Below are 72,089 nucleotides of genomic sequence, written 5' to 3'. Positions count from 1 at the left end.
CAACTGGTGGAAACACATTCTCACGTCCACTCTATCCAAACCTCTCAGTATTGTGAGAGATTCAATGAGATTCCTCCTTCATCCTTCTAAACTCCAAAGAGACCAGACCCAGCAATGTCAACTGCTCCTCATATGACAAGGGGAAATAGAAGGAAGGAGAACTAGAACTAATCATTTTCCGAGGATGTTAATTGCAGTGATATTGTACCATTTGTTGCAAACATTGGTATGATACTTTTAGAAAGAAACACAAAGCTGAGAGGTCTTGTGGGTGCTTTTTGACATGACATCAGATAGAATTTAAATCCAATGCATATTAAGTGGATTTTTAAAACGTTTATGAGCTCTGTGGAGCCTCAATATTTTATAAACATAAGCTGAACCTTCACCCTGCATTTCTGTAGGGGTTGCTGAAAATTTGGTGCAAGGTCAGAAGGACTCCAGAAAAATGGAGTAAGTGGCTGACATTGGTCATCTATGCCTTTCTCTGGCATTCTGTTGATCTTCTGACAGAGCTACAGTGTGAGGAGAATGCAAGGAAATTTTCCTGCTTTCTGAAAGATTCAACCCTGCAACTTTGCACTAACAATTCTCAAAGTACATTGATTATAAATGATGCTGTGTCAATACATTGCTAATAAGCATTTGCAGAGACCTCTACTGACCCTCAGACTTGGAGGTAGGCAGCTGCATCGTGGTATTAAAGTAGCTACTGATCTCAAACAGGCAGCACAGCATAACCACAAACTGAAACAGTCATAAGCATAACGGTTAGAAAGCTGTAATGAGAGAAGATCTCCACTCGAAATATTAAATTAATCCTCAACTTTCCAGACACTGTTGTACTCCCATGCAGTTTTTGTTTTCACTCATTATCATTTGATGACTTTTGAGAGTCTGACAAACATTATTTTATTGCACTTGGAGAATTTTCACTGCATCATGTAGCATTTGTATAGATAGCATGTCTGTTTTTGTAGAAGTGATTGTCCTGTTAGGATGCTCCTGATATATAAATTAGGACAAAGTTAATTTAAAAATTATATCAGACTTGTAAGACAGAGGGTGGTGGTTGGGGGTTGTTTTTCAGTCTGGAGGCCTGTAACCAGTGGGGTGCCACAAGGATCGGTGCTGGGTCATCTACTTTTTGACATTTACATAAATGATTTGGATGCGAGCAAAAGAGGTACAGTTAGTAAGTTTGCAGATGACATCAAAATTGGAGGTGTAGTGGACAGCGAAGAGAGTTAACTGAGATTACAACAGGATCTTGACCAGATGGGCCAATGGCTGAGAAGTGGCAGATGGAGTTTAATTCAGATAAATGTGAGGAGCTGCATTTTGGGAAAGCAAATCTTAGCAGGATTTATACACTTAATGGTAAGCTCCTAGAGAGTGTTGCTGAACAAAGAGACCTTGGAGAGCAGGTTCATAGCTCCTTGAAAATGGAGTTGCAGGTAGATAGGACAGTGAAGAAGGCGTTTGGTATGCTTTCTTTTATTGGTGAGAGTATTGAGTGCAGGAGTTGGGAGGTCATGTTGTGGCTGGACATTGGTTAGACCACTGTTGGAATATTAAGTGCATTCTGGTCTTCTTCCTATTGGAAAGATGTTGTGAAACTTGAAAGGTTTCAGAAAAGATTTACAAGGATGTTGCCAGGTTTGGAGGATTTGAGCTATAGGGAAAGGCTGAACTTGCTGGGGCTGTTTTCCCTGGAGTGTTGGAGGCTGAGGGGTGACCTTATAGAGGTTTACAAAATTATGAGGGGCATGGATAGGGTAAATAGACAAAGTATTTTCCCTGGGGTTGGGGAGTCCAGAACTTGACGGCATAGTTTTAGGGTGAGAGGGGAAAGATATAAAAGAGATCAAAGGGGCAACTTTTTCACACAGAGGGTGGTACGTGTACAGAATGAGCTGCCAGAGGAAGTGGTGAAGGTGATCTGAAACAAAACTAACAGCTTTTCTATTCACAATTACAACATTTAAGACGCATTTGAATGGGTATATGAATAGGAAGGGTTTGGAGGGATATGGGCCGGGTGCTGGCAGGTGAGACTAGAGTGGGTTGGGATATCTGGTCGGCGTGGAGAGGTTGGACCGAAGGGTCTGTTTCCATGCTGTACATCTCTATGACTCTCTGACTCTATTGTATGAATACAACATGCTGTGAGCTCAGACATGGCACAAATTTGTATGCGTTTGAATTATTTTTTTTTAGATTAGATTACTTACAGATTAGATTAGATTACTTACAGTGTGGAAACAGGCCCTTCGGCCCAACAAGTCCACACTGACCCGCCGAAGCGTAATCCACCCATTCCCCTACATTTACCCCTTTACCTAACACTACGGGCAATTTAGCATGGCCAATTCACCTGATCTGCACATCTTTGGAGTGTGGGAGGAAACCAGAGCACCCGGAGGAAACCCACGCAGACACGGGGAGAACGTGCAAACTCCACACAGTCAGTCGCCTGAGTCGGGAATTGAACCCAGGGCTCTGGCGCTGTGAGGCAGCAGTGCTAACCACTGTGCCACCGTGCCGCCCAGGCATGTTTACATTGCATTGTAGCTTGCCTCACACATCAGTATGGTTGCTGCTTACAAAGTTCAGTTGAAACTCTATTGGTCCCCATAACAAATCTCTGAAGTATGGATAGAGAAAACAAATATTTTATCCAATGATATTCTAATGAGGGACTGATAGCTTAAAAAAAAGGCATCTGTAGCACTTGAAGATGAGAATTCCCTATATGAGTTATTCTCTCAAAGCCCCAGATCGAATGCACAACTGTCTTAAGTAATTGTATTTTGCTTTTCTCTTTGTAACAGTGATGAGCAATTCAGTGGTATTGTAATGCTGCAGTCTTTGTATCATATAGAATTCTTAAAATCACTGTTAGGAGGTCAGCTGAGTTGCATTTATGCCTGTTTGGATCAAGATGCAATCATGTAAAAATGTCCTTTCTGACATGCCATATTTATGCAATCTTTACAAGCATTTAAATAAAGACAAATTATACACATGACCTTTGACCTGTGAGCACAGAACATATTGTCAGGGGTGGAGCTGAGATTGAGTGCCGAAGAGCTGTAACGAAACATAGCTTCTGTAAGAATAACACAGAAATATTTAGAACTGTAAAAGCTGCCCAAAAAACTCTGAAGATGCAGGAAATATGTAAAGAAGCAAACCATAGTTGAAATACTGAATAAGTTAACAAATGTTCCCCTCCTCGCACTGGCCAAAATGAAAGGCGATCTGAAACAAAACTAACAGCTTTTCTATTCACAATGGTGAAACGATGGGATCGACAGATTTAATTAACAAGCCATTCCAATAGGCTGTCTGCCTACATCCACTTCAAGACTATCACCTTCCTCCTCATAGTACATCCAACTGGGGGCTTAATCTGATGGGAGACCTGGCGCTGTCTATGTAACTGCCTGATTACATCAAAATAACATTGGGCTTCCCAGAGAAAAGCAGAAAAAAATCTCATTGGTTCTCCAACTGGTGGGAGAGATTCCCATTGCACACATTAATCCTGGTAATGAAAAAAAAAGAGGTCAATCTAAAATGAAGTGCTTGTATGGGATTATAGACATTCTTTCAGATACTTTTTCAACATGCATGAAGTGTAAAGAGATATAATTTCTAATGACTGATGATGAAGTAAGAAGCTGGTGTAATGAATTCTTGCAGATATAAACCCCACCACAAGAGAGAGCTCTCGCCACACACTAATGTCTACAATTTATTAACTTGTTTTTTTGGAAAAGATAACAGGTTTATTAAAATATCCATCTGAGGAAAGAATACAAGTGATTTACTTCTAGAAATAATTAGAAAACAGCATAGTAAAACAGAAGGCATTTGGAATCATGTAATATGTGTATTTGTGTAAATGTTGATCACAGAAAGATTGAGTCCAAGATTCTTGGTTTAAAGGACACTAATCTTTCATGTGTCACCTCTAAGATTTCCTGGATTGAACAGTGTTTTGATTAGCAATTACATACTGTTCGTTGCTATGGTTCTTTCGTCTAAAAACACGTGAGAGTCCATCAGCTTTCTCCCCTATCATTTTTGGCAGCAATGTCACAGAGAAACAACAAAACTAATGTGGCTGCATGATTTATCTGATACCTTGCAGAAAGAATAATGACAATGCAACTCAATTGAAATAGGAAAGATCAGTGACACAATGGGTGTTAATGAGCATCAGCAAAATGGATACATTATGACTGATAGAGCCATCTGCTTCTATGCCCTCTAAGTGAAGACAGATTCATTCTTGAATTCATGGTCAGTGCCAGGTGGTACACAATGCTCATGAAAAAGTATGATCCATTACTCTATTAGAAAATGAAAAGTTCACAACTTCTACCACCCAACTCAATGATGAACTCAGCAAATACCACTGATTTGTCATCCAACATCAAAAGGACAATGCAAATTCATTAACCTGCCCTGGAAATAAGGAAAACACTGATGAACAGCAAGATTAGAACTAAGACTCTTCAAAGTCTATGCACCATCAATAAGGCACAAATGAAAAGTGTGGTGAAATACTTCCCACTTGCCTGGGAAGCTCCAACAACACTCAAGAAGCTTAACATCAGCCAGGTCAAAGCAGCCGGTTTAATTGGCACCATGAAAACATTCTCCCTCCACCTCCAATGTTCAGTAGCTACAATGGTTACCAACTAGACAGCACCTGCAAAACCCACATCCACTACCATTTCGTAAGAATAGTAGATAGAGGGGAACACCATCAGCTGCAAGTTCTCCTGCAAGCCATTAGCCAACCTGACTTGGAAATTTATCATCACCCCTTCGGTGTTGCTGAGACACCTCCCTAACAGTATTGTGCACCAAATGGACTGCTGTGGTTTAGAGAGGCAGTTCATCACCACATCTCAAGGGCAAGAGGGGATGAGCAATTAATGCTGACCCAACCAGTGGAACCATTCTAGGAATGAATTTTTTAAAAATGGACAGCAATAATACCAATATTAAGATTGGTGAGAAATCAATCCTTGTAAAGAGCACTGGTCACAAGAAGATACAGTTCTCAAGAGAACGTTCAGAAAGAGATTGTCGCCCACTTTCAGGAGAAAGTCTGGTTGGAGAAAGATAATCTGGAATTTGAGAATGCAAGAACTAAACAAAGAGAAACATTTGCTCACCTAGGTCATGCTCAAATTCCATCCTGTTAACAGTGTAATAAGCAATGTGAGCTTGACCAACACAGATGTAGCAGTTATTTCCAGTATGTTGTTCAACCCTTGGATGTGAGCCACAAATTGTTATATACTATAAAATAAATTAAATAATTTTAGACAAAGGCAAGGCATACATTTTCTCGTTAGAATTTTATTTGAACCAACTACATTTACCATAAAATCCGGACACGATCTGGCTGATCATTCTTGTTGTATCTTTGAATAGTCTTTTGTCAAAAATGAAAGGCAAATTGAACTGAATTTAAAGTAACCAAATAGAGAATATATATTTACATATAATTAATTAATTAGTTTAAAACCCCATTTGTGATGTTACCTTTAACTGAGTAGATACCTAATAGGATCATTTCTTTTATCAGAATCCTATAATGTTCTCTATTAAGACTGCCATTTCCGAGTTATTCCCAATTTAGTCTAACATCTAATCCTATATATTTAAAAACTCCTGAAGTCTGACTTCCAATTTTGAATTCTGTTTAAGCCCATTAATGATAAACTAATTCTATCAATATCCACTCTCCTACTCTACCACCTGCCAGGTAGAAATTAGGCAGAAGGAATCTGACTGGAAAGTCAGAGCGGGTACCCAGTCACTCCAGCTGATCACTTGTTTCTCCAGACTTCCACGGTGGGCATCCAGAATCAACATCTCAGGGAATCCTCTATGGATAGCAGTCATTTACACCCCACATCCATGGACATTGGCATTCCAGAGGTACCTGCCTCATTTCACTGTCAAGGAACATATCTTGTTCATTTACAGTCCACTTCTGCACTGTGAAGCTATATTTTGAAGCACATCAGCACCTTTCATTGTAATGTTCCTGCACAGCCACTTTGCTGATAGGGAGATGTACCCAGGTCATGGATTGCACCAAGCATCTCAGGTCTCTCACTTACTCTGTTAGGGCCTCTCACTTTAAGCCTATCTAGATGCTCACAGCATCCTGGACTTGCCTTGCCTTGCCTCAACTTTTTGCACTTTGATATCTCAGTTGCATCTTAAAAGTTCACAATACTCTATTTTGCCTTGCTGTTGAGTGCAGACACCGTGTTGTGGCTGCCTGCCGTCATAATTAAGGGGTGGACATGTTGCTGTTGGGAACCATGGTCCATCAAATTCACACTCACACTGTTTGTACCTCTACAAACCGGGGAGTGGGACACTGTCAGTCCTGTGAGTTCAGTGAAACCAGTCCAGGCACTTGGAGGAACACAATCGTGGCGCAGTATAGATATCAACCAGAGTCTGCTCCCTCATCGCCAGGATAAATCTCTAAAGAGGGTGGCCCACAGTCAGTCCTGAGTTCTGTCTACTAAATAGCAAACAGTGTTATCATGGAGCACTGGTAATGGAGGGAGGCTGCAGAACTCAATTATGGGAATTATAATAATAATAGTGGCAGGGATGCAAGCTCAACATATAGGGAGGGTGGGACAACGGAGCATGGGAGGGAAAGTGGTCACGTAGAGGAGGGCAGCATCGATGTAAGCAATTTCCAAGGCGGTCAGTGCACTACATGAGTAGTGAGTAAGTGAGCAGATGAAGACTTAGATGGACTTCATTGTGTGGGGACTTGAGAAGGTGCAAATCCTATAGTATTGAAAGGGAGAGCTACCAGGAAAGGCATGCTTGAGGGGTCACCAATATTAAAAGAGACTCACTGTTTGAGGAGCAACTGCCTTTCATCTTGCTGTCAATAAAAACAGCACATTAGAGGTGAAAATGGCTGCAAAACACATCCATTTTGGTTGAGATAAGTGAGATAAGTGCTTCATTCTGAGAGAGAGAGGACATCAATGTCAAGTGAAGATAGGCTCTTCAAAGGGTAATACTATTGCATAGATAGCCATACACTGAAACATAGCTATAAGTGACAAATGCTTTGTGAAACTTAGATACTAGGCTATTGTGTGCAGTCCAAAGCCTTGCCCTAAGCACTGCTAACCATATCATGTAAGATAACAAATAAATCTCACTAATATCCATGATACATTTGCAATGCTTGTCTCCTTGGAAACATTGGCCCCAGTTACCAAAATAACAATGACATGTGATTTATTTATTGCCAAGATGTAGTTCAGGAGCTGCTCACTTCAGATGTTGAAAATATGAAAGAAAATCAAAAGTGCTGGAGAAACTTAGTAGATTTGCAGCATCTGTGATGAGAGAAACAGTATTATTATTTCAACCACAACATGACTTTCCTTCAGAATTGATTCTCACTGACAATGTGGTTTTGGAAAATTCACATTCATGCCTTTGCTGCTGCATCTTCAGTCAAACCGATCAACTGACCATGGATTTGCTGTCACTTCAGCCTATGTTGGGGTCTTTCATCCTGAAGTTAATTCTTCAGGATCCTTCCAGGTATATTCTGGATCTTTTCAATCATCCATGGGTAGGGTCTGTGAATCCCTTCATTGCCAATAGCAAGCAATATTTTTAAAGGATCTTTTATCATTTGATACTAAAATAGAACTGTATGCAATATTTGCAACTCAGTAAGATGTCACTGCATGGCCAGTCCATACTGAGATTTCTTACCATGATTCTACCTTGAAAGAATTGGACTGCATTACTTCATTCCCTGACTTTGTTTCATTGTAAATTTAAAAAATGTACTCCTTCTTTAATGACAAAGGTCACACAGTCGTGGCTTTGATAGACTGTTTCTAAATATCAACCTTCACGAATAAAGCATTACAGGCTTCCAGACTCCAATATTGCATTACAATTCATCAGAGAGTATTTTTAGCATTTTCCTTTTTGTTTAATTAAGGCAATCATAAAAATTTCTACTGTCTTGAAAAAAAACTTACATTTTAATCAAAAATACGTTTGCTCTATTTTCTCTGTGTTAAAGTCTTATCCACAAATCTGTACACCTCTCTATACTCAGAGGACCTGGTAGAAACATAGGGATAGAGAATATAGGAGCAGGAGTAGGTTATTCAGCCCTTTGAGCCTGCTGTGTAGCATTTAATATTATCGGGGTTGATCATCCAACTCAGTACCCTGTTCACATCTTCTCACAATTTGGTCCCCTTAGCGCTAAGACCTATATCTAACTCCTTCTTAATAATGTGTAATGGTTTGGCCTCAACCATTTTCTGTGGCAGAGAATTCTACAAGTTCACCAGTCTCTGAGTGAAGAAACCTCCCGTTAACTCAGTCCTAAGTGGCTATGCCATATCTTTAGACTGTGACCTCTGCTCTCGACTCCCCAGTCAAATGGAACATTCTTTCTGCATTAATCCTGTTACAATTTTATAGAATGCTGTGAGATTCCACTCCCTCCACCTCCACCCCCAATCCCCTCCCCACCATTCTTCTAAACTCCAATGAATATAGTCCAAACCATCTAGTCTCTCATCTTACGGCAGTTCTGTAATTCCAGGACTCAACCCGGTAAATCTCCATTGCATTCCCTCTGTTGCCAGAACATCCTTCCTCAGATAAGAAACCAAACTTGAACACAATACTGCAGGTGTGGTCTCACCAAGGCCCTGTACAACTGAAACAAAACACCCCATCTCCTGTACTCAAATCCTCATGTGATGAAAGTTAACATGCCACTTGCATTCTTCACCATCTGTAGCACCTACATACTTGGTTGGTGTGTCTTTAATAAAGGTGAGAGTCCTTTTCGTTATCTAAATTCCCTGTTGTTCAAGACCCGTCTGATTGGTCTTCAACTGGTTATCCAAATATCCGCCACCGAAGTACAAGTATCTTTTACAGATAGCCACGACTGCTACTATGGTGTGAGCTTGCCTCCAAAGTGGTGTTTTACCTGACATAACAATGTTTGTGATTTCTCCTATAAAACAAGAAATTGCATTGGATATTGTGGTACAAAGACTCTGACAGACAAATATGGTGGGGGTGAGCTGCCTTCTTGAACCACTGCAGTCCATTTGTCAAGTTTGACCAAAATTGCCATTATGTTGTGAAATTCACAACAGTAAACACATTGCATGTCCAGTATAGAGAACACAGGGATATAATTACAGGAAGCTTAATCACTTTATATCTGTTAGGCTAGAAAGAAGTAGAGCAAACCTATAAATATAGCTGTAGGATAAATGTCAGCCAATGATTCTACAGGTTGGCATGGACAGGTTTAAATGTGATAAATGACTGGTAGAATACTGACTGTAGAAAGTGAGCAGTACATATCAGGTACTCCATGCAACATTATGAGTTTCACAGACATATGTGAAGCGATTCAACATGGTGACCCCAAGCATGAAGACTCAAAAGTAAAGTTGAGGTTCTATGATGGTACAATACTCTTCCTTAGATGTGAAAGCTGAGAGTCCAGTGAAATGGAAAGAATGAAGACCTGCAGTGGATAAATGTTAAGCAAAATCCACTTATCTCAGTTGAAGCATGATTAAAGCCTAGACTTTTAACCCTACATGTACTAGAAGAAATTGCAATGTTCGGTAGGCCACTGACAGCTGATGAATCCTAGAAGATTATAAAGATGGGTTATAAATTTTGCATATCTTCCTGGGAAAAATCATCCCAAATTAGATGACATTGTGAGACCAACATATTATCTGCCAATGAGAGTTTTAGTTGCCTTTAAGTATAACCTTAAGTATAAAGACAAGATTGAGGAACCAATGGTCCCACTGACCGAGTAGAGTCAAAATTTGGAAAAATAAAACATAAAATGTTGAAGAAACCATTCCTTAAAGAGCTGGCCAATAATGATAATCAAGCAAAAGCAGAAAAGACAGTAAGTGCAGAACAGCAGAAGCAAATGTGTGATAAGAAATAAGAGGAACAAGAAGAAAAAAGATTGAATTGAATTGGGATATGTACTGACTGCAAGAGGATTTTGTTCAGATCCTGACAAAGTATGAGCTATAGCAGAGAAGTAATGATGTACAGATGCAAAAGCAGCACAATGATTTGTTGGATCTGTGTATCTCTCACAGCTCTTGTCTGATCTCGCATTGAAATGTGAACAGCTACCTGTGCTCCTTGTGACGAACATGCTGCAGTATTGCAGTACAAAGCAAAAAGCAGCTTTCCCTTGAATCAGAAAACAAGCAATAACAGCTTGATGTACTCTGGAAGTCATCAACCCAGCAGCAATTTTGAATCCGAAGGTCAAGCATTTTGCTCTGATCAAGCTGCCATAGAATCATAGAATCCCTACAGGGTGGAAACAGGAACTCCAGCCCAACAAGTCCACACCAACTCTCCGAACAGTATCCCACCCAAACCAATTCCACTACCCTATTACTCTACATTTACCCCTGACTAATACACCTAACCTACACATCCCTGAACACTATGGGCAACTTAGCATGGTCAATTCACCTAACTTGAAAATATTTGGATTGTGGGAGGAAACCGGAGCACCTTGAGGAAACCCATACAGACATGGAGAGAATGCCCAAACTCCACAGAGACAGTCGCCCAAGGCTGGAGTTGAACCCAGGTCCCCAGTAGTGTGAGGCAGCAGTGCTAACCACTGAGCCACCATGTCACCCCAGTCATCATGACAACTACACTCCCTAGGAAAGGAATGTCCTTTCAGGAACAAGCAGATACCAGTCAAACTGACAGTAGCAACTCACACCATGTCGTTAAAATACTGAACATTTTAGAGATAATAGATGAAATGCATGTGCAGAGACAGGTGAAAGGAGAGACAGACAATAATTAGCACACATTTCTGTTAATGAATGATGATTTTTCTTTGTTCACCATGCATATTGGTAATGCTAGTGTATGCAATTTAGTTTTTTTTTTGAAAAAGACAATGTTTAGATAAATACAATTGTAGATAGTGCAAAAGGTGCCCTGCTGCAGCCATGTGACTCTAACTTTGCTGTAACTGGTTTCACTTTAGTTTGTGGCAACGACTAAATCCAATACTTGAAACAAATAACATAATCTGTAAGGAATCTTAGTGAGACCAGACCTATAGTATGCTGTGCAGTTCTCATCACCATATTAGAAAAAGGTTACAGTGACTACAGTGAAGATTTATAAGGATGATAACAGAAATTCTTGGATATACATAGTATGAAAAGGTTGGCGGGGGTGTCTCTTCAATCTTAAAAAAGGCTGAGGACTGACCTAATCAAAAGTATAAATGTTTTGATAGACTGGATACAGAGGGAATCTTCTTCTTGTGGGGAACAGCAAAACCACAGGCTATCGATATAAGATAGTCACCAAGAAATTCAGAAGGAAATTCAGGAAAATACTTCTTCACCTGAAGAGTGGGAAGGAGATCAACTGGGCCTTCTCAAAAAAAATGTATACATGCCTTTAAGGGAAAACAGAAAAAGATTTGAGCGAAAAGGGGACAGATGACTATAATGGTAGATGTAGCTGAGACAAGGTAGGAGGAAAAGGGAATGGAACGTAAACACTTATATGGACTTGTTTGGCTGGATGATCTGATTCTGTGCAGTTCATTTATATAAAAGAGAGCTGCATGTTTTTGCTATCTATGCAGAAAAGTAAGCAGAGTTGTCAATAAAATTATCAATAAAGGCTCAATTTTTTTTTAAAGCTGGAATAAATATCAAAAATCCCAAAAGAGTTTGTTAATCGTTGGAATTTACAAACAGTTGCATATGGTCATGTGGGAAGCCTATATGCAAAATAAGATGGGAGAATCCAAATTAACACTGCCTTAACTGTTACCTTAAAGGGATAGTTCCAATATTTATTCAGCTGGCTTTCTAAATGACATTCAAGAAATCTAATTTCAATAGTAACAGAAACTGAAAGCAATACGCTGACACAGATCATGCAGCCTGATGTTAAGGTTAGCCAAATAGTGGTCCTTCCCCTGCTATTGATATTATTAATCTCCAGCAGCTAGATTCAATCCCATTAGAAACATCATACGCAGATTACCTCTTTCACTTTTTACCTCCTGTTGAATGCTGTGTTAAGTTCTCAGCTGCATTCAATATCTGGGTAATGTCAGTACATTGCCCATCACATCCATATCCACATTGATATCTTTGAAGTAGTCAACTTCAGTCCAGGCAAGAAGTCCCCACCAGCCTGTGAATGTCTACAGTTATGTTATAGTCTCAGTAAGGGCAACCCGGGCTCAGCCTGCACAAGATGGATAAAGTGCACTGGGCCAGATTGAAATACTGCTGACTGCTGTTAGGCTCAGTACTGACTGTAAGATCTTGTGGGTTTTTTCACTGTATCTTACCAGACTCACTGCATGCATTACTGACCAAGACGGTATGGCGACTTTTCACTTCATCTTGTCACATGCTATTCCCAGAACAACTCACCACTCAGTGAATGTTCACAATTTCATCTGAATTCATCAACATGTAGTTAGTATGTCTACATTTAAATAAACTTAAAAGAGCTTGAATTATTTTTCCAAATCATTTGAACAAAATTATTTACAAGTTAATTCACAATTTCCACTTTAATTAAAAAAACACAAACATAAACTCCAACATGTTAGTTTGCTCTTGTGTGGCCCAGAATCCAGCCTAGGATAGCCAAATCGTTTGGAATTTGTGTAGATTGAACTCCTCCAGTCATTTAATATTATCACAAAAAGGATATTGTTTTGCATTATTGATGACATTTTATTGATAAAACAGCAGTCAAGGTGAGAACAAATTCACCCACTGTTCTTACAGATGTTTTGGTGATATCCTCGTTATTGCCCAACAACTGTCTAATATAGACTAACAACTTAAACCCATGTTTCTGTCTTCAAAATGAAGTACACAGAAATCCACATGCCTTCATTTGTCTAAATCTACAGTGCAAACCCTTTCCTGTAGAGACAGAAATACTTTACCAAATTTGGAGTTCAAATATACAGTGCAATCTTTGTGTATGTATTCAATGCATTTGCATTCTGCAACTAGGCTACAGCATCAAGGTAATCGATAGTGGGCCAGGAAAATCCACTTTCACAGAAACTACAAACTGTTCATCTGCTCCTTCAGATCAAAAAGAACTATGTAGAATCTATTTTTCCACTTATATTTCAGCAATCAGTTTTATTTTTTCATAATTAACAGTTTACATAAATTATTTGTTTACAAATTTTGTTCTGTACATGAAGAATCCGAACAGAAAACTGAGCACATCATGTTTCACTGGAGAGCAAAGCTTTCTATACTCATTTTTGTTTTTTTCTACATTGACTATGTCTGATGGAGGCTTGTACATTGTTGGCTCTTAGGTCCACTCCTTCCTTGAATGCAACGCATGGGAATAGGTCACATTAAAAATATATATAACCTTCTTATTTTGGTTTCTGGAAATCATGTACATTCTTACACCTTCATTACAGTGGCTCATGTTGAACTCACCTGTCTCGAGTTATCTTTGAGAAAGACAAAATTTGAGTTACCTAACTTCAGTAAAATGAAAGACTTTTTCCTAAAACACTCATGTTAAAGTGCTGCAAAGTATGATTATTTAGCTCCTTCCCTCTTCTCAACAATAGAATGATGGACTATGGTATCTTCATGTAGGAATGAAAGTTGGTAATGGAATCCATAATGCAGAAAAAAGTCAATAATAGCAAAGTCATTGAGATCTTAACTAATAACAAGTGTTACCTTTCCTTCCTTATTTTGATATTCCTCTAAATGGCTGTTAAATTTACTAAAACTGAGTTAAAAAATAAATTTTAAAAATCCTGGAAATATTGAAACAGTGGTAATTTATTTCAGGGAGTGCAAATCTCTGTCAACCATACATGCCTGAGACAATTTTAATGTTCCTGCTATACACAAGAATTAGGAATGGCAGAAGGCCATTCGGTCTCTCAAACCGGCCAGCCATAAGATTATGGTAGCCTCAACTTCACAAACCCCTTTCCCCAAAATCCCCTATCACTGCCTGCTTAATTAGTCAAGAATTTACCCACCTCTGTCTTTGAAATTTTCAATCAAACTATCAGTCTGTCTCTGGGGAAGAGAGTCCCAAAGACTCATGACCCGCTGAAGAAAAATATTTTGTTGAAAAATGTGGATTACATTTTATTCTAGATAATGTCAAATTTAAACTGCAATGGAAGGAAATATTTACCAAATTGTGATTAAAGTACATGTTGTAAATAATAAAAAAGATGTTCTGGGACCTACAGCAGATGTTTACCTCCTTGATGGTGATGGAATCTTACTATGAATTGTTTAGCTGCCTTATTTTCTGCATTACTAAAAACATTGGCTGTGCCAAGGTTGTGAAGAGTGCAATATAAAGGCATGATGTGGAGGAGCCGGTTTTGGACTGGAGTGGACAAAATTAAAAATACAAACACCAGGTTATAGTCCAACAAGTTTATTTGGAAGCACGAGCTTTCAGAGTGCTGCTCCTTTATCAGATAGTTGTTAACCAACTGATGAAGGAGCAGTGTTCTGAAAGCTAGTGCTTCCTGTTGAACTATAACCTGATATTGTGTGATTTTTAACAACACTGCATAAAGGCAGCACTTTCTTTCTTGCTAACAAATTATTGCTGTAGAGACAATGGGCTGAACCTTAATACCCAAATAAAGTTGGAATCGTGCAAGAGGTTAAAATAGAAAACAATCTTGAACAGGAATTAAAAACACCCACTTTCAGTTTAAAGTGGGTAGGATGAGAGACAGGAGAGCAACGCACATGCACGTGGTGATAGCAAATAAAACATTGTCATGAGGCCACAAGCTTCATTTAAACATCAATCTATTTTTAACCATAGGTAGCTGGATTTCCCAGGCCTCAAGAAATTTGGCAGTTTAAACGAACTGTAAATCCATCAGCTAAGTGTCTCTACTTGTGGAGCAGGAATAGTAGCAGTGTTTACAACAGATCCACAATATTATCGGATAAATCCACCCCCAATAATCTGCCTGATCCTCCAAGCCTAACATCACACCAATCTATTGCCATTGGGACCGCCACCCACAATCACAATTATACCAATGTTCCACAGTCAGGAACCCCTAGACAAATGGATACTCTTCACTGAGTTTGTGGAACTGCTCCCTTCCCAATCCAACATCACGCCTTCTGCACCCCTCCCTTCCTAGACATTAGCCCCACTCCATGATTTGTAACGTCTCCAGTGATCCTGGATGTCCTCCTTTGTGGAGAGGGGTCTGTGAACATTTTTACATGACCTGCCGCATAGGTTTTGGCTTAACAAGGCTTCCCACCCACTTAACTGAGAGCCTGTCAGTCAGCCCATTGTAGGTGTGGGAACCCCATAAAAATAAACCATCCTTACAGTTAAAATCTACAAGATATGAGGGAAAGTATTGTTTCTAGGTTTGGCTACTTCACAACTATAAACCTTCAGGCTAAATTCCAGGCTGTTTATTCCAAACCTATAATTGGGAGGAAATGTGTTAGCATAAGGTCAAAGAATTCCAGAGACTTTCAAATAAAGTCTTTCAAATAAATTGATATTAGCCAACCTGCCACCTACTGTGGACTGCAGAGGATCACAAGGGGTGGTTAAAGAGTTAAGTATCAGAAATACTGCTGACCATGCCTGATATCTTTATGCAATAGCAGATGATGGAACATCTGAACATCCCACAGTGGAGATGTGGGACAATGAAGTGTTATATTTTAATCATTCTCCCAATAAAATGCAGCATTGAGAAACCTGGCAAACTGAAAATTGGTTTTGACACACTCTGCACGGAAGCTGACAGGCCCCAGTGCCTGGGTTGATGGGAAAGGAAAAAAAAACTGTAGTTACAGTGGAATGACAAAAAACACTAGATGTTACCCAGTCACCCATGAAGAAGGTAAATTGGCACCAATGATGTACAATTATATCTCTGCAGTTAAGCTTCAGTCATGGAGTAGAATTCACCTTATGTAATTGGAGTGATTATCCATAATGCTATGTAGACAGCACGCTTGCATAGTGGTGACCAATGGCATCATAGTGGGAGCTGGGTCTGGAGGTCTGTACTGGGAGGTGGATGGGGAAATCTGCACTGGGGGGAATGGTGAGGGAAATATGCACGGGGGAAGGTGAGGGAAATCTGCACTGAAAGGAGGGTGAGGGGATCTGCACTGAGGGGATGGTGAGGGAAATCTGCACTGGGGGGAGGGTGAGGGGAATCTGCACTGAGGGGAGGGTGAGGGAAATCTGCACTGAGGGGAGGGTGAGGGGAATCTTCACTGGGGGGAGGGGGAAGGAAATCTGCACTGGGGGAGGGGGAGGGAAATCTGCATTGGGGAGAGGGTGAGGGAAATCTGCACTGGGAGGAGGGTGAAGGAAATCTGCACTGAGGGGAGGGTGAGGGAAATCTGCGCTGGGATAAGGGTGAGGGGAATCTTCACTGGGGGAAGGGGGAGGGAAATCTGCACTGGGGGAGGGGGAGGGAAATCTGCATTGGGGAGAGGGTGAGGGAAATCTGCATTGGGAGGAGGGTGAGGGAAATCTGCATTGGGAGGAGGGTGAGGGAAATCTGCATTGGGAGGAGGGTGAGGGAAATCTGCGCTGGGAGGAGGGTGAGGGAAATCTGCACTGGGGAGAGGGTGAGGGAAATCTGCACTGAGGGAGGATTAGGGAAATCTGCACTGGGGGAGGGGGAGGGAAATCTGCATTGGGGAGAGGGTGAGGGAAATCTGCATTGGGAGGAGGGTGAGGGAAATCTGCATTGGGAGGAGGGTGAGGGAAATCTGCATTGGGAGGAGGGTGAGGGAAATCTGCGCTGGGAGGAGGGTGAGGGAAATCTGCACTGGGGAGAGGGTGAGGGAAATCTGCACTGAGGGAGGATTAGGGAAATCTGCACTGGGGGAGGGGGAGGAAAATCTGCACGGGGGGAGGATTAGGGAAATCTGCACTGGGGGGAGGGGGAGGGAAATCTGCATTGGGGGCGGGTGAGGGAAATCTGCACTGGGGAGAGGGTGAGGGAAATCTGCACTGAGGGAGGATTAGGGAAATCTGCACTGGGGGAGGGGGAGGAAAATCTGCACGGGGGGAGGATTAGGGAAATCTGCACTGGGGGGAGGGGGAGGGAAATCTGCATTGGGGGCGGGTGAGGGAAATCTGCACTGGGAGGAGGGTGAGGGAAATCTGCACTGGGGAGGATTAGGGAAATCTGCACTGGGGGAGGGGGAGGAAAATCTGCACTGGGGGAGGGTGAGGGAAATCTGCACGGGGGAGGGGGAGGGAAATCTGCACTGGGGGGAGGGTGAAGGAAATCTGCGCTGGGATAAGGGTGTGGGAAATCTCCATTGGGGGAGGGTGAGGGAAATCTGCACTGGGAGTGAAGTGAAGGCTGGGGAAAGATTAGGAGCTCCCAGCATGAGTGGAAGAAAGAATGAGGTGCCAGGGGAAATAAAAGTAGATTGACTTTATTCTGTCATGTGGGCACCTTTATTTTACATCTTTTATCTGGCAGCTACTTCCTATCACTTGGAGAATGATGTCATTCTTCTTATGCTTTTTGAGCCACCTAGAGGTGATGTTCAAAGGAAATTCAGACTTATGTAAATCTAAATTGTATTGTAATGGCATATCATTTTAAACCAAAGGCTTCAGGTGCATAACAATGTAGGGGTGGCGTTAGGGCCAACAATTTGACTCCAAGTTGTATTAAGCTCATACATTCTGTGACCAACTCTTGGAGATAGTCTGACATTGCTTAGGTACTGTTCAAGATGCATTACAACTCTAGAACAGTGCAAAATTCAGAGACAACACAGTCTTATATCATCATAGAGTTACATTCCAGCTTATAATATTGCATTCTATATTTCTGTGAATCTCACATTCCAAATTCCTATGTTCCTGAGTAGAACATGATGCACAGCCAGCAATGTAAATTTAGCCTGTGAATATGCATCACATTCAATAATTACTGGTTCACAACCAAAACCTGTATTTTAATGATACCAAAACATGTTGAAAACAAAATATATAGTTTTCATTTCCCAATACTTCAATGCTACAGCTTCCTCATGTTATCTCAAGTTTAACCTTATATTTAATACAAAGAAATCTCTTACTGATACAGTTTACCATTTGGAAAATCAAGCAAAACATTAATACAAGAATTTAATGCAGAAAGCAAAATGATAGGGTTATAAAAATGTACAGAAATGTTCAGGGAGGAAATAGTTTGCTCTGGGTTTGTACCTCAAACAGTATATTCAAGCAGAGCAAACTTTCTGATGGTTTCTCAGTTTTACCTAATGGAAATTGTGAGCAAAATCTTAAGGCATTTATTTTAATGGTGATGAAAGCCATCAAATTAGGTCCAAGCCATCTTTCGGGACAGGGCTTGTTTAAAACACTCAGGGTTCATGTTCCCAGGCCTCAATGACTTCTCAAGCATTACCAAAAGATTTTGGTGACATTCCTTGATATTGAGTGGATACTTGGCTCTGACAAACTCATATGCAGTCATAAGCTGCATGTTCTGCTTCTGCATGAGGTACTGTATAATACAAGTTGGTGCCAGAGAATACCCATCCCGGCAGTGAATTAGGACACGTTTCTGTTTCTCCGTTGATGCATTGATGCATTCATTAATGTCTTCAAAGCATTGTTGTTTCAAAGGGAAAACGTCGTCATTTGAAAAGTCACTGATGTCGACCTTGAGACGGGACCAACTGTGTTTGACATTCCTGGAGCAGGTACATGGAATTAAACACATGTTCAGCTCTCCAGGGAGATTGCTCATATCAATGATGCTGTCTATGTTGTTCTTGCACAGGATACGCCCACTGTAGGCCGCATTGAGGTTCCCCACATAAATGTAATCCGTTACCTTGGCGATGACTGGTTCAGTGTACTGCAGCTGCTCAGGAATGCCCCGTTTGCAGTCCTTCGGACTGTCTGTTTTACTTAAGGATCTGCGGCTGTGGTTCTTGAGCTTTTTGGACCCAGATCTCGAAGGAGGGTTGGAGTCAGATTCTGAGCTGCTGTTCCAAGGGGGTGAAAATAAGGAGAACCTGCTGGATGACTTTGTTTTAGCCAGTGTTTCATTGGAACCTGATAAATTTGAGGTGGATGTGTTTGACCCAGAAGCGCAAAAGAGGGAAGCTCTCTCCAGAGAACCAGTGCTGCTACAAGCTCTAGTGGTATCAGCCTTTACCATCTGAAAAAGGTTTTAATAACATCATTAGGAAAAGGATCAACATAATAAACAATATCCCCAAACTTAACAGGAATCTCAATTTTTTTTCTTAAATTGCGCATTGAGAGATTTTGAGTATTCTTTGACAGTATGCTTCTTAATGATTTGATTTCTATGTCACATTTTCCATTTTGAACTTTGAACATTCATGCCTTTTGATACATCATTAGTGCTTTAAATCGTTCGGCTTCAAAAAGCCAGCCAATGGGTCGAAAACCATAGTCATTGTACATGGACACCAATTTATGTCTGGACTCAGTAGTCAGATTCAGGCTATATCCTTAAGTTAGATCCCATAAACCCTGCACGATGTTCACACCAATAATTGCAACTCCAAGTGTTTTTAACACAAAGCATTAATAAAGTACAGTTTTTAAAAATATTTGTAGTTGGAATGTGGGTAAACTTATCAAGACTGTATCTGTCATCCATTCCTAAGTTCCCTCAGGCCATCCAGAGCCAACTGTATGGTTTGAAACAGTAGGCATGTGTAGATTAAACCAAGAAGGAATTGGCATGTTTCTTTAATTGAAGTGGAGATGTCTGTGTTGGACTGGGGTGGAGAAACTTAACAATCACACAATCCTGCTAGTGGAGCAGGATCATAAGACAGAGTTTATAGCAAATGATCACAGTGTCATGCATGTAATTGATATGATATATTGAATCTTTTCTTGAAATTATTATTGAAACTAAGGGGGCTTTTACTTTAATCTTCCAGATGTCATTGTCATTTTCTCCAGCTGGGCCACAGATAAACTCATATTTCATTGAGTATTGCTAAAAAAACAACTTTTTTTTTGTTTTCATTCTGCACTCATTAGGAGATTTTCAAGAATACCAAGATAAAGGGGCAGTTTATATTGGATAAGACTGTTGATTGGTTGTCAAGTAGACTGTGGTTGGTAAAGACATTGCCATGGAGATTGGACTAGCTAGATGATGACTGACAGTTAAAGCACTGTTTAAGTGTAAACCAGGAAGGTGGATCTTCAATGGTCAAGACATTTCCCTGATGAATGAAGCAGAGAATGACTGTTGTCAATTGTGTTAAATTGAAACAAATGCAATGTGTTTACATGATCTTTCTGTCTGCAAAGAATGGGGCCCGGTGTATTAATATATTCTGCTTATTTAACTTCCAGAATGCTCAAGTATGCCACACTGTGAACCTGACTGATAACTTTAGGTTAGTTGTCAGAGTAAATCTTTACAAACTCAGGACTTTGTAAATACTATCCAATTGTAGAACCACATCTAACATTGGATTCTGTGTTTTTGAGTTTTGCATTCTGTTCTCATGCAGCAACAAATATTGCTCCTCTTTACAAGGATAAGCTTGCAAAGGATCTGATGAATATAAGATGAAATGCTTCAACAAAATGTATCTATTCTTAGCAATACTCAAGTTGTATTGACTTTTGTTCGCCAATGTTCATCAGGGATCTATAATGAGAACATCTGGGCTGCTACTCTGGTAATATGCTAGGTCACCATACCTGAAAATCTGACCTCTAATGCTGGATTTCTTTAAAGGCCTGACTATATTCCTATACCAACTATAGTCCAATATTACATCTAATATCAGTGATCAGTTATCAATCCAAAGACTTGACTCATCAGTATCTGGGTGGAAGAAAGGTGTTGGATTTCCTCAAACATCCACAACTTTTTGGGATGGAATATAACTAAACATGATAGACTTACTCCATGCTTTATTGGATAAAGATGCTGCATTGCAATAGGTGGTAATAAGCCGTAGAAAACAATAATTTTTCATTTTCGATCCCTGGTCCACACTGAGTTAACTGGTCAGAAATACAGGGAAAGTCAGGACACTAACATTGCCCTCAGTTACCAGTGATTTCTGCTGAAAGCTACATGCAAAGCTAAGGCAAGACCAATCTTGGCATGCAGAGTAACCGACTGTTAAGGTTATTCTTCAACCTTTAGATTCTCACGTAAAAAATGGGAAAAACAATATCGTTCATTGTCAGGCACTCACACCCAAACACTAAAGAACCTCATCTTCAGGGTAGCAAGAGAATGTTATTTGGATAGTAACAACAACAACAGAATAAGCAGCTCATCCCAGTGGAAGTGCACCCATCAACACAGCAGTTTTTACATACTGCATTTATTCAACGTATTTACGAATGGGCCACATCTGTACATAACCACTATCCTCTCTGAAAGCAATGATATTCTACTGCCAGTCAGGAATGTAAGTTACCAAGCTGCTAAATTGTGCCAATAATGTGAGGGATCAAATAATTAATCCTGTTTTAAGAAAATCAAGCCTTGTGTTTTCATAGTGCAATTTAATCTCAAGCTGCTGTTTTAATAAGAGACATGAGAATCTCAATCTCTTTCCTTAACTAGTGACCTATTTTCAGCAATGAGATTTCATTAGCAGTTTGGTACAATAGCACTCCTCTTGCTGATTAGGAACATGAAGTTCTCTGAAAGCTGTGCTTGGCATGGTGACATTAAAGCTGTAGCGTGCTAGCAAGCAGCATTCTTACAGGTAAGAAAATGAAGTAGCCTTGCTATATGTCTCTTATCTTGATATGTAGGATTATTATATTTTTAAAATTATATTTAGAATCCCTTCAATGCAGAAAGAGGCCACTCCGCCCATCAAGTCTGCACTAATCCTCCAAACAGCACCCCACCCAGACCCAGTCCCCTGCCCTATGCCCATAACCTAATTTCCCATGGCTAACCCACCCAGCCTGCACATTGCTGGACACAATGGGGCAACCTATCATGACCAATTCGCATTATCTGCACATTTTGGATGCAGCTTAAAATAAATCTCTGCAGCAAAGCATTGATTTGTTGATTATAACTTCACTTACAGAAGTCCAGCTTGAAAGTGTTCGATTAAATCCCCACTAAACAAGTTGTACACCATAACAGAATAACCTTAACTCAGAGAATTGGAGCAACTTGGGGTGTATCTCAACTCACACTTCCTTGGATACAAGTCGTGCTTTTAATCTGGGAAAGATTCTCATCTGGCACACATATCACAAGATAATTAGTATTGAACAGGATATACAGATCAACAAGTCAGTCTGATTCACAGGGTTTCAGCACCACACTGCTATTAATACTTCACTTTTGAAAAGGGACACAGCCCACAGGGAATGCTTCTCAAAGCATTAATTTAATGGTGAAAATAGGCAGAGTAATAATCCCACAGAAAACATTTGGACTTTCCGAGCGGTGGCAATCATGGTCAGATGATTGCCACCGCTTCTTCTTTCTTTTCCCAAAAGGACCGAGTTCTGCATCTCTTTCCAGAAAATTTGATATTGGTTCCTTCAGGGATGCAGAATTGGTCAGAAGAAGTCAAACCATATCTCTTTCTGCAGCAGTCAGTATGATGTGTCCTGAGATTTAAATATCCAGCAGCACAGCCAGGCATTTCAACAAATATTGTGAGAGAATATATGTGTGATGTAAGAGTGGGAATAGGGTGCCAGTCGTTAGGGTACCAGGATGCAATACAGGTGGGGTTTCAGGGATGGGAGGGTGCCAGGGAATAGGGCACCAGATTGGTATGGCCCAGGAGGCTAACTGAGTCAGGTGCCTGGGTGTCAGATTCTTAGGGTAGGTCAGTATCTGTGTGGAAGGGTGGGGTAGGTGCATTAGATTTGGTGGTGGAAGAGGAGGCTGGCATCATGTCCAATGAAGGACAGTGGAGGGTTTTAGTGAGGCAAGGAAGAGTGGATAGGGAGTCGGCTAGTGAAGTTGGCAGTGTCTTGAGGGGCACAGGGAAATGGGTCAACAGCAGGAGGGTTGGGGGTCATGTCCAGTGGTAAGAGACTGGGGCTGGTTCCGTTAATGTTGGACAGGGTCAGTGGTCTTCCCAAGCGATGTCAAGCTGACAGGGAGGGTGGCATGGATCTAACAAGGTGGTAGACACAGAGGGGGTTTCAGGGCCAGAGAAGAAAATGGTTTGGAAGGCCAATACACGTGGTGGTGGAATCTGCCATCAGGTGTGTCAAATTTGGTAGTTGAAGGTGAAGGGACATGGCTGGGACTGATGAAGGGTGAGTTTAGGATCCAAAAGGGAGATAGTGCTGTTAGCTCCTTTGGAGCCAGATTATAGAATCAGGTTGTATTGTTATTTGGGGGTGGGTGGGTGTGAGTGTCTGGCCTGGTTGAAGGGGTATTGGGATATTGTCAATGGTCTGGTGGGGCAAGTGTACTTTAGCGGGGTGTACAGTGAGGGGCTGGCTGTATGCTACCATGAGGGGTCAGCCTTATTATTCCCCAGGAATTAGAATAGGTTTAGAATAGAAATTGTCTAACTTTTCCTGAGTAACTGCGAACTTAACTGACAGGGAAACCACTGAATTCTCCAACATCAAGGATTTTTCCCAGGAAATTCGAGATGAGGAGGAATTGCCCATCACTGTCTTCCACTTCCTGGGCCCTACCCACAGATTCTGCTAAGTCCGGGATTCCACATGGTCCCAACATGGAAATCCGGTCTTTGACATTCCAATGACTATCTGGTCATAGGGACATCCAGGCCAGAATTTATTGAAGATGCTTTAATGTATGTTTTATTTGCACCACAAAATGGGATACACTTCATTCAAAAACCTCCCTGTTTAACAAAATTTACTTTCCCTTGGCTTTTTTTCTGTTTGACTGAGACACATTATAAACTGTTGTCTTGAAGAAAATTTGTATAACTGCATGAACTTAAAGTGGCCCTGTCCTTACTGGTGGAAGTTGAAAAGAAAAACACAAAGCATGCTCAAAATGCACAACAGGGATAATTTTGCCTTCAACAAAAACAAAAACTGAGAGACTGATAATGGATCAAAATGAGCCCACCCAGACACAATAATAATATTTCATTTACATGTTCTGCCTCCTTTGAACAGTTTGGGTAAAGTGTCTCCATGGAGAGCATTTTCCTGAACTTCTTTACCTTTTCAAATATTGTGAAATGCCCTGAATATTTCTTCTCTCTTCATAAAGCTGTCTGCACAAATGTTCAACAAATTCCTCTTTTGTTTAGGATGAACAGCACTGTGCTGTTGAATTTAGTGAGGCTGCACTTGTATCACAATGCAACATCTTTGCAAAGAAAGAGGAAAGCAAACATGCTTTTACATGCTTGAAACCATAGCTGGTTTATGTGACAATTTCTACAAATATGATCAAGCGACATTAAATGGCGACTTAGCCAAAGATCAATTTTTACAAATGAATTTGGTGTAGAAACGACACTGTAATAAACTGCCAGCCTTCTTATTCCTGATCATGGTTGAGAGTGTGGTGCTGGAAAAGCACAGCAGGTCAGGTAGCATCCGAGGAGCAGGAGAATCAATTTTTCGGGCATAAGCCCTTCATCAGGAATGAGGCTTGTGGGCCAGGGGCTGCGAGATAAATGGGGTGGTGGGTGAGGGGGGAGGTGGTGGTGGGAGGTAGCTGGGAAAGCGATAGGTGGATGAAGGAGAGGGATAAGGTAATAGGTCAGGGTGGGCAGTGATGGACAGCTCCGGAGGGTGGTGCCAAATTCAAGGTTTGGGACTGAGATATCAGCATTCTGAAAAGACCATTCCCTCTGCGACTCCCTCAACGGATTCACACCCCCAACCAGCCCACACCCAACTCCTGGCACCTTTCCCTGCCACCACAGGACGTGCAAAACCTGCGCCCATACCGCTCCCTCACCTCCATCCAAGGCCCCATGGGATCCTTCCCCATCCATCAGAAATTCACCTGTACCTCTACCAACTGCATCCATTGCACCCAGTGTGGTCTCCTCTACATCAGGGACGCTTTCTTGTGTATTGTTTCAGAGCATCTCTGGGACACCTGCACCCACCAACTCCACTGCCCCGTGGCTGAACACTTCAACTCCCCCTCCCACTTCGTCAAGGACATGCAGGTCTCCTCCACCATCAAACCGTTACCACCCTACGCCTGGGGGAAGAACGTCTCATATTCCACCTTGGGACCCTGCAATCTCACGGGATAAATGTGAATTTCAACAGCTTCCTCATTTTCCCTCCCCCCAAATTATCCCAGTCCCAAGCCTCCAACTTGGCATTGCCCTCCGGACCTGTCCATTACTCCCTCCTCTGACCTATCACCTTCTCTCTCACCTTCATCCACCTATCGCTCTCCCAGCTACCTCCCCTCAACCCCAACCCTCTACCATTCATCTCTCAGCCCCAACCCACAAGCCTCATTCCTGATGAAGGGCTTATGCCCGAAACGTCGATTCTCCTGCTCCTCGGATGCTGCCTGACAAGCTGTGCTTTTCCAGCACGACTCTGAGCTCCAGCATCTGCAATCCTCACTCTCTCCTTACTCCTGATCACGGTCTTGTAAACCACAGTTCACTATTTTTGTAGAATGCCACTTGCTCATCTCTGACATTTAGGGTGCTCACAGAATATCTGAAAAGTTCTTATTTGAGTGAGGTGTCTCATGGCTGCTAGAGGCAATGGAACTGGGTTATAGAATGAATAACAGCCCTCAGAAAACGAAGGTGTCAAAATGATTATAAACTGAAAAAAAATCTATCCTCGAATGGTGCTGATGACCGTGTCAGTTTGACACTGAGTGAGGTGATTAATGCATATCCACTTCAAGCAAAGAAATAATTACAGAGGCAGCTTAACAGCTCAGTAGTCAGTACTGCTGCCTCATACTGCAGCATACTGCCAGAGACCCAGGTTAGATTCCAGTCTTTTCTTTCTGTCTAGAGCTAGCATGTTCTCCCCAAGTCTATGTGGGCTTCTGTCAGGTGCTCCAGTTTCTTCCCATTGTCCAAAGATGTGCAGGTAGGTGGATTGACCATGCCAAATTATCCTGCAGTGTCCAGAGATATGCAGGTTAAGTGGACTAACCATGGTAAATATGGGATTATGGGGATAGGGTTGGTAGCTGGGTTTGGGTGGGATGTACTGAAGGGCAGTGAGGACTTGCTGGGCCGAACAGCATCTTTCCACACTGTCAAGGTTGAAAGATTCCTTTAGTCTGAATTTCTTCACCTATCCTTCTCCTCCTGTAAATGGAACTGATTTCTGATCAGTTGAATTCCAAAGATATTGCTACCTTAAACCTCCTTTGTGGTTTTTCTAGGTTAGCCCATGTGAAATATAACACAGATTTAGGGTCTCATTGAATCAGATATCAGATTATTAGTAATTAACAACAAACTATGAGGTCTCAGATGTACAGTTATAGCATGGGTTATATGCTTACTTAGATTACTGTTATGTTATACATATAGTTGACTAACTGACTGGCTGACTACCATGAAACCGTTTGCACTACAGCTTCAAATGTTGTGATGTCATTCAGTTGTCTTAAAGGTATAGTGTCTTTCAATATCTGTGCAGTAATCCAACACCCTTAGCTCCAGTCAACACCTCATCAAAATACCAAATCTGCTCAAGCACTACATATTTTGCCTGACAGTCATTTTCAATGATGGCTTCCCCCATCAAAAGTAAAATATACACTTTGTAGATTATTTATTGCTCATACCTGGGATTTCAGGCTGCTTTTAAAATCCTGGGATTCCAAAGCCACATATCTCCCATTGCCATCGGATGAGACAGACAAACAGAGGGGCCTGTGTGATCGAACTGGAAGCTTTGGACTAGATGTCATGGTGATATGCTTGCAGTCTGGTTGATCGCTTCTACTTATTACCAAATTTGGGCATGAGCCTACAAAACAGAAGAGAACATTAGTGGTTTATATTCACGAAAAGTACTTTTAAAAAGCAATCTACACATCACTTCCGAAATTCAGAATGTACTTCTTTGTTCCCTATTTGAATTCATGATGACTACCCTATACTGATGTCCACTGTCTCTCTGTGCATATTCTATCAATCTTTTATAACTTTAAAGACCTGTACTATGTTGCAACTCCAATTTCCCTTCTGAAGTGGAAAGTGACCCATCCTGTTCTTCCATTCCTGACAGGTGTAACTTCACACTATCAGCAAACCAATTGTTTATAGAGGAACCATCAAAGTCAATATTGGAAGCATTGTGCGGAGGGTAGTGACAGATTTGAATAAGACACAAACATACTATTGAAACGGAGGGAAACTTGGAAGATGAAATTTGAGACAGAGAAAGGTGGAGTGACAGATGATCAGATCTTTCTGTGATATATAGGATGCACACATGCAAAGTTTTATAAAGGATATGCTTTTTTTAAACAGTGATAATATAAGAAGTTTAAAACCACTGTCACAAGCTTTATAGCACTCGTTTCAAAGGCTCTCCTTACATTTTAAGAACTTGCAGTGCATGTTAAATACTATAACAAAGATCCTGGCTAAACATTAATATAAGGTCTACTGCAGGTCTCAGAAGAAACATCAAAATGGTCAGGCTTATATGTGCACATTTACTTCCGGGTTCTTCTCTATGGTTCTGTCAGCAAGGTAGCAGCCCCTATCTGCTGCCTGTAACTCAACTGGCTGTACCCAAAGCCAATCTAATACATTGTGTACATCATTCGCTTCCACAGATGAAAGCTGTGTTATTGAGACCGAGAACAAGGTGCACTAGGAGGAGAATGAGAAATGGGTCACAGAGGGCGGCACAATAATGAGGAAAGTGAAGAAGAACTGGATAACAGAGAGAGAACAAAAACTACCCTCCATCAGTGAGCGGGAAGGAAAATACAGGGAAAGAGAAGCACATGAATGAAAAATGACGAGAGAGAGACTTAAGTGGGAGTGGGGAGTCAGATCATGTAAAAAAAGATGGAAGCAGAGGGAGACAGAAAATACAATTTCAATTGGTAAAAAGATAGAGTTTATCTATGCTCAGCATGACTGTGTTTCTACTCTCTGGGTCATCATGGTGTCACGTTCTTCCCACCAAGAAAGTTGTTGCAATTGATAAATACGGGATTAAGAGAAGAAGACTAGGAGGAATAGACATATTGCACCTCTTAAGAAACAGAAGATAATTATTTCTCTTCAGGCTTCAGAACCCAACAGCAAACCTTGGGTTATGCTATCACAAGCAAAAAAAATGTGGAGGCAAATCTATAGTAAACGTGGCTGTTCAAGGACTGCAATAAGTTGCCTGAACTTGAAGCTGCTAAAGCAGCAGAAGTTGTGATGGATCAAAAATGCCTGAAAAATGACTAACTGTGAAGACTGCAAGGAGCTGAATATATGAGGATTAAACATTTTAGAAGAATTGGATGGACAGAAAAGGAAGTAGTTTGCTTTTGGTGCCAGTTATGTGACAGCCTTTCAATACCTCATAACAATAAGAGATAGACAATGAAATATGACCTTGTCAACTTTCATTATTCCAAAGAACAAAAGAAACTATGACTAGCAAGTGAAGATCACACAAGCCAACATAGAACAGCAATAACATTTTTAAAATTGTAAAGACGAGGGGAAAGATGAGGACTGTTTATATGCAGCTTACTGAGTTTGTATCTCATCATACAGATACATCAGAACCCCACTCCCTGAAAGGTCCCCTCCAAACCACTCACCATCCTGACGCAGAAATATATCACTTTTCTTTCACTGTTGCTGGGTCAAGATTGTGGAATTCCCTCCCTTATGGCATTGTGGGTCAACCCTCAGCTGATGGAATGCAACAATTCAAGAAGGCAGCTCACAACCACCTTCTCAAGGGCAACTAGGGACAGGCCAGCCTGTGACACCCATGTCTCAGGAGTGATTTAAAAAAGTGTGGTTGATGTAGGAGGGATACTATCTGATTTCTGATGTATTGGGACTGTTTTTGGGCCAGGTGGCACCTGTAAAAAAATGAACAGGTTACATCTGGTATTGTCACAGAGAGATTTGTCAGTGCTATTGTGGTTTGTTTAACTAGTTTGTCAAGGAAATGGGAATGTGAAGGGTAACCCCAAATACGGTAACCAATATTAAATGGAAGTAAAAAGGCTATAAGGGGGACTAGAAGACAGAAGAAATAAATGTTGAGTATTAAGTAAGCCTTGAATGCAGAATAATGCTAAAAAGGTAAAATTAAGGCCATCCTACCTGAATTAGAACAAGATGGATGATCTAAAGCCACAAATAGAGGTAAATTGTTATGATATATTTGCTTTGACAAAACTATGGCTGCATGGTCACCAGGTCTGGGAACTGAATACTCTTGTATTTTTAATATTTAGGAAGGACAAACAAGAAGGAAAAGGATGTGGTGTTGCACTGATGATAACGGATGGGATCAGTACATTTACCCATTAATAAGGGTGGACCTCAGATCAGAAAAAATAATACATGGAATTTGTTCAGGTGGAACTAAGAAACAGCAAGAAGCAGCAGATATTGGTTGGAGTCTTTAAAAAAGCCAACAAATAGTAGCAATAGTGTAGGGCATGCATTAATCAGGAGATTAGAAATGTTGTAGAATGTGTAATACAGTAATCATAGCGGACTTCAATCTACATATAGACTGGTAAACCAAATAAACTCTAAAGCTGTGGAGGACAAGCTTTTGGAGTGTCTTAGGGATGGTTTTCTAGAACTGCATATTGAACAGTCAACTAGAAGATGGACTATTTTGAATCTAGTATTATGGACTGAAAAAGGCTAATTAATAACCTTGTTACAATAGAAACTTTAGGGACAAGTAAGCACAATCTGATAGCATTTTGCATTATGTTTAAAATGAGGTAGCTGCATCCAAAGCAAGGATGTTAAATTTGGATAAGTTGGCAGAGCTACATTAGGAAAGTACACTAAATGGCATGATGGGAGGCATGTGGCTCAGTGGTTAGCACTGCTGCCTCACAGCATCAAGGACCTGGGTTTGATTCCCACCTCAGTCGACTGTCTGTGTGGAGTTAGCACATTCCCCCAGTGTCGATGTGGGTTTGCTCCAGTTTCCTCCCACAATCCAAAGATGTGCAGTTCAGGTGAATTGGCCATGTTAAATTGCCCATAATGTTAGATTTATTAGTCAGGGGTAAGTATAGGGTAGGGGAATGGGTCTAGGTGGGTTACTCTTTGGAGGGTTGGTGTAGACTTGTTGGGCTGAAGGGCCTGTTTACATACTGAAGGGAATCTAATCTATAATGCAGTGACTAGACTATACACAGGATGAACAGTGTTTAAAGAATTATCACATGGCTTACAACAACTATACATTCTTTAAAAGGTAAAAAATCACAAAACGGCAGATAATTGGGTTGACAGCGGAAGTTGAGGATTGTATAAACGAAAAGGCTTGTAAAGTGGCTAGAAACTAATATATCTGAGGATTGGAAAGTTTTCAAAATACAGTAAAGGAGGACCAAGAAGCTGTTGAGAAGAATAGAATATAGATACATTGTCGCAAAAAAGAGAAATGGACTGTAAAAACTTTTACAGGGTCATAAAAAGAAGATTGGCTAATACAATGAAAATCAGAATTGAGAGAATTGATAATGCAGAATAGAGAAACGGCAGAATAGCTAAATGATTATGTATCTGTTTTCATTCAGGAAGATACAGAAAACTTCCAGAATTAGAAATCAAAGTAACTAGAGAAAATGAAAAGTTGCAGGGAAATTAATATTAGTAAGAATGTCACACTGGATAAATTAATGGGACTGTAAGCTGGCACCGAAGGTCTGTATCCCAGAATGTTGAAGGTGGGAGCTAGAGAAGAGTCAATGTATTCTATAGGTTCTGCAATGATTCCTTCAGATTAGAAGCTTGCAAATGTCACCCCACTATTTCAGAAAGGAATAAGGAGAAAAACAGAACTACAGATCTGTCAAACCTTCCATCAATAACTGGGAAAATGCCAGAAACTATCAGAAAAGATGTAATAAAAATATACTTGGATAAAAATGATCTGATTCGGCATAATCAGCATGGATGCACAAATGGAAAATCATGTTTGACAAACTTGTTGAACTTTCTCAACATATTATTCACAAAATTGATAAAAGAGAGTCAATGAATGTAGTATATTTGTATTTTCAGAAGGCTTTTGAAAAGGTCCCTCATAGGAGGTTGATTAGCTCATCCATGCCAACTAGATATCCTAAAGGAATCTAGTCTTATTTGCCAGCACTTGGCCCAAATCCCTCAAAACTCTTCCTATTCATACACCCAACCAAGATGCCTTTTAAATTTTGTCATTGTACCAGCCTCCACCACTTTCTCTGGCAACTCATTCCAAACAAGTACCACCCTCTGAGTGAAAACGTTGCTCCTTAGGTCCCTTTTAAATATTGCCCCTCTCACGCTAAATTTACGTCCTCCAGATCTGGACTCCTCCATCCCAGGGAAAGGACCTTACTCTAATCAAGCCCCTCATGATTTTAGAACATAGAACACAGAATATTAGAGCACAGTACAGGCCCTTCAGCCCTCAATGTTGCACCAACCTGTAAAACCAATCTGAAGCCTATCTGACCTACACTATTCTATTTTCATCCATATGTCTATCCAATGACCACTTAAATGCCCTTTAAGTTGGCAAATCTACTACTATTGCAGGCAGGCCATTCCACGCCCTTACTACTCTGAGTAAAAAAACTACCTCTGACATCTGTCCTGTATTTATCACCCCTCAATTTAAATCTATGCCTGCTCATGCTAGCCATCATCATCCAAGGAAAATGGCTCTCCCTGTCCACCCTATCTAACCCTCTGATTATTTTACATATCTCAACCTTCTTCTCTTGAATGAAAACAGCGTCAAGACCCTCAGCCTTTCCTCATAAGACCTTCCCTCCATACCAGGCAACATCTGAGTAAATCTCCTTTGAACCCTTTCCAAAGCTTCCACATCCTTCCTAAAATGTGGTGACCAGAGCTGTATGCAATACAGCTGCAGCATGACCTCATGGTTCCAAAACTCAATCCTTCTACCAAAAATGTTAACACCATATGCCTTCTTAACAACCCTATCAACTTGGGTGGCAACTTTCAAGGATCTATGTACATGGACACGGAGATCTCTCATTTCATCTATCCTACCAAGAATCTTACCATTAGTCCAGTACTCTGCATTCCTGTTACTCCTTCCAGTGTGAATCACCTCACACTTTTCCGCATTAAACTCCATTTGCCACCTCTCAGCCCAGCTCTGCAACTTATCTATGTCCCTCTATAATCTACAACATCCTTCTGCACTATCCACAACTCTACTGACCTTAGTGTTATCTGCAAATTTACTAACCCATCCTTCTGCACTATCCACAACTCTACTGACCTTAGTGTTATCTGCAAATTTACTAACCCATCCTTCTATGCCCTCATCCAGGTCATTTATAAAAATGACAAACAGCAGTGGCTCCAAAACAGATCCTTGCAGTACACCACTAGCAACTGAACTCCAGGATGAACATTTCCCATCAATCACCACCCTTTGTCTCCTTTCAGCTTGCCAATTTCTGATCCAAGCTGCTAAATCACCCTCAATCCCATGCCTCCATATTTTTTACCATGGGGACCCTTATCAAACACTTTACTGAAATCCATATACACCACAATCAACTGCTTTACCCTCATCCACCTGTTTTGTCACCTTCTCAAATAACTCAATAAGGTTTGTGAGGCACGACCTACCCTTCACAAAACTGTGTTGACAATCCCTAATCAATTTATTCCTTTGCACATGATTATAAATCCTACCTCTTAGAACCTTTTCCAACACTTTAACCACAACAGAATTAAGGCTCACTGGTCAATAATTACCAGGGTTATCTCTACTGCCCTTCTTGAACAAGGGAACAACATTTGCTATCCTCCAACACTATTCCTGTAGACAATTTTATAAACTTCTATAAGGTCACCTCTCAGCCTCCACTGCTCCAGGGAAAACAGCCCCAGCCTATTTAGCCTCTTCCTATGTTTCAACCCCTCCAATCCAGTCTTTGAGTGTGTTTTAAGTAGATATTGATACATCTTTGATTATCATTGGCGGAAAGGGTTATTGGGATTGTGTCAGTAAAAGGCACTGAAGTGTTCAATCAGTAAGATAATAAACGGCAGCACAAGCTCAACAGATTGAATGACTCACTGCTGTTCCTATCTCTCTATTTACATATTGTCAGTGAATTTTACTTGGAGTAACAAATGTATTAAAATAATTTGGATATTCTGATCTTTAGATAATGTCAAAAAATTGCTAAAAGAAGACAAGCAGTTAAAACTTTTCATCTTGGACACAAAAAAAGTTGAGAAGTTTTGTACAGCATGAGAAGAGGATGCTGATTGGTTGTGTCATCATTGTCATGGAGCTGCAGCAAGAGCAGTCGTTAACTGTCAATCTTAATTCCCAAACCAAAGAGTTGCCATGGGGATGTAATAGAGATTGGAATGATTTCCATGAGATCTTTTACATGAAAAAGGAACAATAATGTACAACTTCCTTTTGCCTACATAAAACAGGGTCCTGTGTATTTATATGTTGCTTCTAACATGCAGAAAAGCATCACACTATGAGGCTGATTGTTGAGCATAAATTAGTTTTCAGTGTAACTCTTGTCATTGTCTCGTAAATGATTTCCAGTTGCAGAATCACATCTACTGGTGAATAAATTTCTGAGGTTTGCACAAATCATTCATGGATTTACTGCATTCCCGCAGTGTTTGTGAAACCTTTCCCTTCCAGGATAATCTGTGGTACAGTGGGGCACTGGTCAGGGCCAAAAGGTGTGGGTATAGGTCCTTTCATGGAAGTAGTTATACATGTTGGGACTCCTACAGTCCCACATGCTAAAACAAAACCTATCTGATCACTATATAAACTTTACATGGAGTTACAGTATGTCAGAACTATCCTGTAAGTAACGGATATCCACCTGCTTTACGTCACAAAATCTCAGATCACCATATAAAAACATCATCTTTTCACCATTTTTTGGCTCAAGTTTACTTCCTCCGGTTATTGACTAGTCCAATGCCAGAATAGTTTCTTCTTAGTTAATCTATTAAAACCCTTCATAAGTTTGGACAGGGATAGCCCCATCATATCCAGTCTCTCCGTATAGTGGTAGGTCCTCATTACTGGGACCACTCTGGTGAATGTCTTGTCAAGAGGACTATTACAGGGTCTTGACAACTTCACAAAGTTTGGAGTGCTGACTTGAACATAATTCAACAGCCAAGGCATAATCAGTATTGTAATTGAAGTTTAGCATCCTTTCCTTCCATTTTTATCCTATGCCTTGAATCTTTTTTTCAGGATTCAGAGGCACATTTCAGTGGCGAATGGTTATACTTGTTTATCTTTGGAGGAAATGGCACTGTGTTCCTTCTTCGATTCATTTTCCTTTGATCCTTTAGTGGGTCAAGTATGCCTAGTGCGCAGAACACAGACACCACCCGCCCCACCCCCCACCCCCCATCCCCCCACCCCCATCCCGACCCCTGCAGAGGTCAGATTGATTTTAAATGCAGAATGAACAACAGATTTCTTCCCATATGTCATTGTCATCTGGTAGAGTGGGATTTTGAAAGCCCAGGAATTACAATTCATGAAGAAAGCAAAAAGTCTGCTGATGAGTCTGAAGGGCAAGTGTAAAGTGTTCACTCACATTCAAGTGTCACTATTACATGTGGCATTGTAACATAGATGTCTTTTTAACAGTCATTCACTTTGTAGATCTCCCCTTATATCGATGAGACTTGTGCAGCTGTTCATAGGCATCATTTTCTAATGGAGAAAGGACCATAATGCAGAGAAAATATCTCAAAATATCAGTTCTTGCTATCCCTTTTTTGCCGTGACTTAAATACCACTATCTCAAAACAAAAGAATGTTTAAATATTGAAACAAAAATCTAGACATCTGCTTTCCTCCATTATCAGGAATCCTGGCCTAGAAATTTAAATGAACACCTCTTCCTTATTGGAGAGCAGTCTATTGTGTGGTCAGCTGAGTTTCAAGTGTTAAAGCATTTCAGCATATTAGATGCTCATTTAATCTATGAATGGCAGATTCAAGAATTTGTGACAACAGATTGTGTCTTTGGTTTGTTTTCTGGGTTGTTGTTACAACTTATTGAGGATTACAAATATTTAACGTCTATTTCATACAGCAGAAGGCAGTTTTTCTCAGAATAAATCATATAGAAGCTTTTATTAGTTGGTAAGAGTTTTTTTTGTTTTCTTAAAGTATTTAAAATAAGTTCCTTTTTATATCGCATGAAGTCTAAGTACTGTGCAGAGTGCGTACTGGGTGAGCAGCTATGAAGGATACACAGGGCATTGGATGATTTGAAAGAGCATGGAAGATATATGAGGGAGAGAAGTGGTATTGATGATCTAAGAGCCAACTTCAGACATGGTGGTGGAGTGCAAAGGACTCAATGGATGAGGTGACGTACAGGGAGTTTTAAAATACTGCTTCATGGTTTACAAACTGCAGTAATTTCCTGACCTGGTGTAAAAGGTTGAAAATGATGGGCCAGGTGTGCAGATTGGAAGGACATGAAAGTGTGCAGGTCAAGTTCTTTTGAGCTTGAAGGAAGATTGCCTCTATTACTCTACTAATAAAGCCATAGATCCCACTTGTCGTTTTAACAACCTTATCAATTTGTTCTACCATTTTCAAAGATTTCAGCTCAAAGGCCCATTGGTCTGTTCCTGCAATCACATTTGTAATTATGCAATGTGGTTTATATTACTTGTTCTCACTTTTCCTACAAGATTGATCACTCCACACTTCTCTGCATTAAATTTTGTCTGTCCTTTTCACCAGCCAAAATCCTCCTGAGGCTGGGAAAAGCTTCTTCGTTGTTCATTATATTTCAGAATTTTGTGACATTTGCAAATTTTGCAATGATGTCCTGAGTGTATTTAAGTCTATGCCTTTGCTATCTATAAAAGGAACTATATACTACAGGAAACTAACCATTCACCATTATTCCCTGCTTGTTGCCACTCAGCATGTTGTCTACTCCATCATTGTTCTTTTCAACCTATGGACTTTATCTGACAGGTCTGTAATGTAAAATTGCACCAAAGCATTTTTTGAAAGTTCTTATGTGCACAACATCAATGTGCTAACTGCATCAAACTACTCTCCTTCATTTGATCAAAGTGTTCAATTACGTTAAACAGAAATGATCTGTTTTTAACAACTCTATGATGACTTTCATTCATTAGCCCAATATTTTTCAAACATCTGTTAATTTTGTACTTGACTATCGTCTATAAAGTCTTCTCACCACTAATACTAACATGACTAGTTTGTATTTGCCTGATTTCTCTCTTCCCCGTTCTAAAATGGATTTGTAAAATTTGCAATCATCCAGCCCTTTGGTTTTGCTCCAGATTAATGGATAATTGGAAAATTATGGCCAGAGTCTTTACAATTTCTATCCTTACTTCCCCCAATAACCTCATCCCTTCATACTGACTGGAGTGCGTTTTGTTCTTTGAATAGTGGCCAGGTTTTACAGACCTTCCCTTTGTCTATAGTGAGTGACAATATAACCAGTTAACATTTGGAGCGCTAGGTTAATGTTTTCCACAGATTTCCTGTTTTTTGAACTTGCCTCACTCAAGACCTATTTTGCAACACTTTCACTCATAGTGAATTCACCCAGCATTCCTCCAATTCCAGCATCTGCTCTCAGTCTCTTTTCACCACTCAGACCCTCCAGCCCAGCTCCCATTCCAACTTTGAAAGTCTTGGGGGCTGTTGCTGCCCTGTGGCTTCTATTCTAAACATTGCACTGAAACTTCTGCCACTAGGTGGAGCTTGGTCAATTAAACCCCTAAGGGAAATTTTAACTTGTATTGCCAGAGGCGCGTTAGTGGGGAGCTGCTGGTGTATTGGTAATGTCACTGGTTTTGAAATCCAGATTCCCAGTCTAGTGTTCTGGGGACATCAGTTTAAATCCCAATTGGGATAGATGATTAAATTTGAATTTAGTTTAAAAAGGCTATATGGTGTAATAGTAGTATTCCTACTTCTAGACTACAAAGCTCAGATTCAAGACCCACTTGCTCCAGGGATATGTAGTAACAGGTTGATTAGAAAATATATGTTTATAGTATAGCTCCTGTGCTGAAATGTATATTACTTTAAGGGTTTTTTTTCAATGAATGTAGGCATTTAGGAACATGCCCTGTTTCACTTGAATAATGGTTGGAATTTATATGCTGTTGATAAAGGTTCTGAAATACCTAACTGTACAGCACTTCTATTTTTATTTATTTTCGCTTTTGTGAATTGCATCAGTTAGGAATACATAGTGAAGTACAGCAAATCAACCTGTACTTTCCATTTTCCAGGAAAGTCACAATTTTCAGGAATGCAATCATAAGTTCAAGTGTGGTATTGCTGTATTTATATCCTATCTAATAATGCTACACTGGCAACATTCCTTGATATGAAGCACTCATTTAGTTTATCAGTTGCCTGAACAGGGAGATCCCTTTTTAATGCTTAGCCCAATTATTCCTTTGTCTATTATTTACTTATCTGTGGTCCAGATTTGGTGGGAGCAATGAAACAGAAATGTCAGTGTTCACTGTCAATGGTCTTCTGAAAGTGGCAGGCGTTACAGGCATTTAAATTTTTTTGCTTAAACATGGAAATACAGAAGTTACTGCTGAAGTATTCCAGAATTCAATCACTGAACAAATTGGCCATCTATGTTGTTACCTTCACATGAAAAACTCTTTAAAAATTACATCTTGTTAAGGTGAGGTACAACTTGGTTTTTTAACCAGGTACCTAATTCATAATTAATGTGAACTGCTTCATTGGCCTTGGAAAATTAATTTTAAGTTTGTGGAATGTCAAATCTCTCCATTATGACTTTTAGAAGTTCACATACATTGAAAATAATATTTTCAAAGTTTATTTATGATATATCAGCCTACTATAATCCCATGTATGCCCTGATCAGGTATTGTACGACCTGGAAATTTAAATCTGAGGTTGAAGACAATTAGTGGCTTTTACTTCCTCACTTGCTATCTTTGAGAATATTTTAAATAGTTGACTGTTTAACTAGCATGTTGATATCACTGTTGGGTGTTTGGAGATCCCTTGTCTGAATGACGGAATTGAAAAAAAAATCAAAGGAAAATGGGAGATCTATGGCATAGAGATTGCTATATCTTTGTGGGCAATTTTATTCAATGTCAACATTGAGTGTTTTCACTTCTCTGCCGACTCCAAAACTAAAGCGTATGGGTTATAATACTCTCAGATTTCCTTTTATCTTATTCACCAATTTAACCTCATGCAATCATGTTCCTCTTCCTCTTCCTTGTCTCAGATCATCACTGAGCTTTCTAAATTTGATTTGATTTGGTGAATCTTGCATTTGTCACAAGCTTCACCTTCCTCCTTCATCTAAACCTTTAGTCATTCAGGGGCCTTTAACTTTGGAGGCCGTTCCCTTGCTCCTGGTGGAATTATTGTCTACTTTGTAACCAAATCTACAATATATAAGAACATACAAATTAGGAGCAAGAATAGGCTATTCAGCTCCTCTGGTTTGCTCTGCTGATCCGATTGTGGCTCAACACCACATTCCTGCTACCCCAAATAACCTTTGACTTGCTTGTTAGTCAGTAATCAGACTCTGCACTAAAAATATTCAATGACCAACTAAGTTGCAATGTCACTGCGTCAGATCTCACAACTCCAAACTTTAAGCTCAGGACCTCTCTCGCAGTCTCAAACCAGATTATAGGAAGCCCTAAGGTTTCGGGATACATGTCAGCGAAAGCACCAAAAAGTGACACAATTGTTTGCCAGGTTTTGGTGATTGACTCTAAGAAAAAAAAACTGTAGTAGCACAGGGCCAGATTATCCAAGAAGTGGCAATCTCACATAAATTGCCACACCAATATTGTTTTTAATGTAACAAAATTTCTGACAGGAGCTAATGGTCAGGGCTCATTCAATAATGCAGAGGTGTACTTCCCTTCTGACAGATCTCTCTGGTACAGGACAGTTGGAGGAAGGCAAATGTTTTCACAGGAGTCAGCTGAACATGTTCTGAAATGTAAATATCCAGCATCACAGACAGCACTTTGTTAGCTATTGCCGAAAGTTAAATACATAAGGTAAGTGTGAGATTAGGATGCAGGAATGGTAGGGATCCAGGTTGGTATGGGAAAGGGTGCCGGGGTAGGGTGTTAATTAGGTAGTGGTTAGAATGCCAGGTGTGTACAGTGGTTGGGTAAGTGTTGGGGTGTTACAGTAGGTCGAGATGGTGTGGTGTGAGAGGTATCTGGGGTGTGGAGGTTGTCAGGTTTGGGGAGGTAGAGTGGGCACAGTGTCAGGTCCCAGAGGGTTGGGTTTATTGGTGTGGCAGGAGGGTCAGGTCCAGAGCAGGGGAATATGGTATCAGTTCTGGCAGAGGGAGAGCGAGGGTGGTGTCCGAAGCGGGCTATGTGGTGGTCAGGCTTGGAGCAGGAGAAGGACTCAATTGGTAATGGGAAGGTGTAATTGGGTGGGGGTGAGGGGGCATGTGAGGTGGGGTCTGTTTTATAGTTATTCAGAAGTATTTAACGGTTTAACTTTTCCTGAATAATGATTTACTTAACTTCAGCTTCAGCCTCTGAATTCTCCGATTGAATGGTTACTTTCCTGGGGGCTCCTGGCACAGGGGAATTTCCTTGCAGAATCTTCAATTTCCCTGAACAACTCCTTCAGAGTCTGCTACAATGGCCATTCTGCAGAATCCCCATTTGCAACTGGCAACTACACTTCAATCAATTTCTGGCCATTGGAAAATTCAGGGCATTGTATTTTCAGCCTTCACAAGGTCAATTAAAGAGTACAGAAACACTATTTAAGTATGAGGCTAACCGTGAATAAAATGACAAAGGGCAAAGGTTTAAATTGGAATAAACAAGATTAGGATGTTTTATATCTATATTATATATGTAACCACACACACATATCAAGGAGTCCCAGCTAAACTGGAGTCAATGAGAATCAGGAGCAAAACTCTCTATTGGTTGGAATCATACTTGGCACAAAGGAAGATGGTTTTATTTGTTGAAGGACTATCATATCCAATCTGGAACACCTCTGCAGGAGTTCCTCAGGCTCGTATCCCATATTCAGCTACTTCTTCCATCATAAGGTCAGAAAGGATGTTTGCTGATGACTGCATAATGTTTCAGCATCATTTATGACTCCTCAGCTGCTGAAGCAGACCATGTCCAACTGCTGCAAGACTGGAACAATGTCCAGGCTTCAGCTGTAGACAAGTAAGATCCACACCACAAGTTCAAGTGATGACCATCTCTGGAGAGATCTCTAGAGAGAATATAACTATTAACCCTTGGCATTCAATGGAGTTACCATTGAAAGCCCCACTGTCAATCTCCTGGTGAGGGGGGTTACCATTGACCAAAAACTGAACTGGACTTGTTAAACAAATAAGAGAGGTTAGAGGCCAGGAATCTTACAGTAAGTAACTCACCTTTTAACTCCCTAAAGCCTGTCCACCATCTACAAGGCACGTGAGGAATCTGATGGAATGATTCTCACTTGCCTGAATGATTGCAGCTCCAACAACATTCAAAATACTTGATATCTGCCAGGACAAAGCAGTCTGTTTGATTAGTGTTGCATTCACTCTCTCATCCACTGACACTCAGTAGTAGTAATGCTTGACATCTTCAAAATCAACTCTAGAAATTTACCAAAGCTCCTTAGATCGCACATTCCAAATGAACAACCACATCTAGAAGGTCAAGGGCAGCAGATACACGGGAACCCGACCACCTGTAAATTCCCCTCCAAGCAACTCAAAATACTGATTTGGAAATATATCACCATTCCTTCAGTGTCCTTGGGTCAAAGTCCTGGAATTCCCTCCCTGACAGCATTGTGAGCCTACCTACATCAAATTGGAGTTGAGCAGTTCAAGAAGGCAGCTCAACGTTATCTTCTCAACAGCAGCTAGGGGCAGGCAACAAATATTGGGCCAGCTGGTGAAACTCACATCCCATCAGTTAGAGAGTGCAAGAAAAATAAGTTGGGAAACATTTAAAAAGCAATTCAGTGACATGACTAAAAATACTTATATTTTTCCAAAATGATCAAAAAGCTTTCTTCATTCATAATAATCTTGTCAGCCTATGGTGCACTAAGTGACATCGATATATCGGTCATCTTCCAGAAACAGAAACTATGAAGCTTTTTTTTTATTGCAAAAGCAAATGGTGTGTGGGGTCATATGTAAACCTATTTCTTAATGGGTGATGGAGGACTGCAAACAGTCAAATCTTTATTGGAGCTTCGCTACCAGTCCTGAAAAGAAAGATGCACTGAAGTAAATGGTGAAGTTCATTATAATTTATCTTTCTGAATTTAAATTCACTATATTCAGTTAACAACCAAATTAGCCCACATTTTAGCTGTATTCTAAATGTTTGAGTTTCAGCATTAGAATAAAGTGAGAAGGAGAAGGTGTTGCTGCTTCTTTTTTGCCATGTTGTTTAACATTAACTTTGCTACTGAGAATAAGCTCTGACAATGAAGCACAAGCAACTCACAATCAAGCTGTTAAAGGTGAGAATAAATTCCTGTATATTGATAGTGATTAATATACCAAGCCATTATAGGCACAAGGAACGAATGAAATGCTATATCTTTCCATTGTGTGTGCAACTATGCAAGTGTCATGCACCATTTAAATGTAACTGGAATTCCCAGTACAGTTCAATGGCCCAGAATGTGTGGCAGTAATAGCAGTAAGATTGTCACTGCTGACTGTTATTACAGTTTTACTAAGAAAGGAGACAGACAATTGAAGTTTGTCCTCTTGCACTTGTTAGGACAGATGCACAAACACAAATTTGAAAGGGAGCACCAATACTATATACATTTTTACCACTGTCAAAACTTGTGATTCTTGCACCTATCTCTGGTAAGTTCAGGGATGAAAAGCTTCAGTAGAATGTTATTTTTATTTCAGCATTGCTCAAGTTATGACTGTAAAACTGACAATTTGTGGCATCTGCATTTGTGCAGTAAGATGTAGAAAATACATAAGAATAGATAAGTTGTCAGTGATACACTGCTCTGCCACAGGGTGCACTGTCAACTAAATCATTACTTGTTCCAAACTTCAACTATTATTTCAGCAGTAAGGAGTGATGAAAACATAAAAGCCATGATCAATCAGGAGTAACTGAAGTTTTAATGTATATTAAGTCATAATTACTAAAGTACAACTTTTCCGGCCCGATAAAGCAAATTTAACAAGCCTGTATTCTGTCATATGTGTTTGTCTCATATGCCGCAATCTATAATTCACTTTCTGCCTAATGATTTGAATATGATTTATATTCCCTAATTTATAATTCCTGTTTTAGAGTCTGTGTGAATTAATCAATCTGATGAGTTAATGAAATTGTTTTTTGTTGGATGACAGATGCCCTGTAGAACATGTCAAATTCAAACTAACACTGGAACAGAGAAGGTCGGTGGTCTAGTGACTGCTAAAACATTATAGGCAACATTTTGATATCAGTAGTAGTGCTATTCATTTACCACTGACTGTAATATTCAGGCAATTTTATTATTTAATAGTAAAAGATCTTGCCATGTGAAGAATCACAGTCATCTTTGTATCCTCCCTTGTGAGATTCATTTGATTTACATGCCAAAGTATTACAGTGACAAATTTAACAAACTTGTTCTTCCAAATTAAATTTTTCAGAATGTTACTGGCCCTGGGCTTCCCAATCTAGGCTATTGAAGTCCTCAGACCTTCATAAGAGAGTTACTTAATTTACCAATGTTGGTATTTAGCCTGTTACACGTTTTAACTTACAGACCATAATTTTTCAATGTTTTGTGTTTTGTGATAAGGAAGGACCTACAGAAATCAGCTTCAGTTTTACCAGTTTGCAATGGAAAAACATCTTTCATGATATTCGGGAACCAAAGCACAACTCTAAGTGAGGACTTACTGTCTGATCGGAGGCAGGGAATAAACTGCAAATAAAAATAAATATTTTCCTTCTAACAAGATGCCAATCATAACATCCTGAGTTGGATTATTCACCCTGTAACTCGTCCAGATTCTTTGTAGTTCAATGCAATGACCTGCAACAGTATAATCCTGACAGGATTGCATCACCAAATTTATTGCTAATCCCATTACTAGTAATAATACAAGCTCTGGAGAAATGCTACCTACTTTTACAGTCAGCCTTTGCTCAAATTAAGTACCCCTTCCCACAATGCATGCCCCACTCTGATCTCCGATGAAATGCACCACCTAGTATGGTATAGAGCCAATTTCACCATGGCATATTCTTGTTCATTCCTTCCTCTACTGCTTCTAACATTCGCTTCATTAGAATGTTTTGTTTTTCTCCAAACCAAGGCAAAACAATGATGGGTACACTCTCTCCTGTCAATCAGCCCATTATCAAACAACAGTCAGCCCCTCATGAACAGAAAGAAATTTGGAAGAGTGAAAAAGAATTTGAATGTAAACATTATACATGGAGTTGAAGTGTGTATCATATATATCTAGATATTTTATATATTTATGATTTTATCAAAAGAAAATTCTGGACATTTAAAGCTTGTCGCTGTTGTAGACCCATGTTCTTTATCCCTACCTGTAGTCCCATTTTCCTTTGAGTTCAACTTTTTGTCCAGAGCCTTGAGAACGAGCAAATCTTTGTACCATTTCTCCACTGGTTCCATTTTAGACCTCCTGAAATTTTACAAAGAGACTAAATGTCAGGAGTTGATGGGGGAACTCACAAAGATACACAGGATGTGCCAGGTCTATAACATAGGCATTTTTCCTATAAACAGATTTGGTTAAACTTAAACTTATTATTTGTACCAGACCAAAAGAGAGGCAGCTAAGAATTTCATTAAAATATCATAGAACATTCTCTGATGGTTATCAGAGTATAAAACAAATGTTTCATTGGCTGGGCATTTTAAAGACATGGCATAATATTGCAGAATCTGTGACCATTCCAAAATAATTGGTAAATTGGATTTTTCCTCTTGAAAGTCCCCATTGTCCTACTTCTGCAATAGAGAGGGAGTGACAACTGGTGACAGTTTAACCTGAGGGTCACTATACCTCAGGCAAGAGGGGAGGTTGAGAAGGCATGGCAAGAATAGGAATTGAACCCATGTTGTTGGCATCAATGCTGTGTCAAAAAAAAAAATAGCCACCCAGCAAACTGAACTGAACCACCTCGTCCAGTTGCCCATTATTATTGAGCTTAATGATTGAATGGGCCAAAGCCCGGTCAAACACTTTAGCATGATGTGTTGACCATGATATTGTATACTTCTGGATTTCAGAGTGCAATAGCTCTCACATCAACCAAACAGATGGCATAGTTGGCTCTCGGTTACAAAGGGACAATCTTATCCCAATTACAACTCATTTAAAAACATGTAACTTTTTCAAGGGTTTTTAACACCATAACAATAGCATAACATGGTATGTCTTTACTAATTCAATTCTAATTGTGTCTCACAGCATACCTCAAGGAGAAGTGCAGAAATCACCAACTATAACTCCTTGAATTCTGTGTTTGAGCTCCAAATGTTGCAGTCAGAAGGAAAAAAATAAAACTGGGAAATGATACAAATCGGTCTGGTTTGTCTTGTGGGCCTGAAAATGAAATTCTTGCCAGACATTCACTTACCAATTTCACTGTTTTTTTTTGAAACTGTTTCCTCTGGATAATGACAGTGAATACTGACACTTTGCCATCATTAGCATTTCGAAATCTGGGCAGTTAGTATATATGTTCTCAAAATGAGGATTGTTTTAATTATTTTATTAGCATATTCTTGAAAGTGCATTAGATTTACAGTAAAATTGAAATGATCATAATGCAAAAGCTGAGAAGACTCCACAAGCCAGATAGCACTCTAACTTGTTTTGGAACTCTGACAGAGAGAAGATTATGCTAGTGTACATAAAATTAAATAACCGACGAATGGACATTCTAACGAATGAACTAATGATGCATATTATGTGCTTTTCACATGCAAAACGTAAAGGAGCTGATGTCCACATGCTTTAGAAGACTTATCAAACTTCCAGGGTTCATTTCTACTCAGTGAGATGAAATGTGTGTTTACTTACATAGCAGTTGCTGGTGGTCTCTGGCCCAAGTAAGAAAGATTAGCAAATAGTAGATATAGGAAAAATACCAAACCTAATTTGAGTTGTGCTGGTCTGGTTGAAATCAGCATCTACAAACTGTATCAAAGATACTCTTCTGCACCTTCCAAACTCATGACCATTTCCATCTAGAAGAAGAACAAGGGCAGCAGATATGTGGGAACTGCACCACCTTCACGTTCCCCTCCAAGCCACTCACCATCCTGACTTGGCAATATGTTACCGTCCCTTCACTATTGTGGAGTCAAAATCCTGGAAGTCCGTCCCTAATGGCATTGTGGTTCAACTCACAGGTAGCCTGCAATGGTTCAAGATGGCAGCTCATCACCACCTTCTCAAGGGCAACAAGAGATAGGCAACAAATGCTGGTTAGCCAGTGGTGCCCACGTTCCACAAACAAATTTTTAAAAAGTGTGGTTGAAGTGCACTTCATTCACTCATGTGCTAGGACCTAGAAACCCAATTACTTGATAAAGTCAAGACACATCAGATGATCTGGTCACTGATGTGAGGACAGATTTAAGTGGGCAGAGCTGGTGGCTTAGTGGTGATGTCATGGACTGGTAATCCAGAGGTCTCGGCTAATGCTCTGAGAACATGGGCTCAAATCCTTCCCTACCATGTGGAATTATCAAAATGCTTGAAATGAAAAGCTGGTCTCAATAATAGTGATCATGAAGCTGTTATCAATTGCTGCTAAAGTCAACTTGGGTTGTTAATACTCCTTTGGAGGAAGGAAATCTACCATCCTTACCTGCTTGGGCCTATATATAACACTAGAACCAGAGCAAGGTGCTTGACTTTAACTGCCTCCGGATTGGCCAATAAGCTATGCAGTTCAAGGACAATTAGAGTTGAGAAACAAATACTGGTCTTGTAAGTGATGCTCAACAATAATAAAACATGACAGCTTGTTTAGATTTCACACAGGATTGAACAAGGGTGATGAATTGAAAGACATAAGATGAATAGGGAGAAGTTTCCAGATGCTTTGCAAAATATGAAGTTGCTCTGTACAAACTGGTGTATTTAACGTACACAAGAAATGCTTTATGTGGGGAGATATGAACATGCAAAAAAATTACCATAATGTGGGGAGAATATGAACATGCAAAAAAATTACAGCCATTTTATATGGTAGATTATATTCAATGATCATTCCCCAACAAAAATTGGCATATTTCAGTTAAATTCAACACAAGACAAGCCAAGGTAGTTGTCACAGAATAGCACATTATAGGTGTAAAATATCAAGATCTAATATCATAGTGCTTTGGAAAGCAGAGTACATATCAAGATCAAAAACTCAGAAAAATTAAAAACAGATATAAGTGAGTTACATTTAGAGTCATAGAGGCCTACAGTACAGATGGCCCTTTGGCCCATCACATCTGCACCATTCAAAAACCACCAAATATTCCAATTCCACTTTTGAGTATTTGGCTAGCAGTTTTCTATTCCTTTTGGCCAAACACAGAGACAGAATAGAAAATAAACAACTCCTTGGGTTGGCATGGGGGCTCAGTGGTTAGCACTGCTGACTAGCACCAGGGACTGGGTTTTGATTCCACCCTCTGGTGACTGTCTGTATAGAGTTTGCACATTTTCCCCATGTCTGCATGGGTTTCCCCTGGGTGTTCTGGTTTCCTCCCTCAGTCCAAAGACGTGAAGGTTAGCTGGATTAGCCATGGGATGTTGGGGGTGGGGGGGTGGGGAAGGGCGTGGTGAGTCTGGGTGGGATGCTCTTAGGAGAGTTGGTGTGGATTCAATGGGCTGAATGGCCAGCTTCCACACTCTACAGGTTCTATAATTACCTCAAGTCAATCATCAGTTTTTAATCTTTTGGAGTACAAACAAGATTTAGGAGCAGAAGTAAGTTACTCAGGCCCTTCAGCTGCTCTGCCGTTCAATAAGATCACAGCTAATCTAATTACTACAGATTCTTGCCTGCTCCAATAACCTTTCTTCCTCATGCTTAGGTTATCACATTGGCCGCAGAGTAAGGAGACCAAAGCTATGCATGTTATTCTAATGCAATCCAATATAATATGAAGCTTTATATGAAGATTATATACTATATATAATTTTATATAATGATATAATTTGTAAAATAATGTTAGGTTTCAGGAGATTTTATGATACATGAGCTGGTTCCCTCACTACGGCTTGCTTGTTTTGTTGATTTCCTCAGGACGCATTTCACTTCACATGTAGAACAAAAATATCTTTGAATCATGTTCAACATTATCAGCTGTTACTTTTCAGGCTTGCTCCAATTGCCCTTCACTTGTACTCACAGAAAACAGCTTCCAAGACCAGCACTGAGAGCTTGCTTGAACTGAATGTTCAACTTAATATGTAGTGAGTGGGAAGTGCAATAAGATAACCCTTGACAATCAGATTATAGCAAATATAGAATTATGACATTCAACTTTGAGATCAAATCAAAATAGACCATAACAAATTGATTACCTGTTGTACACAGAGGTTTACTTTCCTATCAATTAAAGTCAATGGAATGGAAGATTGTGTGGGATGTATAAAGTGTGGCTGATTCATTGCTGCGGAAGGTGAATTTCACCTCCTTAGATTCCTATTCTATATGGAGGAAAACACCACACTAACAAGTGGCATTTGATATCTAATTACTAATTATGCTTATTGTGTGCTGCAAAATTGTTCGAAATAATAATGTCTCAATGGAATATAAAGCTTTTTTTCTGAGTTCAACAAATTTCACTTCAGGATTCATGATGATTTTGCTCTGTGTATCGGATAAAAGTGATACACAGGGTGAGATTTTCAGTTACCTGCAGTTGATGGGGAAAAAAAGAAGAAAAGCAGTAGGATTAGGAGGAGATGGTGATCCAGATAATGTGCCAGGCTCTCAGTGAATCCAGGATGGATTGGGTGGTGGCATGTAAATTAGGGGAGCCAGGAATCTGCACTTCTAATTATCAGCCTGTTAAACACCTTGAAGATATTGCTTAATAGACCAGGAGGGTCAGAAAGAGATTTCAAATCACAAATTGTCAAACCCTGTCAATCAAGTGGGTAGATGTTATATTTAATACAGAGAACATGTACAAAAACAAAAATTGCTGGAAAAGCTCAGCAGGTCTGGCAGCATCTGTGAAAAGAAATCAGAGTTAACGTTTCAAGTCCAGTGACCCTTCCTCAGAACCATAACACAGAACACATACATTTCTTTTTCAATTATGACAAATTTTAATGATTAGGCAATCTCAAGTGACATCATATTCGAATTCCAAAGTCAAAAAGTGTGGCACCGAAAAAGCACAGCAGGTCAGGCAGCATCTGAGGAGCTGGAGAATTGACATTTCAGCTCTCCTGCTCCTCGGATGCTACCTGACCTGCTGTGTTTTTCCAGCGCTATACTTCTTGACTCCGATTGCCAACATCTGCAGTCCTCACTTTCTCCTAGTCGATTGTTTTCCAGTTGGCCATTTCTCTGAGAAGTGAGGCTACTAACTTTCTGATATTCTGCCTTTTCTCTTCAAAAGGCAGCGACAGGCCCCATCATAGCCAATACCTCCCTTGGCTGTTCTTGCTCAGTGGGCAGCTTCTGCAGTTTGCTAATGACCAGCAATGGACTCTGCACTCGCCTCTAGCTCAATTTACATTTCAATACAGCATTACATCAAGGATACTATCGTAAAATGGGATCATGACCCAGAATTTTTTCAGGCATCAGGTTCTCAAGTCCGGATTGAAAGTCAATCCATTAGACACTGTGACATTCAATCTCTGAGTGAGTTTGATCAATAGTAGATAAGTCATGAACTTAGGAGTGTTACTCAGAGATCACTAATTAAATTGATTTTTCACACCTAAAAATAAAAGTAAGTTCATCACTGAACATTTTATTTTGAAGTATCCCAGATCCATTCTCAATAGAAAGCTAAACAACCGTTCGTCTATTATAACTAACTAGGTGTGAGTTATTACTCTCGTCCCCCATCTGTCTGAATATCAAAATTTACTATGGCTGGTTTTGTGCAATAATGGCTATTTTGAAGCCCTGCCACTAAAGTCAAAATTAAGAGTTTGGGTGAAGTTTTTTAGCTCGGGTGCTCATTGTTGTGGTTCTGTTCGCCGAGCTGGAAATTTTTGTTGCAAACGTTTCGTCCCCTGTCTAGGTGACATCCTCGGTGCTTGGGAGCCTCCTGTGAAGCGCTTCTGTGGTGTTTCCTCCGGCATTTATAGTGGCCTGTCCCTGCCACTTCCGGTTGTCCGTTTCAGCTGTCCGCTGTAGTGGCCGGTATATTGGGTCCAGGTCAATGTGTTTGTTGATGGAGTTTGTGGATGAGTGCCATGCTTCTAGGAATTCCCTGGCTGTTCTTTGTTTGGCTTGCCCTATAATGGTAGTGTTGTCCCAGTCGAATTCATGTTGCTTGTCGTCTGCGTGTGTGGCTACTAAGGATAGCTGGTCGTAGCGTTTCGTGGCTAGTTGATGTTCATGGATGCGGATCGTTAGCTGTCTTCCTGTTTGTCCTATATAGTGTTTTGTGCAGTCCTTGCATGGGATTTTGTACACTACATTGGTTTTGCTCATGCTGGGTATCGGGTCCTTTATTCTGGTGAGTTGTTGTCTGAGGGTGGCTGTTGGTTTGTGTGCTGTTATAAGTCCTAGTGGTCGCAGTAGTCTGGCTGTCATAATTAAGAGCCTAAGTCTATTGTCAGGTGATTTTTGCTCAGTATATTAGGTACTAAAGACTCTGAAAGATGGCTGAGATTGTGTATGAAACTGAAACACTGATTTAACCCACTTTTAGCACTTGACATAGTCTTATAGATTCCAGTACAAGTGGCCATCCTGCCCTGTTAGCTATCTGCAAGAGCCCTTTAGGTAGTTGCACTCTGCCACTTTCACTGAGCCCTGCAATTCCTAGTCCCTGGAAGGGCTTATCAAATACCTTTTCAAAAACCACAATTGAATTAACTGAGTTAGAGTTGAAGATTTCTAATGGTTCTGACTCACTTATCTGAATAGTTACCCGGGAAAGGTTGGAGGATTAAAACCTGCTCTGACTGTAACTGGGTAACCATCCAAACACTGACCTAGTGAATCACACTGACTACTCTGTCTACACATGACTAGAAATAAGGTATTCCCTGCCACCACACCCCCAACTCAAAAAACAATGACTCATGGCCATCTGTGAGAATATGTTTTGCATTATTTCTTTCTTAAGCCCTTATTTTTAAACAGCTGTTGACTCTCCCAAAAGAGAAAACATCCTTTCCACATCCACCCCTGTTAAGACTCCTCAGGGTGTTATGTATGTCGGTCATGTCGCCTGTTACACTTTTAAACTCCAGCAGATACAAGCCAAATGTGTAGAACCTCTGCTCAAAAAAAACTTGCCAATTGCAAGTATTAGTCTAATAAACCTCTGAACTGTTTCCAATACATTTACATCCTTCCCCTTTACAGATGTAGTCTCTTCAGTGCCTTGTATAACAAAATCATTACCTCCCTACTTTGTATTCAATTCCACTTGCAGTAAAACATAACACTCAATTAGCTCTCCTGATTACTGCTGTACTTGCATATTTACCCTCTGCATCACGAGATTTTTCACTTGTCCAAATCAAACGTAATTTGGCAAGCACGGCTCCAATCTCACAACATCTGGATATTTGCCTGAAACATCTTCAATCACAAAAATCTGTAAATCTGGAGATCATGCCCCCAAAGCCTACATCAATATCATTAAAAACTAAAGGGCAATATTGTCATCACCAGTTCCTGTGGGTCACCACTGACGATAGAACACTGGTATCTCCAGAATTTCCTCCAATTTCTTTACTGTAGGTGCTTTCAGGAAGGAGGTGTAGGTCTGTCAGTATGTAAGGGCAAGAAAAACAAATGGGTAACATAATGGGTAACATTAGTCTGTCCATCAGGCAGCCAGACATCTATCCCAATAGCATTAAGTTGATTTATTGTTTTTTAAGAACTGCCTGTCACAGTGTAGGCGAAACTCACACGATTGTCTTGCATTAGTGCCATTAACTTTTCGAACCACCTCTTTTACTTCTGAGTCATAAAGAAACCACGCATCTTTTTTTAAAACATGTCCTTAAATTCCTGGTGGCTTGAATAAGTTCAATACAAACAGACTAGAAATATTATTTTTTTTATTAGTAAAGATATTAACAACACAATTTTAATGATATAAGCATCATCATATCCTTTCCTACAGATGGGTTACCAAACCTCACAATTAAATTAATATATCTGCGATTTGGAAGCACAAGTTTAAAAACAGAGCCAAACCTAATTTAAAGTGTGCACTCTTAAGAATCAGAAGGTGTTATTATAACTTCTGAGCTAATTTTTGGAATCATCTCAGTGTCACCATCTTCCTCAGTGCCACTGCCTACTTTTCAATCAATGTAGTTTCTTTATCCAAAGTTATTCTGCTTTGTTTTGAACCTTGTTTACATCTCAGTAGTTTAATGCACACTAAATTTCAAAGTTTTTAGGCAAAATAATCTTCGTTCTTAATTCTACGCCAACTCACTTGAGCCTCACACAATCCGAATGTGGAATCAAATTCTATTAGCTTATGTTGCACTTATCTCACTGTTTTGATTTGCATTTCCTATGCAAGGTTTTCACAAAATTAAAATTCAAAATTTCAGAGTGCAATATTGAAAATATTAGTGAGAATCCTGAAATCATAAGAAAATATAAGAACGAGAGTAGGGGTAGGCAACTCAGCCCCTTGAGCCTGCTCCACCATTTAATATGAACATGGTTGATGTCATCTCGGTCTCAACTCCACTGTCCTACCAGATCTCCATAATCCTGCAACCCTTAATAAAAATCTATCTCCCCCTCATATTTACAGAAGTCCTGGTTTCTACCTTACTCTGGGCTCATGAATTCCCGAGGTCACCACCCTTTGAAAGAAGCAATTTGTCTTCATTTCTATTTTAAATCTGCTCCCCATTACGCTAAAACTATAACCTCTCATTCTAGATTGCTCCACATGAGGAAACAACCTCTCTACATGAACTTTATTAATCCCCTTCCACATCATATATACTTCAACTGCTCAACCAAGTTTCATAAGACAAACTCTCTCATCTCTGGAATCAGTCAAATGAAAATCTTCTGAAATATCTCCAATGCAACGATATCCATCCTTAAATAAAGGAACCAAACCAGTACACAATACTGAAGAGGTGAAAATGTGTTGCTGGAAAAGCGCAGCAGGTCAGGCAGCATCCAAGGAACAGGAGAATCGATGTTTCGGGCATAAGCCCTTCTTCAGGAATGAGGAAGGTGTGCCCAGCAGGCTAAGATAAAAGGTAGGGAGGAGGGAATTGGGGGAGGGGCGTTGGAAATGCGATAAGTGGAAGGAGGTCAAGGTGAGGGTGATAGGCCGGAGTGGGGTGGGGACGGAGAGGTCAGGAAGAAGATTGCAGGTTAGGAAGGCGGTGCTGAGTTCGAGGGATTTGACTGAGACAAGGTGGGGGGAGGGGAAATGAGGAAACTGGAGAAATCTGAGTTCATCCCTTGTGGTTGGAGGGTTCCTAGGCGGAAGATGAGGCGCTCTTCCTCCAACCGTCGTGTTGCTATGGTCTGGCGATGGAGGAGTCCAAGGACCTGCATGTCCTTGGTGGAGTGGGAGGGGGAGTTGAAGTGTTGAGCCATGGGGTGGTTGGGTTGGTTGGTCCGGGTGTCCCAGAGGTGTTCTCTGAACCGTTCCGCAAGTCGGCGGCCTGTCTCCCCAATATAGAGGACGCCACATAGGGTGCAACGGATGCAATAGATGATGTGTGTGGAGGTGCAGGTGAATTTGTGGCGGATATGGAAGTATCCCTTGGGGCCTTGGAGGGAAGTAAGGGGGGAGGTGTGGGCGCAAGTTTTGCATTTCTTGCAGTTGCAGGGGAAGGTGCCGGGAATGGAGGTTGGGTTGGTGGGGGGTGTGGACCTGACGAGGGAGTCACGGAGGGAGTGGTCTTTTCAGAACACTGATAGGGGAGGGGAGGGAAATATATCCTTGGTGGTGGGGTCAGTTTGGAGGTGGCGGAAATGACGGCAGATGATCCGCTGTACATGGAGGTTGGTGGGGTGGTAGGTGAGGACCAGTGGGGTTCTGTCCTGGTGGTGGTTGGAGGGGTGGGGCTCAAGGGCGGAAGAGCGGGAAGTGAAAGAGATGCGGTGGATGGCATCGTCGACCACTTCTGGGGGGAAATTGCGGTCCTTGAAGAAGGAGGCCATCTGGGTTGTACGGATTTGGAACTGGTCCTCCTGGGAGCAGATGCGGCGGAGACGAAGGAATTGGGAATATGGGATGGCGTTTTTACAGGGGGCAGGGTGGGAGGAGGTGTAGTCCAGGTAGCTGTGGGAGTCGGTCGGTTTATAGTAAATGTCCGTGTTGATTTGGTCGCCCAAGATAGAAATGGAAAGGTCTAGGAAGGGGAGGGAGAAGTCTGAGACGGTCCAGGTGAATTTGAGGTCGGGGTGGAAGGTTTTGGTAAAGTGGATGAACTGTTCAACCTCCTCATGGGAGCACGAGGCAGCGCCGATACAGTCATCGATGTAGCGGAGGAAAAGGTGGAGGGTGGTGCCAGTGTAGCTGCGGAAGATGGACTGTTCCACATATCCTACGAAGAGGCAGCATAGCTGGGTCCTATGCGGGTGCCCATGGCTACTCCTTTGGTTTGGAGGAAGTGGGAGGATTGGAAAGAGAAGTTGTTCAGGGTGAGGACCAGTTCAGTCAGTCGAAGGAGGATGTCAGTGGAAGGGTACTGGTTGGTACGGCGGGAAAGGAAGAAGTGGCGGGCTTTGAGTCCTTCGTGATGGGGGATGGAGGTGTACAGGGACTGGATGTCCATGGTGAAGATAAGGCGTTGGGGACCGGGGAAGCGAACATCATGGAGGAGGTGGAGGGCGTGGGTGGTGTCCCGAACGTAGGTGGGCAGTTCTTGGACTAAGGGGGACAGGACCGTGTCGAGGTATGCAGAGATGAGTTCGGTGGGGCAGGAGCAGGCTGAGACAATGGGTCGGCCGGGGCAGTCAGGTTTGTGGATTTTGGGCAGGAGGTAGAAACGGGCGGTGCGGGGTTGTGGGACAGTGGATGGGAGATCCCCTGAGGTGATGAGGTTATGGATAGTCTGGGAGATGATGCTTTGGTGGTGGGAGGTGGGGTCATGGTCAAGGGGGCAGTAGGAGGAGGTGTCCGCGAGCTGGCGTTTAGCCTCAGCGGTATAAAGGTCGGTGCACTTGCAGCAACACTTCCTCAGCTTCATACTCTATTTCTTTAGCAATAAAATGCTAAAATGCCATTTGTCTTTCTTATTATCTGCTGTACCTGCATGTTAGTTTCTGTGATTCATGTGAAGGGACACCCAGATCCCTCTGCCTCAAAGCACATTGAAGTGTACTCTCCATCTAAATAATAAACTGCTTTTTTATTCCTCTCACTAAACCTTATCCATGTCAAGTTGCATCTGCAAAATTTTGGTTCGCTAACCTAACCTAACTACATTCATTTGAAAAGTGAAACAAATTTAAACTTTTAAATCATTTTAAAGTGTGAGCTCAGTGATTATACTTTATGGTCTTTATTACACATTTTGTTTGTTGTTTAACAGAGAGGCAGAGGTAGGGGAGGAGAGAGGAAACAAATTAGGATACAGTTGGCCAAGAGGAATGTGGAAAGTTGGAGACTGCGTAGGGGAAAATAAGGGGGAGACAGTGTAAGAGGAGATCAGCAATGATACAGTGAAGCAGCTAATAGTCAAGGCAAGACAAAGAGAGTGTGAAGCTGTGGAGCTGTGAAGGTAGTTGAATCAAAGCTTCAATAACACTGTCCACCTATTTTGAACAATGTGCTTTCTGACCCTCTGTCATTCAGACAGCTCTCCACTGCACCTGCTCCATTCTCCATTCCACTGCTCTAAACCCCCTCCCTCCAAATGCAATAAGGACAGAGTCGCCTTACCTACCACCCCACCAGTGTCCGTATCTGACGCATCATTCTTAAGTACTTTCGCCAACTCCAACTAGACCCCACCACCAAGAACATCTTTGCCACCCCACTCCTCTTTGCCTTCCACAAGAACTGTTCCTTCACCAATCCTTGGTTCATGTCACATGCCCCACTAATCCCCTGAACCCCCAGGTACCCTCCCCTGCAACCAGAAAAGATGCAAAACTTGCCAGCACACAACCCCCTCACCTCCACCCAGGGCCCCAAATAGTCCTTCCAGGTGAGACAAAGGTTCACCTGCCTCTCCTCCAAACTAGTTTTCTGCATCAGGTGCTCTCAATATTGCCTTCTCTGCATCAGTGAGACCAAACCTAAACTCAGGGCAGGTTTCACTGAGCATCTCAGCCAGGCTCGCAAGGGCTGAACTGACCTCCCAATCACTGCCCATTTTAATTGTCCTTCCTATTCATTTCCTCACATGACCATCCTTGGCCTCCTCTATTGCCATAGTGAATCAGACCACAAATTGGAGGAACAACATCTCATCTTCTGCCTGGGCAGTCTACAGCCTGGAGGACTCGATATTGAGTTCTCTAGTTTCAAATAACCTCCATTCCCATCCCCCGACACCCTTGTTATCCCCATCTCCCCCTTTCCATTCCTCTGACTGACCCTTCCTTCCAGCTACCAACTGGACTCATCCCTCCCATCGACCAACCAGGTCATACCCTCTACCTGTGTTCACCTATCACTACCTCACCACTCCAACCCTTTCCCTACCCAAACCCCACCCCCTACTTTACCTGCAGCTCCCCTTACACCCAAGCCCAGTCCTGAAGAAGGTTACACCTGAAAGATTGATATCTCCACGTCCTGATGCTGCCTGGCTTGCTATGTTCTTCTCGCCTCTTGCTTGTCTACCTTGGATCCCAGAATCTGCAGTTTTTTTTGTCTCCTAACAGAGGGGGTGGGCATCCAGTGAATTCCACCAGCTGCTAATTCATTAATAGCCAATGTTCTTAAATTGCACCTAAAATAAAAACTTTTCAAAATGTAATTCTATTGTCCAAATAAATCTTGAGCCCAGTCTCGTGTGTATGCGTTTTGTTGCATTCTGATTGGAAGTGTACTTTGCAAAGAACAATTCAGCCACAAGTTAGACATTGTGATAGCCTGATTTTATACACAGTACTTATGTTTTTACACAGAAAAGCACCCCAACACACTCTGCTGTGAATGCAACAAAAATATTATTATCCCTCTGGATAACAACTTTAAATAATAAGCAAGCTTTTCAGTGCTGTCCCCAATCCTCATTCTTTCCATCTTTCTACTCATTTCCTTCTTTACTGTTTCACTCTTCCAGCTCCATTGAGATTTGTAGCTCCTTCACTTCTCTTCCAATCCTCTTTCTCTATATTTGTGTTCTCTCATCTCCTCTTCATGTCTGTTTTATCCTTTTTTTCTCCTGCATTTCTTTCATTTCCATCCTGCTTTTGAGCTGTCTCAGATACAGTTCTCTTGCTTTTTTTTTGTTGAGGGATTTTAAAGAAATGGAATAGACTGCAGGGTGGAACCCAGCATGTGGACATAAGTACTTAAGTCACTGATGAACAAAGACATGGGTGCAAGTTTGAGAAATTGCAAGGCTGAGGGAGGGCTGAAGGCTGATAATGTTATAGAACATCGAACATAGAAAAATACAGCGCAGTACAGGCCCTTTGGCCCTCGATGTTGCGCCGATCCAAGCCCACCTAACCTACACTAGCCCACTATCCTCCATATGCCTATCCAATGCCCGTTTAAATGCCCATAAAGAGGAAGAGTCCACCACTGCTACTGGCAGGGCATTCCATGAACTCACGACTCGCTGAGTAAAGAATCTACCCCTAACATCTGTCCTATACCCCTTAATTTAAAGCTATGCCCCCTCGTAATAGCTGACTCCATACGTGGAAAAAGGTTCTCATGGTCAACCCTATATAAACCCCTAATCATCTTGTACACCTCTATCAAGTCACCCCTAAACCTTCTTTTCTCCAATGAAAACAGCCCCAAGTGCCTCAGCCTTTCCTTATACGATCTTCCTACCATACCAGGCAACATCCTGGTAAACCTCCTCTGCACCCGTTCCAGTGCCTCCACATCCTTCCTATAGTATGGCGACCAAAACTGCACACAATACTCCAGATGTGGCTGCACCAGAGTCTTATACAACTGCAACATGACCTCAGGACTCCGGAACTCAATTCCTCTACCAATAAAAGCCAGTATGCCATATGCCTTCTTCACCGCACTATTTACCTGGGTGGCAACTTTCAGAGATCTGTGTACATGGACACCAAGATCCCTCTGCTCATCCACACTACCAAGTATCTGACCATTAGCCCAGTACCCCACCTTCTTGTTACTCTTACCAAAGTGGATCACCTCACACTTACCTACATTGAACTCCATTTGCCACCTTTCTGCCCAGCTCTGCAGCTTATCTATATCCCGCTGTAACCTGACACATCCTTTCTAACTGTCAACAACTCCACCGACTTTCGTATCATCCGCAAACTTGCTCACCCAACCTTCTAGCCCCTCCTCCAGGTCATTTATAAAAATGCCAAACAGCAATGGTCCCAAAACAGATCCTTGCGGAACACCGGTAGTAACTGCACTCCAAGATGATCCTTTACCATCAACTACTACGCTCTGTCTTCTTCCAGCCAGCCAACTCCTAATCCAAACCTCCAACTCACCCTCAATGCCATACCTCCGTATTTTTTGAAGTAGCCTACCATGGGGAACCTTAACAAACGCCTTACTAAAATCCATATACACCACATCTACCACTTTACCCTCGTCCACGTCCTTAGTCACCTTCTCAAAGAATTCATTAAGGTTTGTGAGGCACGATCTGCCCTTCACAAAACCATGCTGACTATGCTTGATCACATTATTCCTATCCAGATATTCATAAATCCTATCCCTTACAATTCTCTCTAAGACTTTGCCCACAACAGAAGTGAGACTCACCGGCCTATAGTTACTAGGGTTATCCCTACTCCCCTTCTTGAACAAGGGAACCACATTTGCTATCCTCCAGTCTTCTGGCACTATTCCTGTAGACAAAGAGGACATAAAAATCAAGGCCAATGGCTCTGCAATCTCCTCCCTTGCTTCCCAGAGAATCCTAGAATAAATGCCATCAGGCCCAGGGGACTTATCTATTTTCACCCTTTCCAGAATTTCCAACACCTCTTCCCTACATACCTCAAAGTCGTCCATTCTAATTAATTGTGACTCAGTATTCACATCGGCAACAATGTCCTGTTCCTGAGTGAATACTGACGAAAAGTATTCATTCAGTGTCTCCCCAATCTCTTCAGCCTCCACACGCAACTTCCCACTACTATCCTTGACTGGACCTATTCCTACCCTCTTCATTCTTTTATTCCTGACATACCTATAGAAAGCCTTTGGGTTTCCCCTAATCCTACCAATTAAGGACATTTCATGTCCCCTCCTTGCTGCTCTTAGCTCTCTCTTCAGATCCTTCCTGGCTACCTTATAACTATCAATCGCCCCAATTGAACCTTCACGCCTCATCTTTACATAGGCCGCCCTCTTCCCTTTAACAAGGGATTCCAATTCCTTATTAAACCACGGCTCCCTCACACGACCCTTTCCTCCCTGCCTAACAGGTACATACTTATCAAGGACACTCAATAGTTGCTCCTTGAACAAGCTCCACATATCAATTGCGCCCTTCCCTTGAAGCCTACTTTTCCAAGCCACGCATCCTAAGTCGTGCCTCACCGCATCATAATTTCCCTGTCGCCAGCTATACCTCTTGCCCTGCAGTGCACACTTATCCCTCTCCATCACTAGAGTAAAATTCATCGAATTGTGGTCACTGTCCCCAAAGTGCTCACCTACCTCCAATTCTAACACCTGGCCTGGTTCATTACCCAGAACCAAATCCAGTATGGCCTCACCTCTTGTTGGCCTGTCTACATATTGTGTCAGGAAACCCTCCTGCACACATTGGACAAACACCGACCCATCTAACGAACTCGAACTATAGCTTTCCCAGTCAATATCTGGAAAGTTAAAGTCCCCCATAACAACCACCCTATTATTTTCACTCTTCTCCTGAATCATCCTCGCAATCCTTTCTTCTACGTCTCTAGGACTATTAGGAGGCCTGTAGAAAACTCCTAACAGGGTGACCTCACCTTTCCTATTCCTAACCTCAGCCCAAACTACCTCAGATGGTGAGTCTTCATCCATCCTCCTTTCCACCGCTGTAATACTATCTTTGACAAGCAATGCCACACCTCCCCCTCTTTTACCCCCACCTCTGACCCTACTAAAACATTTAAACCCTGGAACCTGCAACAGCCAATCCTGTCCCTGTTCTACCCATGTCTCCGTAATAGCCACAACATCGAAATCCCAGGTTCCAACCCACGCTGCAAGTTCACCTACCTTATTTCGTATACTTCTTGCATTGAAGTATACACACTTCAAGCTACTTTCCTTTTTACAGGCACCCTCCTTTGAGATTGATGCCATGTTCCTAACCTCCCTACACTCCAGGTCCTGCACCCTAAAGCTACAGTCTAGGTTCCCATGCCCCTGCAGAGTTAGTTTAAACCCCCCCCCCCCCAAGAGCACTAGCAAACCTCCCCCCAAGGATACAGGTGCCCCTCAGGTTCAGGTGTAGACCATCCTGTTTATAGAGGTCCCACCTTCCCCAGAAAGAACCCCAGTTATCCAAATACCGGAATCCCTCCCTCCTGCACCATCCCTGTAGCCACGCATTTAACTGTTCTCTCTCCCTATTCCTCGACTCTCTATCACGTGGCACGGGTAACAAACCAGAGACAACAACTCTGAGCTTCCAACCTAGCTCCCTGAAAGCCTGCCTAACATCCTCAGCCCTCTTCCTACCTATGTCGTTGGTGCCATTGTGGACCACGACTTCGGGCTGCTCCCCCTCCTCCTTAAGGACCCGGGAAACACGATCAGAGACATCACGTACCCTTGCACCTGGGAGGCAACATACCAAACGTGAGCCTCTCTCCCCCCCACAAAACCGTCTATCTGTGCCCCGAACTATGGAGTCCCCAATAACTATTGCTCTGCTCTTCTCCACCCTTCCCTTCTGAGCAATGGGGACAGGCTCCGTGCTAGAGGCCTGAACCCCATTGCTTACCCCTGGTAAGTCCCCCCCCCACAAGTATCCAAAACGGTGTACTTGTTCTTGAGGGGAACGGCCGCAGGGGGTCCCTGCACTGGCTGCTTCCTCCCAGTCCCCCTCACTGTCACCCATCTATCTGCAATCTTTGGAGTTACTATGTATAAGCAAAAGCTGGTGAAGATACAAAAATGGACAATCTAGTGTTAAAAGAGACAACACTGTCAGTAGCCAGAAGTGCCTTGTGCCCAAGTAGTGTTGATACTTTCAAAATCAACCAGTAGTGATTGATCAACATATAGTGATCTCTGGAGCAGATGAAACATGCTAGGGGCACTGCCAGTGTTTATCAAGAGCCCTCCTGAACTTGCTTCTGCAGGAGCACATCATGTCCAAAAGAACTTCATTTCTACAAACGTGTTATAGCAGAGGTATCATTACATTGATAATCATGCTAACAGATATGTTGTAGTGTAGTGTAGGCACCCAAAGCTCTCGGTTCAAGTCTCAGCCCAGGACATGTTCACTATGGAAGGGGTATTTGTACCAAGGCAAAACAGGTTGATTGCCTTCTGTAGGATGGCTGACAGTTACTTTCTCTATAAGCTGGCAACGTGAAACCACTGCAGTAGTGTGTACATAACTGTGGCTCAATCCAATGAAAGTCTGTGCCCAACCCACAGAATGAGGATAGGAGAAAATACAAACAGTTTTTAATGATAATTGTTATGAACAATGTTTCAATTTTCCAAAGCCAAATTGTTTCCAGGGGCATATTTCTATTGATAAAACCACTGCTGTTACTCCAAACGTGTTTCTAGGAGTTGACAAACTTCAGTGATGGCTCTGCTGTTGAAGAGCAGTCTTCTTAGACAGCAGCCTTTGCTGGGGTCCAGCTTGGTGGATCGACAGCAATACTTACGTTCCATTGAGTAGAATGAGTTCTGAACATAGTGCTTTTGCACCTTCAAAACTCCTGGGCCACAGTCTCCTCTATCACATCCATCAGGCTTGATGCTATTCTGTGCTGCTAGGTGCTCTGAGAGACTCCTTTCCAGCTTCAGCACACACGGGGAGCTCACACAAATATGCTCATTACATCAGGGCAGTAGCTGCTTTTGGGCTGCACCTTTATGTTGTGTGGGATGATCAGTCTTTTTGGAATTTTCCATGGTATAAGGTTAACTATTGCATTACAATAAAATACAGGACACTACTGAAGGAAAACTATACACTGCTTGCACACACTGCCAGCAAAACCCCACAAGCCTCAATTATCACTGGGTTATAGAGTCATAGAGATGTACAGCACAGAAACAGACCCTTCAGTCCAACTTGTCTTTGCTGACCAGAATTCCCAACCTAATCTAGTCCCACTTGCCAGCACCCAGCCCATATCCCTCCAAAACCCTTCCTATTCGTATATCCATCCAGATGCCTTTTAAATATTGCAATTGTACCAGCCACCAGCACTTCCTCTGGCAGCTCATTCCATACACGTACCACCCTCTGCATGAAAACGTTGCCCCTTAGGTCTCTTTTATATCTTTCCCCTCTCACCTTAAATCTATGCCCTCTAGTTCTGGACTCCCCCACCCCAGGGAAAAGACTTTGTCTATTTATCCAAACCATGGCCTTCATGATTCTATAAATCTCTATAAGGCCACCCCTCAGCCTCTGACGCTCCAGGGAAAATAGCCCCAGCCTGTTCAGCCTCTCCCTTTCATAACATCCTTCTGATAGGAAGGAGACCAGAATTGCACACAATATTCCAAAAGTGGCCTAACCAATGTCCTGTACAGCCGCAACATGACCTCCCAACTCCTATACTCAATACTCTGACCAATAAAGGAAAGCCTTCATCACTATCATATCTAACCTGTGACTCTAATTTCAAGGAGCTATGAACCTGCACTCCAAGATCTCTTTGTTCAGCAATACTCCCTAGGGTCTTACCATTAAGTGTATAAATCCTGCTAAGACTGGCTTTCCCAAAATGCAGCCTAGCATTTATCTGAATTAAACTCAATCTGCCACTCCTCGACCCATTGGCCCATCTGGTCAGGATCCCTTGCAAAGAGTGGCTCAGTGGTTCGCACTGCTGCCTGACAGTGTCAGGAACCTGGTGTGGCTTCTGGTGACTGGCTGTGCGGAGTTTGCACATTCTTGCTGCGACTGTGTGGGTTTCCACTGAGTGGTCGGGTTTCATCCCACAGTCCAAAAGATGTGCAGATTAGATGCTTTGGCCACGCTAAATTACCCATAGTGTCCAAGGGATGTGCAGGCTGGGTGAGTTAGCCAGGGGAAAGAGGGTTACAGAGATGGGGCTGGGATGGTCTTCCGATGGTCGATATGGACTCGATGGGCCGAATGGCCTGCCTCCACACTGCAGGGATTCTCCGATATATCGCATTGCCACCATTAAAACATAACCACTTCCACGGGGTGCAGACAGCACAGCAGAGCCACATTTTGGACCTGAACATTGATGGCTCCAAGTGAACCAAATCGCGCCCAGAGTTACTGACGGGAGATATCTCAGCCGCTGGGTTACCCCGGTGAAGGCACAGCCCCGGGCACTTCAGAGGACGGCCGTGATGGTTGCTCCAAATAGCAGCTCGCTCCCCCGCAGGAAGCAGCCCCCGGCCGGGCTGCTGCACTCGGCCAGCCCACGGGCACCGTGCCCCCCCCCCCCCCCCCCCCTGCGGTACTCTGATCACCGCCCACTCTCATTCGTGATTCTGCAGAGGTGCCCACTCTGTCAGACCCAGAGCTGGCATTCAGGCTCTCGAATTCTGACAGCGATTTAGTACAAGCCATTCAGTTAGAAATGCGCAGGTTGAGTTTTTTCTCCCCCACCTGCTATCTTTTTCTGATGCTCTGAGCGTTGCAAGAGGGAATTTTTCACTTGGCAGGACCTTTCAAACATCTCGGGACATTCAGCGTGTCTTAACAGTTTATCAATGCCTTGGGAAATGACTAGGAATCAGAGGCATGCAAACTTAACGAGCCGCCCAGGAACACCTTAGAGGTTAACGTAATAATCATTATTTGATGCCAATGTATAAGGCATGTATCACAGGTTAAAACAATGATTGACCATAGGTCCCCTGCTCTATCCGTTCATGGGGATTAATGACATTTCCTCGATTTTTTTGCGCTGCTTCGGGATTCATCATCCCTGCTCTCCGCCAGTACTGTACATGCGGGTCACCCAGAACACTGGATTTATTTGCAGCAGGGATAGACTGATTATTTCAATGGCTTCTTCACCAGCAACATTGACAGCAATCCGCTACCAAAACACACCTCAAGTCCCCATTGCACGGAAAAAAGAAACAAATATAAAAGTGCGCCGTCTTACCTTGTATTTTCCCGTTCTAACGCTTTGTGGAGATACTGCAGTACAGTCAGAAACTGGCTCGAAATAAAGGAGCAGCCTTACCTGGTAGAGATCTGGAGTCTGTTAAAACACAGTTAGCCATCCATCATTCCCTTCCAGCGGCCCTTCTGAGAGACTGGTGACTGCCTCTTATTGAAAGCTCGGACTCCTCATCTCCCTGGGTTATGCAATCGGATGCCGCCCTGCTGTCATTGGCTGGCTTTCCCAGGGAGTACGGTGTATCCTGGATACAGTTTGCAAGATAATTTTAAGACGTAATTGACGAAATCCCGAGAGAGGAACCTCCCTGCAGATTGGCTGCCACAGCCAATCATTAAGGAGCCAAATTGGGGTAATCCTCAAACGCCAACTCGCCACCACCCCCGCTCGGAAAACTCTACATCACTGGAAGGCACGTCAGAACATCACTAATCTTGTAAACTCTTGCAATGAATCCTTCCATCAAGCTTCCCTGGTCGAAAGTAAACAGGTTCGCTTCATGCCCAGGTTGGATTCAGCATGACACCAGACTGATGGGAAATCGGTCTTACTGTGTGAGACTCTAGACCTTATATGCCCAGACTTAATCTTCAGGAGCTCCTCAGAGTAGTGTCTTGACTGAACAATCCTCAAGCTTTATCAATGACCTCCAGCAGAAGGCCAGAATTGGGGATAATCACTGATGATTGCATAACGTTCCATGCCATCAGGCTTGGGCTGAGAAGTGGCAAATAACATGTGTTCCTCACAAGTCCCAGGCAATAATCTTCTAGAAACAAGGTATCCAACCATGTCCTCCTAACATTGAAATCCCTCAGTAATCAACAATCTGAGGGTGTGATTGATCAAAAACTCAGTGGGGACTACCATGTATCCACAACCTTTATATGAGTGGCTCAGAGTCTTGAGGTTCTGTGGCTAGTAACTTGGCACCCCATCCCTCAATCCTAGTCAATGCACAAGTCAGGAATGAGATGGAAAACTCTATGCTTCCATGGCCGATTGCAGCTCAACAACATTCCAATACCTTCCAGAACAAAGTAGTCTGCTTGATTTTCGTTCCATTCATCACCTTTAACATTCACTCCAGTTGCAACCATCATACAGTGGCAGTAGTGTGTACCACCCACAAGATGTATGGAAACAACATTTCAACAATCCTTCATAGCACCTTCCAAATCTGCAAGCTGAACATGTAGAAGAACAAGAACATTGAAGAGATGCATGAGAGCATCACCATCTGTAAGCTCCCCTCCAAGCCACACACCATCCAAACTTAGAAATTTACTGCTGTTTATTCACTATTGCTGGGTCTAAATCATGGAAGTCCTTTTCGACTTGTACCATAGAGATTGCAAGGGCTCAAGTTATCAACTCAACTTCTTCAGGAAAATGTAAGTTGGGTAATTAATGGCCTAGCCTAAGATGGTCACATTCCATGAAAAAAATAAATAAATAAACCCATTTCCTCTGCTAAGTCATTGAATGTGCTGCTATCTCTGAAATCAGGTACTCAACTTGCTGACAACTCCACGACTGACTGTTCTAATTGTGATTCTGCCCCTCAGTGCATAAGTGGCAATCTATGTGGTTATGATTATAGTAAGATCCTCATCTTTCTCAATGGCTTACAGCCTATATCCCAAACAGTTGCCCATGCCATCCTCCTACAAACTCCAGCTATTCCATTTAGTTGGATTGACATCTCCTATTTCCATTCCTGTCTGCTCAGTCATAGCCAAAGAATCACATGAACATATCCTTTTCCTATTTTCATACCCTTAGTTCTGGCATCTCCCAAGGAATTTCATACTGGATACTTTTTATTTCTAATCTGCTTGCTGTACCTCAGCAACATTATTCAAAAATATGATCTTAGATTCCAACTCTAGAGTGATGACAGCCAATTCTATCTCACTGCTACCTTACTCTCTCCATTCACTGTTTCTGAATTTCACGCTGCTTGACTGGCCATTATAGCCATGAACTCCATTGACCTACCTTACCACACTGAACCAGACCAACTGAAAGCCTGGTATCCTATTTGACTCTGAGTTTAGATTCTGACTTCAGATCCTTTCCATCATCAGGGGTCTATAGTCCTACCTCTGAATCCATCTTGGAGGAAGTCCAAAGAAGGTTTACAAGAGTGATCCTCGGGATGAAGGGTTTGACATATAAGGAACAGTGAGGGTTCTGGATCTGTACTTGATGGAATTTAAAAGGATGAAGGCAATCTCATTGAAATTTACAGCGTAATGAGAGGCTTGGTTACAGTGGCGATATTTCCACTGCTAGGAGAGACTAGGACACAAGGGCATAACCTCAGGTTGAAGGGATGACCCACTAGAAATGAGATTTGGAGGAATTTCTTCAGCCTGAGGACGATGACACTGTTGAGCTCATTGTCACAGAAGGCTTCAGAGACCAAGTCATTGACTGTATATAAGACAGAGATTGATAGGTTCTTGATTAATAAAGGGATCAAAGGTTATGAGAGAAGGCAGGAGAACAGGCTTGAGAAACATATCACCCATGATGAATGATTGAAAGCAGAATCAAAAGAGCTCCTATATTATGGTCTTATGGTATATTGCCATCTTTGCTCTTTCCTCATTCATCTGCTGCTGCAACCTTACTCTGCTGGTCAATTTGCAACTCATGACTGAATTCATGCCAAACCATATCCACTCTTCTTTTCACAGCCTTTAATGTACATTTGTTCCAAGTCCAATAAAAGCCCGATTTAAAAATTCTCATCCTTGTTTTTAAATCATTCCATGTTCCATACACTGCAATCCTTTGAGATCAGTGCACTCCTCCAATTTTAACATTCTTATGCACCTTTGATTTTACATGTTTCACCATTAGTGGTTTTGCCTTCAGATACTGAGGTCCGAAGCTTTTGAATTCCTTTCATAATCTTTTTTATTTCTACTTCATTTTCTTTCTTTAAGATTCCCCAGTCCACCTTTAGACACTATCTATTCTGACAGCTCCTTTTGTGATCCACTGTCAAATTTTATTTGAAACAATCCTGTGAATCACACTCAATACATTTTATTATATGAAAGGCACTATCTAAATACAAGTTGTTGTTACCATTGAGATGCAGGTGCAGTTGGACACTGTTGATTAATTGATAGATTGACACATTGAAAATGATCTCGTGGGGTAAAGATATTGCTTGAAATGTGTATTTTCTCACTAGAATCCTCTAATATAGTATCCTCTTCCAGGTGACATGGCCATATGCGGAATTATTGCAGGAAGTACAAACTGCTAGTAGGCAGCTTGATTTTGGCTGGTATTACAACTAGTGAGGAAAGAGAAATTGATTCTCCTCTTTTTATAGGAGAAAGTGAGGTCTGCAGATGCTGGAGATCAAAGTTGAAACTTTATTGCTGGAACAGCACAGCAGGTCAGGCAGCATCCAGGGAACAGGAGATTCGACGTTTCGGGCACAGGCCCTTCTTCAGGAATGAGCAGAGAGTGTTCAGCAGGAGAAGATAAAAGGTAGGGAGGAGGGACTTGGAGGAGGGGAGTTGGAAATGTGATAGGTGGAAAGAGGTCAAGGTGAGGGTGATAGGTCGGAGTAGGGTGGAGGCGGAGAGGTCAAGAAGAAGACTGCAGGTCAGGAAGGCGGTGCCGGGCTGGAAGGATCCGGCTGAGACAAGGTGGGGGGAGGGGGGATGAAGAAACTGGTGAAGTCCAAGTTCATCCCCTGCGGTTGGAGGGTTCCCAGTCGGAAGATAAGACGCTCCTCCTCCGACCGTCGGGTTGTTGTGGTTTGGCGGTGGATGAGTCCAATGACCTGCATATCCTCGGTGGAGTGGGAGGGGGAGTTGAAATGCTGTGCCACAGGTTGGTTGGGTTGGTTCGTCCGGGTGGCCCAGAGGTGCTCCCTGAATCGCTCCGCAAGTAGGCGGCCTGTCTCCCCAATATAGAGGAGGAGACAGGCCGCCTACTTGCGGAGCGATTCAGGGAGCACCTCTGGGCCACCCGGACGAACCAACCCAACCAACCTGTGGCACAGCATTTCAACTCCCCCTCCCACTCCACCGAGGATATGCAGGTCATTGGACTCATCCACCGCCAAACCACAACAACCCGACGGTCGGAGGAGGAGCGTCTTATCTTCCGACTGGGAACCCTCCAACCGCAGGGGATGAACTTGGACTTCACCAGTTTCTTCATCCCCCCTCCCCCCACCTTGTCTCAGCCGGATCCTTCCAGCCCGGCACCGCCTTCCTGACCTGCAGTCTTCTTCTTGACCTCTCCGCCTCCACCCTACTCCGACCTATCACCCTCACCTTGACCTCTTTCCACCTATCACATTTCCAACTCCCCTCCTCCAAGTCCCTCCTCCCTACCTTTTATCTTCTCCTGCTGAACACTCTCTGCTCATTCCTGAAGAAGGGCCTGTGCCCGAAACGTCGAATCTCCTGTTCCCTGGATGCTGCCTGACCTGCTGTGCTGTTCCAGCAATAAAGTTTCAACTCTCCTCTTTTTATAGCCTCTCTTCTTGGATACAAAAAAATTTCATAATTCCTTTTAGCTCACAGCTATGACCCATGTCAATTAACATTGTTGTTAACTAGGTTGAAGTGAAGGAGCCAATTAAAGTTTTCTTGAGTAATGGAAAGAGGAATTGTATTACTCACTAACTTTATGAAAAAAAAAGCAAACACACACACACAAACATAGGCCATAAGTTTAAAAGGGTGAACGCCTGGGACAGACAAGGAGAATGAAGATTACATGGTTGAAAAATCCTGAGTTCTTGTGATGTTAAATTTTTAACCTGAGACCAGAGCTGTTTAAGGATTGTTTCCAATGGTCCCTCTAAGCTGTGATGCAGCTGAAAAGCTCTGCATGCTAATTAGCATGCCAATGAACGGCTTCTGCTTCTGGAAATCACAGTGGGTGCATGGACCTCGGAGCTTGGTGCACCAAAAAAGTTACAGGGAATGTTGGTTATTTCCTCAATTTGTATTTTCCTGGGCACAACTTTCTGAGAGAATCAGAGAGAGAGAGAGAGAGAATTCCAGTTTTTGCTTACAAATGCATTGACCTTCTCTCTCATTATTGTTCAGACCAGCTACTGAAATATTGTTAGCATATTTAAGTCTGGCTCCATTGTCTTTCCAAGGTGTCAAATTAGCCCATGGGCCTATCAGCTTCCATTATGCAAAATTATCATATAAGTGTGGATCAAAATAGAAGGTACAAATTTCTGATGCGGACTCAGTCAACTGGTTTTGATGTCTTTAGAAAAATGGTATTTAAATGTACATGTGTTTGTTTATTCCGTAGGGATTTTCCTGGATTGACTTCAGATCGTGGTCAGATGATCATAGCAGCATTTCAGATTGGTATTTGTCTTAGATATAACAATTAGATATTGAAGTTAAAACTTGATAGTCCATATTACCAAGCCATAACTCGTTAAATCACTTTAACAATTTAGTGCTCAACAGGGGATTCTTACACCAAGGCTTTTGCCGATCTGCTCGTACAGCTTTTGGATTTAGGCAAATTGCTGTATCCCACCTTCCCTAAATTGCATATTTGTTCAAGAACAAGAATGTAATAAAAACCAGTATGGATTTTCAACAGTTTGATTTTCAAACTGTCAAGTTTGGGGATGGTAATTTGAATGTGTCAAACCACTCAATAAGAAAAGAAATGGGAACTGTTAAGAATTATATTTCACATGTTTGTACTGTGAGGTGAGAGCTTTTGTTTCATAAGATGATGATTTGCACTGTGGTGGTTAGCTCTGTGTTTAGTATGACATAGGAACTCTAATCTGGCATGGCAGTGTCTACCACATTTATAGAAAAGATAGTGGACTGAAAAGACAAACACTTCACTGATTGTTCTGTTTTCTGTTTTCTAATAAAATTCTGTTTTCTCTGGTTCTCTTCTCGGCCAGCTAACCCTTTTGTTTCTGCTCACCTCTTCTAGACTGTCATCCTCCAGAGGTAATGCCATCAAAGATTATCCCCCAACTGTCAATGGCAATGTCCACAATCTTCATATCTCACTAGCAAAGGAATGGACAACCAGGTGTTTGTGACCCATGGCCAGTTCACTGTGTGGAGGTTTTTGGTATAAGGCCAGGAATAATCGGCGAACTATATGTTAACTTTATATAGATACTTTTATTTACAGAGAACGTTTATAAAGAATTTATTTCATAACTTTAGGCTTCCTTTAAGTTGTTTAATATAGGCCTTAAAATAACTCAATGTTAACGGAGAAAATATGTTCATTTTAAAATAAGTAGTTCATCATTTCTGTCAAAAACACAAATCAAAGAATTGACATGAACATTTAAATGTTTTCATCCTAGTCTCACACACTGAAGTTACAAGTCATTATTGTTTTAGTGGTTATAGCACAGACCTACATCTGAAAATTAATGAGGATTGTTTTACAATATTATCTGTTTATGGTTTCCATCACTGAATTTAATCATTTTGACATTTACACTTTGTCCAGTTTTATATATGTTCTGTATATTATGTATATTCCCTTCGAATAGTAGAGTCACATTATTTAAAAAAGCTTTCATTTTTAAGTCAAAGTATTATATGTATAAACTTTCACTGTAAGAACCTAAACTTGACTGAGGCTAGACTGATTGTCAGTGCAGTACTGAGGATACACTGCATTACTGAGGTTACACTGTCAGGGATGCTGTCCTTCAGCTCAGGTATTGGCCCAGAAGTTCTGATTGATATTTGAAAAATTCCATTTGATGCCAACTGGAAATACTTGTCTGTGAATTTTACAGCTACTCTTTCAATGGTGACTGTCCATTGAAAGTTCCATCATAGAAAACTAGTTAGGCCTTGACAAAGTACAGGAGCAGTGAAGGCACATCATCTATTCCACTGAAGGAGCTGGAATGCCCTTAATGGCAATAGCAGACAGCATATAGATCTAAACTTTTACTTAACCTTTATGTAAAAAGTGGTTACTTTTCATTCTAATTAACTCACTTGTTACTTGATGTTATCATGTAGTAACAATACCTTCAATATTTGTGTTGACATGTGAGTATTTGAACCTGCACAGAAGCAAACTGAGCATCAATATCTTTAATAATGATCAATCCTCCATTAAACTGAAAGCCAAAACATACAAAAAAGCACAATATGTAAATAGATACAAACAAATATGCATATATTAATAAAAGTTAGTTTTTAAAGCAACCGATGTACTTCCATACATGAGAAGCTATAACCCTAAACATACTTTTCACAGACTGATCAGGTCACAATAATGCGTTCCACCACACATGCACAAAGTGGAACATTTTAATCAAGTAGTTACAACTCTATTTATCTTGGGTGTCAATCACAGAATTACATTTAACAATACTACCTTGTTTTCCCCAGTATAATAGCTCCTGAACCTTTTTAGCCCTAACTAGACTTTTTATATTCATTTGCAAAGAATTCATTCTCTCAGTTATTTGAAGTATTCTTGTCCCAATAAGTTGAGTATTCCTCTGTAAATGGGTTTTAAACTATTCTCTCTCCTATGCTGCTTATACTCTCCTACTCTTTCACCACTCCTCACTCCGCACAGCCCTCCTCCTTCTTCCCCCCTATATTACTCATGCAATTTCTTTCTGCCTGTACTCATCCAGAAGCTTCTTCTCATTGCTGCTTGCAGCTTCCTTCTCATCCCACATACTTCGTCCAACCTACTTCTCTCCTTGTATCACACACTGCTCCATCTTCCATTCCACCCACCCTTATAGCTGCCATTGTCCCCAGCTCTCCTTGCAACCTCTTTTTCCATCTACCCTTTCTTATGACCACCTTTCCATCCCAAACCTTTCTTGCTGCTGCCTTCCCTTCTCCCTCCGTAGCCCTCTTGAATTCCATCCTTCCTGCTACTTAGCCTTGCAGCTTCTTTCTCCCCTCATCTTTCTTTGCAACCTGATTCTCCACCTTCAGCTCCCTTACAATCTCCTTTTCCACTGTATCCCCCTCTCCCACACCTCTGACGCCTTCTTACCCTCCTGTA

General features: G+C 41.6%; 1 protein-coding gene and 1 long non-coding RNA gene across 2 annotated transcripts in view; both read right to left on the bottom strand.

The window, feature by feature from the left end:
- Nucleotides 1-758, bottom strand: part of LOC148146976 (uncharacterized) — a 3,536-nt gene extending 2,778 nt beyond the window's left edge. The window contains exon 1 of the long non-coding RNA XR_015760027.1: nucleotides 1-758. This exon is cut by the window's left edge and continues 797 nt beyond it. This is a non-coding gene — a long non-coding RNA (uncharacterized LOC148146976).
- Nucleotides 759-17,365: 16,607 nt separating this feature from the next.
- LOC122558051 (uncharacterized) lies at nucleotides 17,366-64,237 on the bottom strand. Its single transcript, XM_043706377.2, has 4 exons — nucleotides 64,107-64,237; nucleotides 43,953-44,050; nucleotides 26,912-27,096; nucleotides 17,366-19,342 (listed from the first exon to the last, which is right to left on the bottom strand). The coding sequence occupies exons 2-4, from the start codon at nucleotides 44,038-44,040 to the stop codon at nucleotides 18,494-18,496; spliced, it is 1,122 nt and encodes a 373-aa protein (XP_043562312.1). The 5' UTR covers nucleotides 44,041-44,050; nucleotides 64,107-64,237; the 3' UTR covers nucleotides 17,366-18,493.
- Nucleotides 64,238-72,089: the final 7,852 nt, after the last annotated feature.

Source organism: Chiloscyllium plagiosum, unplaced genomic scaffold (assembly GCF_037043375.1).
Source record: "Chiloscyllium plagiosum isolate Xiang-an unplaced genomic scaffold, Cpla_swu_hap1 HiC_scaffold_18, whole genome shotgun sequence".
Classification (NCBI taxonomy): Eukaryota; Metazoa; Chordata; class Chondrichthyes; order Orectolobiformes; family Hemiscylliidae; genus Chiloscyllium; species Chiloscyllium plagiosum.
Note: the sequence above shows the minus strand (reverse complement) of the source record. Positions and strands in the feature narration are given on the sequence as shown.

Bases quoted from the DNA above. Each gene is read 5' to 3' on its own strand.
- LOC122558051 (XM_043706377.2), bottom strand. From the start codon at position 44,040: ATGGAACCAGTGGAGAAATGGTACAAAGATTTGCTCGTTCTCAAGGCT. The intron at 27,097-43,952 runs GTAGGGATAAAG...TCTGTTTTGTAG, and splicing joins AAAGGAAAATGGGACTACAG to GCTCATGCCCAAATTTGGTA. The intron at 19,343-26,911 runs GTATGAGCAATA...AACCTTTTTCAG, and splicing joins AAAGCAGCCTGAAATCCCAG to ATGGTAAAGGCTGATACCAC.